The following is a 72,089-nucleotide window of genomic DNA, read 5'->3' on the forward strand; positions in this document are numbered from 1 at the left end:
CTCAAATTCAGTTCTAGCCCCAAGATTCCTATTTCCCAAAAGAGGAATATCTCAGGACATTGACAAGCTATAGCTGACACATCAAGATGAACTAGAAGCTTCAAACTAAAGTAAGGTGCCAGACCCAAATTCAGCAAATTTTATTATTATTGTTAATTCCAGTAATATTAACATAAGTGTTATATTAGTTTTAGGTGCAGAAAACAGTGAACAAATTCAGATTTTAAAGGAAATAATAACAAAACTCTTGGACCTCTCAGGTCCTCCATCCCCAAAGGGTAAGGAATAGGAGATGCCTGTTCCTTCTCCTCACTTTCATTTGGACATGCAGGGGCCTCCAAGAAGCCTACTGAGAAAGTGTACTGTCTTATCCCTGCAGTGATGAGGCTTAAGGACCAGCCTGATTCCTGTCCAGAGAAATCAAGAAGTCAAGAGATCAGCTTACCAAATGCTGTGGTGTTACAGAAGAGTTTCTATTGTTTGGAGATTGGCTTGCACTCTCAAATTTGCCCAGGTAAAGTCTACATGAAGGTTTCCCATAGCTGGAGATGGGCCATATATGAAGAAGAGCTCACCTTGGATTCTGTTCAATAGAGCTACTGAAAGGGATCAAGGGCTCCATCCACAAGGATAGGATCTAAGTGAATCCCATATGTCTAGAGGTAACAAGGGTGGAAAGATCAAGGCAGCATTCAAACACAGATTTATCTAGTAGGGATCCAGAGGTGAGAGACCCCAGTGGTGGGACTCTTTCAAGTACCCACAAAAGCATCCATGAAAGAGTTAGTCCTAAATATCTGCCAATCCCAGAAACTCAAATCTAGCCCACCAAAGTCAAGGTCAAGTAAAAATATTCTTATCATCTTTTTCTTCCTGCTTCTCATGCTCCAAATCTAGAATGGCCTGAAGCCCAGGTTAGCAAAATGGCACCTAAAATCAGCACAACCTGAAAGAAGGGGGGAAAGATGTAACTCTTAGTTAAATGCAGAATTCAGATTATTATACAAGAACCAATACTCTTAATTTAAGAACCCAGACTGTTTGGGACCTTAAAATGTTTTTTTTAAATTTAATTTTATTTATTTATTTGACAGAGAGAGATCACAAGTAGGCAGAGAGGCAGGCAGAGAGAGAGGGAAGCAGGCTCCCTGCTGAGCAGAGAGCCTGATGCGGGGCTCAATCCCAGGACCCTGGGATCATGACCTGAGCTAAAGGCAGAGGATGAACCCACCGAGCCACCAAGGTGCCCCTGGGACCTTAAAATGTTTTTCAGGTCTGGTTATTATCTAAGAGTGGATCAAAAGCCTTGGAGGGGGGAGTTGCGGTACCTGGGTGGCTCCGTTGGCTAAGCTTTCCACTCATGATCTCAGGGTTTTGATATCAAGCGCTGCATAGAGTTCCCTGCTCAGTAAGAGTCTGCTTCCCCTCTCTCTTTCCCTATTTTCCTCCCCTGGCTTGTGCACTCTCTCTCTCTCTCTAATAAATAAATCATAAAAAAAGAAGAAGGAAGGAAGAAAGAAAGAAAAGAAAAGAACAGAAGTTTGGAACTCTAATTCAACAGTGGGGGAAAACTCCCACCATTAGAAATATTTAAAGAGATAATGGGAAGCAAAAAAAAATGTGTTTTATTAGGTCTTATGCTTAGGGCTTGTTCAATGTAAAAGTAACTTTAAAAAAATCACTCACACACAAGCATTATACCAATTCCACCCTATAAGGCTCCTGAGTAAACAACTTATTCTTTACTTGCCCTAGATATAGACTCATCCTTTCCATCATTCAATTACTGCCACCTCATTTTGACTCATCAGAAACTTTCTTAGCATTCTGTTAGGTCAGGGGAACTAATGTATAATTGCCAAACTTTGTGGGTTTTTTTCCCACTTAGTTTTGTTACATACCTGCATTTGAACCTACTTTCTATTACTAATAATTATATAAAAGAATTACATAAAGTCAGAGGTTCCATATTACCTTTTGGTAGCTTCTTTTTTTTTTTTTTTTTCCTTTCCTGTTTGTTAGCTTTCGGTTTGGTCAACAAAAATGGGAGAATATCTCAAGGGGCGCCTGGGTGACTCAGTGGGTTAAAGCCTCTGCCTTCGGCTCAGGTAATGATCCCAGGGTCCTGGGATCAAGCCCCGCATTGGGCTCTCTGCTCAGTGGGGAGCCTGCTTCCTCCTCTCTCTCTGCCTGCCTCTCTGCCTACTTGTGATCTCTGTCTGTCAAATAAATAAATAAAATCTTTAAAAAAAAAATGGGAGAATATCCCATAACGGTAATTGCCTCACTAACAGACATTTCCAGAGCAAATAAAATGTGTACTGAGAAAAGGACCTAATGAGTGTAATTTTAATGAAATAGTAGTAACAGAAATAAAACTGTAGTAGGTTGAAGAGTCAAAGGGAGATAGGGAAATAGATAGCAGAAATTAATACCAAAATTTCTGGGAGCTCTACAGTAACTAAATGAGAAATTTAGTCCTGTTGAAAAAGTTAGATTGAATGAATAAATGTATTTAAAGTCCAACCAGAATTATTACAAATCCAATTTTTAAAAATTATCTCTTTGGAGTACATATGGTCCTTAGGAAGATTTTAAAAACTATATATTTTTTATGTTCTATACTCTTGAACAAAATAAGTTCTTCATAAACTTCACTTCTGTTCACACAACCATGTCCTCTAGTAAGTTATGTGTTCTTTACCTTCTCAGAGTATAATCTCTGCCATGTGTCCTCTGGAGGCTACATAATGGGTGCAATGTACACAAACACTTTTTCATGCTAAAGCTGTAGCTTACCGTGTGTGGAGTGATAGTCTAACACACATGCATAGTGTGACAGCACTCCAACCAGTCTTAAGGGTTAGCTTGCTTCAAGTTAACACACTCTTCGCCTGCTCACTTAAGGTCCTTGATCTGTAACAAAACTAATTTGCCTTCTTTGAGATTTGCAGACCACTGACCTTGGGGAATAAGGGACCAAAATTTTCCCAGGCCACAGAGGCCAGCAAGTGGGCTTGAAGATGCCTTGGGCTTTCTGATTAGCCCAGTAATCTTTTAGCAAAATGTTTTTTTCTTTTTAAGGTCACACAGATGACTTTACTGACCGCCGCACATCCATAGAGCTTACCTTCCTTTGCAGAAAGAACAGAGTACTCTTGCATAATAACCACCCCCTGGTACCAAGGACCCAGAACTTCTGATTACCAAGATAACTCTGTAGCTGGCATCATTGAGTCTGCAGGTAACCAAGAAGTGTCACAGACCACTGTACTCCTTTAACTAATTAAAACCATTTAAAAATCTCTGGGCCAGGCAGAAGCCTTGGAGTTGGCCTTTGGATAAGAATCCACCCTTTCCCCAGATAGCTGGCCTCCTGAATAAAGTTCATATTCCTTTCCAATCAAAATTCATCTCTTGAATAGTGGCCTTTCAAGCAACAGGCAGCAAAACTTGGGTTTAAGTAACAATAGGACAATGACTTACATGTTCTTACAATACCTCCTTCTAGGAGAGAATATTCTACATGATTAATTTATAATGAGGTAGTAATAAAGACTTAAAGTAATACATGAATATGTTACTATAAATATTCATTTCCTTATCTGGAATTATTATTCAAATTATCTAAGAATTCTATTTTACTGTGGGTGGAGACTGTTTTATGAAGTATCAGTAACAAGCAACAAAGAAAATGGTTTAGGTCAATGAGAATCCTGAATACATTACTAATTTCCTGCTGTATGAGCACTCTTGTTTTGGACAGGCAGGAAGCCACATTATCAAAGGTCCTTCTGATGATTCCACTGCCATTCTTATACCTGTGGATGATTACAAGAAAGCATTAAAAAGAGAGCAGTCAATGACTCATAGTTTAGTAGAAGCCCCTTAAAATACTATTGTCCCTCTAGTACAAGTAGTTGACAATGGGGGTCTTAAAAACATGATTCAACCAATTCTTGGGATTTCTATGAATATTTCTAAGAAAATAACTTTTTGATGACATTCTTCAAATTAAAAACAGGGTGCATGAAAAACAAAACAAAACCACGTTCAACAGGAATAAGTTTCTCCACTCACTATGAGTTCAGGTATCAGAAATAATAGAATTTTTTTCTTGCTTGCATTAACACAACTACTGTGCTTAGTTACTCTTGCTTAGTTATTCCAGTAGCTGTGGCAGTGTCTCAGCCCATATCTGAATATGTGGGATAAATTAGGAACTCAGTAATTGTTATATTAATGAAGGAATGAACAAACCATAAATCCCTAGGAAGAAAGGCAATAAATCTACTCTTTTTCTTCACATAGGTTTTGTTTCAGAGTAATAATTATATGGCCTGAGGCCCTCACTTTGACAATGCTACATTTTAATCTAGGGAGATGAAGTTTAGTGGGCATATGGCTCTTATTTGTTCAATCTGTTTACTTTTATTATCTAGGAGAACTTGATTTAATCACTGAGTGTAAGACCACAATTAATGATCATTTTCAGAGTAACAATATTTTTAATGGCACGAAATTGAAAGAATTTGTGTTTTGGAGATTATAAGGCTAACAAGTGAGAATAACTCTGTGCCCTACTTCAGGTGATTCGTATGTCATAGGATTTAGCAATCTAGGCACTGTCCTTCTTAAGAATAAATTAATTAACTCAGTTAATTAATTAACTCGGCTCAGGTCATGATTCAGGGAGTATATATTGAATGTTAGGCCTGAGCCAGATGGACCTGTTAGGAAATATTAAAAAGTATAAGATGTAGACGTCTAAATAGTTGGAGATGTCAATGTGGCAGCTTATCTAAAAAAAAAAAAATCATTTCAAGATCAAGGTGGCAATGAGACATAAGAATGGAATTTCCAAGAAAGCAACTTTGTAAATGTTTCCACCTGGAACATGATATGATGGCTGAGACCATAAGGGGATCTTGAATACAGTGATATGATCAAATGCATAAGTTTAAGGGAGGGGAGGGAACACCTCTGGAGATCATATGGATAAAGGGTAACAGTGAAGAAGACCTTTGGGTGACATTATTTTCATAGTATATGAAAACTAGTGAAGCCTGATAACAATGCATTACAGAATCAACAAAATAATTAAGGTTAGAATAAGCTGCCACCTTCTGTTATACTGAGGACACCAAGAAACCTTCCTCTTTCCACATGTTCCCCCAGTGGAGGATCTCCCACACTAAAGCTTAAAATTCTTTTAGTAGAAGTTAGGGCCTTTTGTTCATTTCACAGATAGAGATAAAAACTAGAAGTAAATGCCCTGAGGAATTAATGCACCAAGTTAAAATCATGTTAGGTTGTAAAATGCAGGTATCATATTCATGCCTGAGATCCGGTTTTGATGAGCACTGTGAGAGGAAAGCAGAAGGGTACTTAGTATCTATAATAAAAAGTAATTATAATGTACTGGGGGGGGCAGATGCAGAAAAGGAAGCCTAAGAACACTAAAAACAAACTATTATTTCAAAATTTTGTCATTGGGTTGGTTCTAGAAGAGGAAATGCAGAGAGAAAACATTTTATTAGTAAATACTAGTAAATCCAACCTAACAGGTTACTTCCTGCTAACGTATAATATTTATAACAAAAACTATAGATACAAAAGAAAAAAGAACTGTAGGTGCTGAAAAGTATCAGAAAGTTAATCTTATAGCAAATTTTGGGATAAACTACTTCCTGAGTAACTATATTAATAGAGAGAAATGAGATGAATAATATAAATACAAATGTTTTTTATAATATTACAGTATAATACAGCACTATACTTTCACTTATATATTATAGATGAAATTTCCTACAAATTTGAGTTTAGTTATTATCTCATAAAAAGAAACAGTCTTATTTGTTTCCAGGCTTAAACTCCTTTCCCACCTAGTTCCAAGTCCATTATGGTTTAGGCCTATGGTTGATAACACAGGAAGCATCTGCCTTAAGCAGATCTGAAAGACCTGCTCATCCACCAAAAATCCCTTCCACTGATTTGCTATGGTACCTGAAAATTCCAGTAACAGAGTTATATCTCCTTAATGAAGTAACTGGAAGCCATGTAGTAGGCAATTATTTTTACTAGAAGTAACTTTATACCAGTTCTACCTACAAACATCTTGACTCAATTAATTTGTCAGAATGGCTGGACAGTCCTTGGAAATGTCCTCAGGAAATAAGCTATAGGCTGGCTAGGTTTTGATAGGAGCAGGGGGAAAAAAAAAGGAAACTAAAGAAGCCTACTGCAGGAGAAAAGGCCACATTTGGAGTTCATTTGTGGGTCCTAGGAAATTAGTTTTTGGTGTAGAGAAGAAGGGGTGGGCATTTTAAGGAAGTTAGTGAATACCCAAGGGAGAGGTGTAAAATTGACAATTTCACATACAGGCCTTTTAACTTAGTTACCTTGATTTCTCTTGGACAGCAGAACCAAAAGCATGCAGACAAAAGGTAAGAATCTAATTAATAGGTGAGAAGACAAAAGATCAATTTAAATAATCTACAAAGCAGAGAATAATTTAGACAATTTTCATTTCAGTCTGCTGACAAAATTAAACAGTACAAAATTATAAAATGTTACATTTTTAAATTATACACTCATTTTATACTTAAAATAATAACTACACTAAAATATTTATCAGATTAAATGTAATGTGGTATCCAAAATTATATTCTGGAATAGAAAAAGGTTGTAGTTGAAAAAGTAATGAGATCAAATAAATTAAAAATAATGAGAATAAATGATCAAATAAATAAAAAGTAATGAGATCAAATAAAGTCTGTAGTGTATAGTATTGTACAAACATAAAGTCCTTAGTTTTGACAAATAGTTGTATGTTAACATTAAGGCAAGCTGAGTAAAGGGATGGGAACTCCTTGGGCTATCTTTGTAATCTCTCTGTAATTTTAAATTTATTCCAAAATAAAATGCTTATTAAAATTTTTGTATTAGAATAACTCTAGTTTATATTAAACATTTTTTTAGATCAAATTGTGAGTTATGCCAACAGCTCCTTGGGACTACCATGCCTATTACGCAAAATTTTCTAGTGCCACTGAGTTTAATGGTTTGCATATACTCTTATCTTCTGAGTAACCATGGGGAAGAGAGTGGATTTTCTAAGTGGCAGAGATAGTGACATTTTATCCAATAATGACCTATGCATCAGGTCTGGATAATACCTTGAGTCATTTCACCTCACCTTCATTTTAGCTGCACAATTTAAAGGCAAAAGTTTCCAGTTTCATGTTTCTTTTACTAACTGATAACCAGAGCTGTAATAAATATCTCAGGCTCTGACCTTGTTTTGTTTAAGGAAAATATATTTTATTCTTTGTTTATAGTGCATAATGTTCCTCTGTATTTTAGGATGTTTTAGTATCATTTTCTCATTTATTTTCATTTGCTGTTATTTGCCCATGCATTATGGGATAGAAAACAATTTTGGCTTGTGTCCATTAATAAGAAAAAAATCAGAAAATAAATAGATTGGGCTTAACACTATTCTGACAGAAGAGAAAGACCTTGTAAAGACAGTAATCTAAATGGCAGCAAATATTAACAAGATTAAACTAAGCATCTACATACTAAGCCTAACGTCCTGATTAATTGCTGACAATCACAACTTTACTGACTGGTGGGGAAGAGTGAGGCTCAGTAGCAACAAAGCAATCAAAACAGGGATATTTTTCACATTTTTTTTTCATCTCCAAATAATGACTTTTATAAAAGAGGAGTAAAAATATGAAAAAGATTCTAGAAATGAATTCTGAGTGGTTAAGAAAGATTACTGTAAGGCTTGCATTGTGGTGAGGGGCCGCCTAACTTGGCTATGGACTTTTTTTTTTTTTTTTTTTTCATGAGGCGTTGGGGGAGTGGAGGTGGGTGGGGCGGAGTTCCGGGCTACCACTTTCTCTGCTGGTCCTGCTTAGGCTGAGGAAAATAGGCTTTTTAATTCTCACAAAGCCGCGCTTTAAATGTGAGGTGAGGAAAGGCTCTTGTCTACCCACCTCCAAGAAGCTAATGTCTCACAAACTGTTTTAAGACGGATTTCCTTCCTCACTAGACACAATGAAATTGTTACAGCCCTCAGGTTCTGACATTTGCATCCCAAGTTTTAAATGCATTGGCTACGGGCACTTAACAAGAGGTTACTTAACCCGTCAATGAACAAACAGCTTTTCGCGCTCTTTTTTCGCAACTGAATTTGCGACTTTTACGCGTTTGGTTTTATGGTCTGTTTGGTGGTTCTTTTGTTTTTTCCTACTCCGCTTCCCCGAGTGAAGACTGTGGTACCCTTGGTTTCCTCAGAGTAAAAATTCGTGCAGGGCAGTTCAATGTCCAGGGCCATCCCATACTAAATGTCAATTTCCTAGGTATCCATTCTGTACCTGACTGCCCCGTGCCTGAGGACGCCTCAACATTTTCTCGGCGTTTTTCGGGGCTTTATGACTACGGAAAGGTTAGTTTTCCCCACCTACCAATAAGGGACGCCGCTCAGCGCCTGCGTCTGCGTCTGCGCCTGCGCCTGTCCGCGGGAGTTCTCCATAAGCGCACGCGCCATCCCTGCAGCCGCGTGCGTAGGCAAAATATGTTCCGCCGCCAGTGGTGACGTCAAAATTCCGCGCGTTAACTCGATGTGGACACCTGCCTCGGGAATGAGTCCTGGGACTTCGCAGTGATGGTGCACTGCAGTTGCGTGTGGTTCAGAAAGGTCCGTGTCCGGTGTTTCTCATCCTGTTGCTCAGAGCATGGTGCCTGTAGCGCCACCTGAGAACTCCGGTTCCCCTTTCCTCCTTGCTTTCCTCCCCTTTTTCTTTCTGGGGGCCTCTTTCCTGCTTGGTTCTACTATAGTTGTTTCCTCTTAGCCCTTCCAGGAGTCAGGCTTGGCCCGTGAGGGATGTGAAGAGTATATCTACCTGGCACGGTTTAGGACGTTTGTTTGGAGGGATAAGGTTTGAGGTTCTTCAGGGGAATTGTGTGTACGCGGGATGGGGAGCTGGGGAAACCTGCCTGCCTTTTAGGCATGCAATACGGTGTGTATAGTTTGTAGGGTTGACGCTTTCTTTTGGCTCAAATAGTCTATTTTTCTTCTTTTAGGTAATAATATCCATAGCCTGTTCCTATATATGTTTTTCTCTAGTGTACTCTTTTTAAGAGCTTTCTAAAAACTATTCAGCAGGAAACGAAAGTAATGTAATTGGCTTGCCTTCTTGCAAGAAATTTAGGTCAGTTTTTATGCAGTGCTCATTTTAGACAAAGTTTCTGTAAAAATTTACAGTTGCTTCAAAATTAAAGAAAAAAATCTTAAAGAGCCTCACTAGTAATGTTTTGAGACTTGCTGGCGTCATTAAAAATGACGACATTCAGATACTCATTTTAAGTTTGGTTTCTAAACCCGTGAATATGATGAATCTAGAGTAGTAAGAAATGTTTTACACATTGAATGGGACTTTAAAAACAGAAACTTTCTTTTTATTGGAGAGAGAGGCATGGTTAATAATATTCTGAATTAAATCATTCTTTCTTTTTTTTTTTTTTTTTGAGTTTGGAAGTTTTTTGTTTTTTCAGTAAGCTCTATGCCCAGTAAGTTCAGGGGCTTGAACTCAAGACCCTGAGATCAGGAGTCACCTGCTGTACTGACTGAGCCAGCCAGGCAGCCCAAATTAAATCATACTTCATCCACTCCTCTATTTTCCAGAAAATAGGTAGCCAATAGAAAAGAAACGTGGGAAAGGTAGTATTGGGGTATATGAGGTAACTAATTCTTCAACCAAAAAGAAACTGCTTCTTTGTGTGTTTGTGTGGCTCAGTTATGAAAGGCTGCTTGTGTAACCTTACTGTCCTAAACAGTCAATTCCACTAAATGTTGTTTGCAAGGGGAATCTGTTCACTTATACGTGACTCATTTCTGATCTGTTCTGGCAGAATCAAAGTATAAGTTCTTCATCTGCAAGAAAAATACTCTGGTTAGCTCTCAAGTTCATCTTTTATATATTCCTTCCACCCTGTTCCCTTAGAACATTCTATTTCATGAGTACATTTGTGTACTCAAAACCTAAACTTTATTTATTTATTTATTTATTATTATTTTTTTTTTTTAGATTTTATTTATTTATTTGACAGACAGAGATCATAAGCAGGCAGAGAGGCAGGCAGAGAGACAGGAGGAAGCAGGCTCCCTGCTGAGCAGAGAGCCCGATGCGGGACTCGATCCCAGGACTCCGAGATCATGACCTGAGCCGAAGGCAGCGGCCCAACCCACTGAGCCACCCAGGCGCCCTCAAAACCTAAACTTTAAATCTTTGTTGTGCTCCCATCCATTGCAATCTGAGAACTAGACTGCATCAGAATCACCAAGGGAGCTTTTACTAAATGTGTTAGTGAGATCTATCCTTATCCCCTCCTCCAGAATATAGTGGAATGGTCAGTGGACTATACATATTTTGGAAAAAGATGTTTTTGGTACTTAACCTATGCTAAGTGACCAAAGACTGTCAATTAAAGAAATTGCTCTGTAAGGAATTTTGATAGTTTGAGAGGTTAGGATCTTTGCCTGCAGAAGTTTAGTGAGGAAAACAAATTCTAAATGCAGTATAAGATTTCAAAAGGCATAATAATAAAGATATGGTCTAATTGCTGAGAGAGTCCAGCAAAGTCAGTGGTAAGTGTTGACTAGAGGAATAAAGAAAGACATCAGAAAATTGACATTTGGGTGGGTTTATGGTAGAAAAGAACACATGACATTGGAGGAAAAATCTGAGCAGAGTGGCATGGAAATGTGATAGTAGATTATGTAGTACAGAGCAAAGAGAGGAAGGAGAGATGGAGATTGAACAAATGAAAATGAAATTGGAAGAATAAGTTAAGAACTTTTACTACTGGGAATTTTAGACTTTATTTCGTAAACAAAAACAAACATGAATGGTTTTTGAGTAGGGAGAAATAAAATTAGAGATCAAATCCATTTTCAGAAAAATAGCTCAGGCAGCAGGACAAAGGCTGAGTTGAAGGAATGATTAGACATTGCAAGAGCATTTTAGAGCCAGTGTAACGGTCAAAATACTAAGGCAGTGGTATCAGAAAGAAGAAATAGGTAATAGAGCTTTGAGAAAAGAAGCAGGTATAGTCAGAGATTCCCCAGTATAGACTCAATGACTAGATAAATGGTGGTTCAATTATTTGAGAGAATATTGGGCGAACAGAATTTACCTGGGGAAAAATTTGGTTTTGCCATGTTGTATATCTACAGTGACTATTACCCTTTCAACTAATGTCTAAGAAAAAGTTACATATTTGAGAGGCTTCAAATATAAATTAAATGCAGATCTTGCTCTTGGTTGCTTTCAACTATTAAGCTTACCTCCTGATGGAGATAGCCAACAGACTAGATATATAGAATATCTCACCTAGGTGATAGTTTACTGGTACAGTCTGATATCACCCAGAGGAGAAAATCTAGATTGAAAAGTGGAACAGGGCTCCCACTTGGTTAAGCATCCAACTTTTAATGTCTGCTCAGCTCATGATCTCAGGGTCGTGAGATCAAGCCCTGCATCGGGCTCCCTGCTGAGCATGGAGTCTGCTTGAGATTCTCTCTCTTCCTCTTCCTCCCCCAATCCCCCCTGCTTGTACATGCATGCACTCTCTAAAATTAAGTAAGTAAATCTTTCGAAAAAAGGGGGGACAGTGTCAGAAACCTTGAGACACAAAGTGGGACAACTGACAAGTGAAAAAAAGAGATCTTAAGAGAGTTCATCAAATGGGAGAGGGAGGTCAAACCAGAGGTGAACTAAGAAAAAAGACTAGATTTGACAATCAGAAAGCCAGTATTGATTTTTTTAGGAGCTTTAGTGGTTTAAAAAAAAAAAAAAAGGATTGGGAGTTCTAAGTTGGTAAGCATGTAAGCATGTTTGGTATACAAATGATCTCTTTCTCTTTTTTTAAGTATGGAAACTTCATTGATAACCTAAGACTCTTCACCAAAGGAGGAAGTGGTGGAATGGGTTACCCTCGTTTAGGGGGAGAAGGTGGAAAAGGTGGTGACGTCTGGGTTGTAGCCCATAACAGGATGACTTTAAAACAACTTAAAGACAAATATCCTCAGAAACGATTTGTGGCTGGAGAAGGAGCAAATAGTCGGTAAGTATTTACTGAATGACTTTGATTTTAGAAAATTAATCCCAGAGGGAAAAAAGATTAGAATATCAAAATTGAATTGGTAATTTGAAGTAAGTTATATTCTATATTTGTAAATGAGCAGAAGTCTACAATAATTATCTCAATTCTAGTAAAGATAAAAAGGGTAGATACTAAGGAATGTTTCAGTTTTTAAACATTTTTATCCTTTTCTTCTCTTGGTGTCTGTTTATATTCTTTTGTACTTTGCTGTGAAAACAGAAAATGACCTCCACTATCTTCTTCTAAAATTAAATTTTTAGCAATCTTTAGGAAACCTTTTTCAAATCTCAACTGTTCTACCCACCCTGCCATCACCAATAGTTCTGCTGGGATCTTAAGATTTAGAGCCTGTTTCACTAAGTCCCTTGTCTATTTCCCTTTGGCTTGTTTTGGTCTTCTCCCTGTAACATCAAAACATTCCGTTTATTTTTTGTAAATTTTTGTTATTTTGTATGGAATATATGCTGCCCTCAAAATTTGAAAAGAACTTTTTAAAAACCGTACTCAGTTTCCTGTATTTTGGAACTGGTGCTTGAACCAAGTCTTGAGAGGGAAATAGAACTTTGCCAGACAATCAAGACAGGAACAGGTGTGTTGGTAAGTGTATAATGAAAAAGGCAGTGCATTAGGAGGGAAAAAACTGGTGAAATAATACTTATTTCTAGCATAACTGTGGTACAAATGGGGTGGTTCATTTAAAACAAAGACATTATAGCCCAGATCATGAAGAGCCTGATATGCTGTGTTACAGGGTTTGAAGATTATCTTAGAGTGATGGGGAGCCATTGAAAGATTTTAAATAGGCAAGGGACATTAATAAATTAGTGTCTTAGAAAAATCACTCTGGGGATAATTGGTTAAAGAATGAATTGGAGGTGTTGATTGAGACTCAAGATAGGAGATCAATTTGGAGAATATTGCAATATTTCAGAAATGATGAAATACACAGTGCTTGGTCTATACCCATCATTCTAGTTTCATCTCCCTCTATATTCTGTGTTTTCTGCATTTCAGCCATGTTGGCTTTCTTTTAGTATCTTATACTGGTATTTGTCCTCTATCACTGGGGCTTTGTTTGTGTTACCTTTTCTGTAATGCTTTTTCCTCCCCTTCATCCAGTTGCCTCCTATGAACCCTTTAGATTTAAGCTCACGTCTTTTTCCTGACCTCCCTGATGAAGTCAAAATTCCCATATGAAATCCCATTGTAAGTTCTAATTCATAAGACTTGTCACAGTTATAATTTTCCATTTTCTCATGTATTTGATTAGTGTCTGCTCTCTTAACCAGACTACTGCTGAGGTCCATTAGGGCAGGGAACATAACAGTTTAGATCATCATTTCTTCTCAGATATCTAGTAGAGTGACTGGTACATAGTAGATATTCAGTTAACATTAGTTGAATGATGAATTAGATTGACAGAAGTGGATGGATTAGAACTATATTAAAGAAGCAAAATAAATAAGACTTGGTGATTGATGGAGTGTTGAAAGAGAATAATAAAGCCGACTTCCATGTTTTGACTTCAGGTGTGGGTAGATGATAGTATCATTCTTTGAAAAGGATTACAGTAGAAAGTGGCAACTGAGATGTGGGAAAAGGGAGTTTGAAGGATCTTTGGAAATGTCAGCAAACACTTGAAATACACATCTGTGATTGGGGAATATGGTCAGGTCTACAGATAAATTTGTTGATCATAAGCATGGACTAGGGTGGGTGCATTACAGAAGAGAAAAGGATTGAGGATCAAATTCTGTTACTCACCAACATTTAAGGAAAAGTAACAGAAGGTGTGATCTAAAAATAGAGAGTTAGGAAAGACTTAGTGTCATGGAAGCTAAGGAAGAATTTAAAGGAGGAGGAGGTAACAGTCTTATTTATCTTGTGCAGTTCAGGTAAATTAAGTTGAATAAACTTACTGAATGCCAACATTTGAATGTATTATTTTATAATTTTATGAATTATGCCACCATATGTCTGTATTTGGGTCCTACAAGAAGCAGGTACCAAAGTAAGATGTGATGAACAAGAGATTTATTGGGAAAACACCTATAAGGACAAATTGGAGAGGGACCTGAAGGATGTTGGGAAATTGTCTGACCACTGTGCAAATCTAAGCCTTACAAAGGAGAGAGAGAAGGGCAAAATTTTAATCCACTGTGCAGTTTTAAGAAAATTTAGGCAAAGCTGATGGTGACTCCTTAAGCCAAAGCTGCCCATTAGAGGAATTCTTGTCTCCTACAAAGGGGCTGCCTTAGTTACCCTGCCGTACGTAATCATTGGTAGGAAGTAGACTGTGGGAAGCATCATCTCTTTAAGATTTCAGAGCACATCAGCTTGGGTCATGGGTCATTGATGTTCCCTGCAGTCAGGTGTAAGAGATACATTTTTGTGGTCTGCTATGGCATGCAATGTTCAATGTTATTTTTAAAATCAATTGTTCAGTGTTAGTTTTTGTCAATAATCAGAAATCTACAAGAGCTTTGCAAGTTACCTTACATGACATTTTGTTTCTGGCTGTAGAACCAAAAGGGAGACTCTTGGATTGATGAAATTGAGCTATCATTTATTTTCATTTTGCAGTGGTAACAGAGATAGTGTCTATTTTGTTTAATTCAGTGCACACTTAATGAGGATCAAGTATAAACAAGATACCAAAACGATATCTTAGATGTAGTACACTCAAAGATGAACTCATACAATGAGGTATGGTATATCATGCTGTGATTTTGAAGTATTACTTTTTAAAATTTCAGTGCACAAGCTTTGTGTAAGTTAATTAAATTCATAAATGATTGATTTGAAAATAGATTGGTATTTTAACTTCTTGAAATATGTATTTGGAGTTTAATATTTAATACAAGGGAATTTTTTTATATGCTGGTATCTACACATTGCCTCATTTTACCTCAAGAATGTGCTTTCCAATCAGTCTGTGTTCTTACCCCAAACAACCAAGCTTTGTCAATACAACCTCACCACTTGCACCTACCCCCACCTCTCCTCATTTTCTGTTTTTCAAACAAAGCTCACTTAATTCCCTATTGAGTGTAAATCTTAACTCCCTTCTCTTCTTTTCCTTGAAAGATTTGTTCATGTGCTTTAGTTTTTGGGATATGAAAAAGTTAATCATGGGGAAAAGAGCTCAACTACTAGACTTGATTTTAAGTACTCTGAACTAGTGTTTTTAGACTCTTTCAATTTTTTAATAGGAACTTTTAAACCATTTTTGTACCATCCATACTGAGAAACATTTTACGCTTTAACCAAACATGTATGTTACTCTAGTTTCTATTCTGTGGTATGTTGTACATTGTTGTTTTCCTTTATTTTGGGAGAATATGCATAATATGAAATTTACCATTTTAATGTGGATAGTCCTGTGGCATTGTACTACATTCATATTGTTGTACAGCAATCACCTATCTTGTTTTAAGTGCTGGTTTTGACTGTATTTTGAAAAACGTTGGGGTTGTAAAATCAAATTATTAGATTTCATATAAAAAGCAGAATAGGGGGGCGCCTACAAGGCTCAGTGGGCTAGGCCTCTGCCTTTGGCTCAGGTCATGATCTCAGGTCCTGGGACTGAGCCCCGCATCGGGCTCTCTGCTCGGTAGAGAGCCTGCTTCCGCCTCTCTCTCTCTGCCTGCCTCTCTGCCTACTTGTGATCTTTGCCAAATAAATAAATAAAATCTTTTAAAAAAAAAAAAAAAAGAGCAGAATAGGAAACAGCACTATCACATAGTAGGGTTTCACAAAACCTTAAAGTCATATATATATATATATGAATTTGTATGTGTATGTGTGTGTGTATGTGTGTGTGTGTGTGTGTGTGTGTGTGTATGACTGTATTGTTTCTTACTGAGTTGCAATTGAAAAACTGAAAACTATTGCTTTGAAGAAGCCATGCCTTCAGCATGTAAATCCTTTAAAGTGTTCAAGATCTGTATAAAAGTCTGTTTCTTCAGCTATAAAATAGGGATAATAATAGTACCTATTTCTCTTTGAAAAAAATTAATAAAATTGATAAAACCCTAACCAGACTTAGGAAAAAGAAGAAAGGACCTAAATAAATAAAATCACGAATGAGGGAGGAAAAATAACAGCCAATACCACAGAAATACAAATAATTCTAAGAGAATATTATGAAAAACTATATGCCAACAAATTGGACAACCTGGAAGAGATGGATTAAATTCCTAGGACATATAAACTATGAGAACTGAAACGGGAAGAAACAGAAAACTTGAACAGCTTGATAACCAGCAGAGAAATTGAATCAGTAATGAAAAAAACTCCAAACAAATGTCTTCCCAGGTAAGTTCTACCAAACATTTAAAGAAGAGTTAATACCTATTCTTCTCAAACTTTTCCCAAAAAATAGAAATGGAAAACTTTCAAATTCATTCTAGAAGGCCAGCATAATCCTAATACCAAAACAAAACACTGCACTAAAAAAGAACTATAAGCCAATATCCCTCATGAACATGGATGCAAATTCTCAATAAAATACTAGCAAATCAAATCCAACAGTACATTAAAAGAATCATTCACCATGACTAAGTAGGATTTATTCCTGGGCTACAAGGGTGACTCAGTATTCACAAATCAATCAGTGTCACATACCACATTAATAAAGGGAGGGATAAGTACCATATGATCCTTTCAAAAAATGCAGAAAAAGCAATTTGATGAAGTACAACATCCACTTATGATAAAAATCTTCAACAAAGTAGGGATAGAGGGAACATCCCTCAACATCATAAAGGCCATATACAAAAAACCCACAGCCAATACTGTCCTTAATGGGAAAAATCTGAGAACTTTTCCTCTACAGTCAGGAACAAGACAGGGATGTTCACTCTCACCACTGTTGTTAATATATAGTACTGGAAGTCCTACCCACAGCAATCAGACAACAAAAAGAAATAAAAGGCATTCAAATTGGCAAGGAAGAAGTCAAATTTACTATTTACAGATGACCTGATACTCTATGTAGAAAAACTGTAAGACTCCACCAAAAAACTGCTAGAACTGATATATGGATTCAGTAAAGTTGTAGAATACAAAATCAAGGTACAGAAATCTGTTGAATTTTTATATACCAACAGTGAAACAGCAGAAAGAGGAATCAAGGAATCAGTCCCATTTGCAATCAGTTGCACCAAAAACCATGAGATACCTATGAATAAACCTAACCAAAGAGGTAAAAGATCTGTGTTCTGAAAACTATAAAATATCGATGAGAGAAGTTGAAGATGACACAAAGAAATGGAAAAACATTCCAAACTTACGGATTGGAAGAACAAATAATGTTAAAATGTCTGTATTACCCAAAGCAGTCTATACATTTAGTGCAGTCCCTATCAACATACTGACAGTATTTTTCACAGATCTAGAATAAATAATCCTAAAATTTTTTGGAACCACAAAAGACCCAAAATAGCCAAAGTATTCTTGAAAAAAGCAAAGCTGGAGGCATCACAATTCTGGACTTCAGGTTATATTACAAAGCTGTAGTGATCAAGTGATCAGTATGGTGCTCGCCCAAAAACAGACACGTAGATCAGTAGAACAGAAGAGAAAACCCAGAAATGAACCCACAACTATAGGTCAGTTCATCTTGGAAAAAGCAGGAAAGAGTATCCAATGGAAAAAAGACAGTTTCTTCAACAAATGTTGTAAGGAAAACTGTACAGCAACATGCAAAAGAATGATACTGGACCACTTTCTTAACGCCGTACACAGCAATGAATTCAAAATGGATTAAAGATCTAAATGTGAGACAGGAAACCATTAAAATCCTAGAGAAGAATATAGGCAGTAACCTCTTTGACATTGGCCATAGTAACTTACTAGATTGTCTCTAGAGGCAAGGGAAACAAAAGCATAAGTAAATAAACTTTGGGGACTTCATAAAATAAAAGCACAGTGAAGCACACAATCTAGAAAATGAGAAGTCAACTTACGGAGTGAGGAGATACTTGCAAATGACATATCTGATAAAGAGTTAGTATCCAGAATATGTAAAGGATAATAAAACTCAACACCCAAAAAACAGTTAAAAAATGGGCAGAAGACATGTCTTTTCCAAAGAAAACATACAGATGATTAACAGACACATGAAAAGATGCTCTGTATCACTCATCATCAGGGAAATACAAATAACAACTGCAATGAGATATCACCTTACACTAGTCAGAATGGTTAAAGTTAACAACATGGTGCTGGCGAGGATTCAGAGAAAGGGGAACCCTCTTACACTGTTGGTGAGAATGCAAACTGATGCAGCCACTCTGGAAAACAATATGGAGGTTCCTCAAAAAATTAAAAATAGAAGTACCCTGTGATCCAGTGATCACACTACTGGGTATTTACCCCCAAAATACAAAATACAAAATCTAATTCAAAGGGATACCTGGACCGTAATGTTTATAGCAGCATTATCAACAATATCCAGATTAACAGGAAGATCCCAAATGTCCATTACCTGTTGAATGGATAAAGTAGATATGGTATAGATATACAATGGAATATTATTCAGTCATAAAAAAATGAGATCTTGCCATTTGCAAGATGTGGGTGGAACTAACGAGTATTATGGTAAGTGAAATAACTCAGAGACAAATACCATATGATTTTACTCATATGTGGAATTTAAGAAATAAAACAAATGAGCATAGGGGAAAAGAGAGAAAGAGGCAAACCAAGAAATAGATTTTTTTTTAAGATTTTATTTATTTGGCAGAGATCAAAAGTAGGCAGAGAGGCAAGCAGAGAGAGAGAGGAAGGGAAGCAGGCTCCCCACCGAGCAGAGAGCCCGATGCGGGGCTAGATCCCAGGACCTTGAGATCACGACCCGAGCCGAAGGCAGAGGCCTTAACCCACTGAGCCACCCAGGCACCCCCCAAGAAATAGATTCTTAACTGTAGAGAGCAACTGATGGTTTCTAGAAGGGACATGGGTTGGGAGGGATGGGTGAAATAGGTGGTAGGGATTAAGGAGTGCGTTTGTGATGAGCACTGGGCGTTGTATGTAGATGTTGAATCTGTATGTATAATTGGCTGAATAAGTGGTACATATTATGTGATAGCCTTAACGTGGTTGTTATCATTATGTAATTGTATAATGTTTTTGTTGGTGTATTTTTCTTCATTTTATCTCTACATAAACGTTATTCTAGCTCAAAAATTATCAGATAAAATTAAAATATCAGATAAAATTAAAAATATCAGATAAAATTTAAAAATCTGAGGGGCACCTGGGTGGCTCAGTGGGTTAAGCCTCTGCCTTCGGCTCAGGTCATGGTCTCAGGGTCATGGGATCGAGCCCTGCATCGAGCCCTGCGTTGGGCTGTCTGCTCAGCATAGAGCCTACTTCCCCCTCTCTCTCTGCCTGCCTCTCTGCCTACTTGTGCTCTCTCTCACTGTCAAATAAATAAATAAAATCTTTTAAAAAATTTAAAAATTTGAAAAAAAATCAATCACCTATAATTCTTCCACGCATAGATAACTACTATTAACTTTTTCTTGACTGTTTTAAGTCCTTTTTTTTTTAGGCATTTATGCAAAATGACTTGTGGCAGTTACCTTGTGATTATGTGGATGTATATAAAATTTGGGGGTACAAATATGAGAGCACAACATTTTCCAACCTTTTCTTTTCTCTTAACATTTTTTTCCATGCCAGAGAATTATTCAGAATGGCTGCATACTAATATACTATTGGAAATAACAACTTTTTTGGCATTCATTCATTTAGGTAATTATAGGTTTTTTCATTGTTAGAGTCACAATGTAAATATATCCTAGTGTATATAGTGTTTTACATGGTTATTCAGTTATTTTTTTAGGATAAATTTCCAGAAGTAGAATTGCTTGTTAAAAGTTTGTACCAGGGGCACCTGGGTGGCTCAGTGGGTTAAAGCCCCTGCCTTCGGCTCAGGTCATGATCTCAGGATCCTGAGATCAAGCCCCACATCAGGCTCTCTGTTCAGCAGGGAGCCTGCTTCCTCCTCTCTCTCTGCCTGCCTCTCTGCCTACTTGTGATCTCTGTCTATCAAATAAATAAATAAAATCTTTAAAAAAAAAAAAAAAACTTTGTACCAGTTCTATCATGAGCAGTGTGAAAGGAGCTAGATCAGTCACTCATAATTAAAGTATTCTTATTTGAGGTCCGTTTGTTAAAATGTTTGTTATTCAATGGATTTCCTATTTTTTCCCACAGTCTCTTTCGTTTATATACATGTACATAATTCTATCTTTTCTAGCTTATTTGTGTTATAGCAATGATCTCTCCGTTTTAGTCATATAATATTTTAGTTCATTATGAGCTAAAATGACTTGGTTAGCTTGGTAACTTAAATCATTACCTATTATTATTATTATTATTATTACTTGTTATCTGTTTTATTTTTATTGTTTTTATATGATAGTCTAAAATGCAAATAAATAGCAATAATTTTCTCTTCATCTGATATTTGGCCATTTAACATCTGTATCAACAAGAAAAGTTGGTTTCTAGTTTTTGTAAGCCATTATATTTGTTGAGTATAGTCCATTTAATATAGTGGGTTTTCCCTATTTTAATTTACCTTTATTTTTTTGTAGAGTTAATGCACTGAAAGGGTCCAAAGGGAAAGACTGTGAAATTCCTGTACCTGTGGGTATTTCAGTAACTGATGAAAATGGTAAAATTATAGGTAAGTATATTATAGATTCTAAGGTTGTGAAAATGTACATATTTTTTAAAGCTGTTTGGGAACTGTGGGGAATAGCTCCTCTTTAAATTTTTTAAAAAATTGGGCACCTGGATGGCTCAGTGGGTTAAGCCTCTGCCTTCAGCTTGGGTCTTGATCTCAGGGTCCTGGCATCGAGCCCCACATTGGGCTCTCTGCTCAGCGGGGAGCCTGCTTCTCCCTCCCCCACTCTCCCTGCCTCTCTGCCTGTTGTGATCTCGCTGTCTGTGTTAAATAAATAAATAAAATCTTAAAATAATTTTGTTAAAAACTACTTCAATTGCTAATTTATAAGAGATTTGAAAACTTTACATAAAAGTTGTTCAAGGGAAAAAGAGTTTCTCAGGGGGCGCCTGAGTGGCTCATTTAGTTGTAGAGTCAACTTGATTTTAGCTCAGGTCATGATCCTCGGGGTCCTGGGATCATGACCCGAGCCTGTGTCAGGCTCCTCACTCACCGGGGAGTCTACTTGAGATTCTCCCTCTCTCTCTGCCCTTCACCCTCCTGGTACACATGTGCTCACTCAGGGTCTCTCTGTCTCTCTCAAATAGTAAATAATTCTTTTTTTAAGAGTTGTTCAAAATCAACTGTTAGAGTTAAGATTATTGTAAAGATACAGCTTTTTAGATTTATAAGTTGGAAATTTTTGGCATCTGTTTCTGAATGCAAAATGTCATTAATGATTAGCTCCAAGTAGTAATCTTTATTCTAAGTATCTTTCTTTGTCTTTTTAAGGAGAGCTCAATAAAGAGAAAGACAGAATTTTGGTAGCTGAAGGAGGCCTTGGTGGTAAATTGCTCACTAATTTCTTACCACTGAAAGGCCAGAAACGAGTCATTCACCTTGATCTAAAACTTATAGCTGATGTAGGCCTAGTGGGGTAAGTATCATTTGTATTTTTATTTTCATAATTTGAGAAATAGTTCATGAGTAGGAGATAAATATGAATGGTAATTAGGGACCAGTGTTATTTATGGAATTTGTGTGTTGTTTGTATACTTTGAGGATGCTGCTAAATACAGTTACTTTAACATTGCAAACATGGAGTTTCACAATTAATATTTATTTATAAAAAGAGAGGAAGATCACAGCAATTGAGTAGGCTAGTGGGAATGGTAGAGAATGAATCAAGAAAGGAAATCAATCAAATGCAGTAGTATAGGAAGGTGAAAGATTACCAGATACTAAGGAATAAAATTAAAATTCCAGACCACATTTTATGAAGTGTATAGGAGGAAAGAAAAAGAGAAAAAAATGCTTGAGATACTCCTACAAGTTTTTATAGAGGTATTGCTCTGTTGATCAGGTGGCTGATGGCCCATACAGACAGTCTCAGCCATCAGACTTAGATATTACTGAGCACCAAGTTGGATCTCACTATGACTGTTTCCCTGTCCTTCATGCTCTACTTACGATCTGTCCATTCTCAGTACTGCAGACCCCACAATGTTGTCCTCTTTCACAGGTTTCCTTTGTTTCATCAAATAGTGCTGTTTGGCTGTATTCCCTCCCTTTATTAATGTGGTATGTGACACTGATTGATTTGTGAATACTGAGTCACCCTTGTAGCCCAGGAATAAATCCTACTTAGTCATGGTGAATGATTCTTTTAATGTACTGTTGGATTTGATTTGCTAGTATTTTATTGAGAATTTGCATCCATGTTCATGAGGGATATTGGCTTATAGTTCTTTTTTAGTGCAGTGTTTTGTTTTGGTATTAGGATTATGCTGGCCTTCTAGAATGAATTTGAAAGTTTTCCATTTCTATTTTTTGGGAAAAGTTTGAGAAGAATAGGTATTAACTCTTCTTTAAATGTTTGGTAGAACTTACCTGGGAAGACATTTGTTTGGAGTTTTTTTCATTACTGATTCAATTTCTCTGCTGGTTATCAAGCTGTTCAAGTTTTCTGTTTCTTCCCGTTTCAGTTCTCATAGTTTATATGTCCTAGGAATTTAATCCATCTCTTCCAGGTTGTCCAATTTGTTGGCATATAGTTTTTCATAATATTCTCTTAGAATTATTTGTATTTCTGTGGTATTGGCTGTTATTTTTCCTCCCTCATTCGTGATTTTATTTATTTAGGTCCTTTCTTCTTTTTCCTAAGTCTGGTTAGGGTTTTATCAATTTTATTAATTTTTTTCAAAGAGAAATAGGTACTATTATTATCCCTATTTTATAGCTGAAGAAACAGACTTTTATACAGATCTTGAACACTTTAAAGGATTTACATGCTGAAGGCATGGCTTCTTCAAAGCAATAGTTTTCAGTTTTTCAATTGCAACTCAGTAAGAAACAATACAGTCATACACACACACACACACACACACACACACACACACACACATACAGAAGTCACATGAAAAACTTAAGAAAGAGATAGCGAACACTGCCTATTGCTGGCTCTACTTCAGACTTCCAGTTCCATTCCGTGCCTTACATAGCTTCTTTTTAACTCTCTTTATCTACCACTCCAGCCATCTCACTGCTTCTTTACCAGAGTAACAAGTCTGAATCCCTCACTTCTTGCCATGCCTGTCTAGCTACTAGGTCTTAACAGCAGTGGCTTAGAATTCATGAAGGCCCCATTCTTGCTGACATTATAGCAGGGAAGGATGTGATCCTGGTGTTCAGGCTTGCCATTTGCATTTAGTCTTTTCCATAAAACATAGTTATCAGGCATAGTTTCTTTAATAACATTCATTTTTCACAATGTTGTAGGCTTAGTAAGGTTTTGTGAACAATACTGAGAATCTAGCCATTTGCAGTCTCATTCATTACAAAAATGTGTTTCAAGTTCTGCGGAGACCTCTGCAGACTAAGAGCCTCACAAGGCTAAGTGGTAAAGGTGGGGTGAGGATGGGGGACTCAGGTGAGAGACTGTTTGGTTTAGAATCTCATATCCACTGGAGATCACCTGGAAGGTCTTGGGTAAGTTTTAGAATGTCTCTAAGCTTTTGTTTTCTCTTTTTAATAGTAGCTAGATACGTTGCTAAAATGTGAATAAGATAACACATTTACAGCACAACACATCCGTTAGATTTATGAATGGGTAATGAATGATAGCTGCTAACATCATCATTATTACATTGCCAACTTATTGGAGAGTATATATAGTGAAATACTAAGCTTTTTAGAAGTGGATTTGATTCCTCAGAGCCTTCAGAAGGAATCAATCTGCCTCCATCTTTATTTCAAAGTACTATTTTCCAGAACCATGAGAGAATGAATTTCTTTGTTTTAAGCCACCCAATTTGTGGTACTTTGTTACAGCCGCCTTGAAAACTAACGTATTCCTTATTCTTCTCTCCTCTTAATATAGAACATGTAACAGAAAAAAAAAAAAAAGAAGTGGATTTGATAATACAGTCAATAATTGAAGCATCCAGTTTCTCTTTTTTTTAAAGCATCAAGTTTCTTAAGTACAATGCTTAATGTATATATTTTAATACTTTTAAATTAGCTAACTGTTCTTAAAAAGTTACTCCTGTGAGTACCAGCATAAACAGATAACCTGTTTTCTGGTTTCAGGAATGAACTGAACCTTAGAACTAAGGTGCTTATCACTAACGTATTTGTACTGCTGTTGTCAAATCTGACCTTTGCATAGGTTGGATTTCAGCCTCTAAAATTTTTATTAAGTACTTTTCAGGAAAAACTTCAATTATCATTTCTTCAACCATTAGCATCCTTTTTCTTCACATGATTTCAGTTTCCTTGGAAATAGTCACTGGCACTTTTCTGCATTTAATACTATTATGAAAATAGGATAATGGAAAGAAATAAGCAAGTCTAGTTAGGGATAATCATGAATAAAAATTACTGCAATTTGCATTTCAGAAAGTTAAAAGGCCTGGATATAATGAGGTGTAAGATAATACTGTATTTAAAAAGAAAAAAGACAATACATATTTCCATAGAAAAATGAGTCATTGGGGCGCCTGGGTTGCTCAGTGGATTAAAGCCTCTGCCTTTGGCTCAAGTCATGATCCCAGGGTCCTGGGATCGAACCCCACATCGGGCTCTCTGCTCGGCAGGGAGCCTGCTTCCTCCTCTCTCTCTGCCTGCCTCTCTGCCTACTTGTGATCTCTGTCTGTCAAATAAATAAATTTAAAAAAAAAGAAAAAAGAGTTATTAAAAAAAAATCTCACTAATTTTATTTTAAATTCATTATAAGAAGATATATTTAATGAGATATTTTAAATAGGTTTATTTTGAATGTTAAAAGAGCTCTACTAAGAGGTTATAAATTTTTATAGAATTTCAGATTAATAGTTCCAAAATATTACACCAAGTGAAAGTTTGGTGTGTTTTGTAAGAAGAGCTTTCTCCAGTTTGAATGAAAGCTGTGAAGACAGGGATCACTGAAGACAGGTCTCATTGATTGCTGTATTTCTGATGCTAGTATATTGCCTGGTTAAGTTAATGATTAACAAATATTATTTGGATAAATTTAATGAAAATATCTGAATGGAATTGAGGAAATCATCTCTTAAGTGACTCTCATTCCTTGTACTTTCATATATGATGGGCCTTTCCTAAGGCAAATTTAGCAATAAAATCACAGCCTTTAAAACAATAAAATCAAAACCTTTAAACAATATATATTTTAATTATAATTCAGTTTTTTCTCATCAAGAAATATATCTCAAGAAAGAGATTAAAGGTATATGTAAAAGTTCAAAGAAAAGGGTATGTGGGGCGGCTGGGTGGCTCAGTGGGTTAAGCCTCTGCCTTCGGCTTAGGTCATGATCTCAGGGTCCTGGGATTGAGCCCTGCATCGCATCAGGCTCTCTGCTCAGCGGGGAGCCAGCTTCCCTCTGTCTCTCTGCCTGCTTCTCCGCCTACTTGTAGTCTCTGTCTGTCAAATAAATAAATAAAATCTTTAAAAAAAAAAAAAAAAAAGGAAAAGTGCATGTGGGTGGCTCAGTCGGTTAAACCTCTGGCTTTGGCTCAGGTTACGATCTCAGGGTCCTGTCACTGAGCCCTGGATCAGGCTCCCTGCTCAATAAGGAGTTTGCTTCTCCCTCTCCCTTTGCCCCTGCCACCTTGCTTGGGCTCAGGCGCACTCTCTCTCTCTCTCTCAAGTAAAATCTTTAAAATAAAAGTTCAGGGATAATAACTGTGGTGTTTAAAGTTTTTAAAAGTTAGGCAAATAGGGGCGCCTGGGTGGCTCAGTAGATTAAGCCTCTGCCTTCAGCCCAGGTCATGATCTCTAGAGTCCTGAGATCGAGCCCCGCGTCGGGCTCTCTGCTCAGCGGGGAGCCTGCTTCCCCCTCTCTCTCTCTCTCTCTCTGCCTGCCTCTCTGCCTACTTGTGATCTCTCTCTGTCAAATAAATAAATAAAAATTAAAAAAAAAAAGTTAGACAAATAATAAATGCTAAAAGAAAATTTTCTTAAAGAAAAAGTATCTATTAATTCCACCACCTAGGAGTGACTGTTAATGTAGGTATATGTCCTTCTAGCTGCATACATTTTTTTGCAATGTTATTTTTAATAGTAAAAAATTGGAGATAACCTAAATTTCCAATAGGAAATTAAGTAAATTACAGTGTGCCCTTGAAAAGTGTTCACCTTATATTACTCAGTTTAAAAAGCAGGCCAACCAACTATGAAGTAATCTTTCAGAAAAAAAAATCAAAACTAAACCTGATCAAGGCTTTATCTCAGACTAACAATTTATAGAAAAACTGGGGCAAAGGAGCATGCTAAAGGACATCATGGGGGTGTCAGCAAAAAAAAAAAAAAAAAAAAATATCCAGACTATGGGAAAGAAATGCTATAGGACAAATGACCCAGTTTCCTTAAAAATAAAATTATAGCAGCACCTGGGTGGCTCAGTCAGTTAAGTGCCCAACTTGATTTCCACTAAGGTCATGGTGTCTGGGTCCTGGGATCAAGCCCCCTGTGGGGCTCCACACTCAGCGGGGAGTCTGCTTGAGGATTCTCTCTCTCCCCAAACCCCTCCCCTGCTTGCACTTGTAGCGCACACACCGGCTCTCTCTTTCTTCCTCAAATAAACTTTAAAAAAAATTTGAATTAAATTACAAAGAGAAAATAAAATAGGGGAGATCTTTACCAAAAGAAATTTTAAGGGATACATTAACCAGTTGTAATACACAGACCTAGGTGAGTCCCTGTACAAACCAACTTTAAAAGAAGTATTGGGAATGTGTAATTTGTTGCAGGTAGGTGATTGTTAAATGAGATTCATTACTTCTCTCTACTTTTGTATATATTTGGAAATACAGTATAAAACATATTAAAGAAAATTTATAAAGCTATATAAGCAATATTTTGTCATTGTTTGGCTAGAATTAGTGGATTGTTGGTATTTTCATTAGTTTCTTTTTGTTTTTTTATGATTTGCAGGCTTTTTTAAGATAATTGAATTATACTTCCAATACTAAAACATCTCTAGTGTCCAGCATAAATTTATCTTTATTTTTTTCATATGTATATTTCATTCAAGTTTTTCAGGATTATTATTTTTAAAAAATAATTTATTTATGTATTTGACAGGGAAAGACACAGTGAGAGAGGGAGCACAAGAGGGGGAGCAGGAGAGTGAGAAACAGGCCTCCCACCAAGCAGGGAGCCCGAAGCAGGGCTAGATCTCAGGACTCCGGGATCATGACCCAAGCCCAAGGCAGACACTTAATGACTGAGCCACCCAGGCAGTACCTTTCGGGATTATTTTTATAGTCTGTTTTTATTCCCAGAGATATTCAAGAAATGTACTTCCTGAAATGTTAGAAATTCAGAGATAATCAAGTATTGTTAACAATACTAATATTTATTTTAATTCATTACATTATTTTTTCATTTCAGATTCCCAAATGCTGGAAAATCCTCTTTGCTAAGTCAGGTTTCTCATGCAAAACCTGCAATTGCAGATTATGCTTGTAAGTATCATTTGTTGTGTATTTTAATGTGTGGAGGTAAATTTTTAAAGACTCCTCTTTCTTTGAATATGAATAAAGTGACAACTCTGAGGTAGCCTTAGTTTGAAAACTTGGCCACCAGTGTACATGTATTTCCCATTAATCCTTGAAATCTCTTTAGCCCTCCACAAAGTTCCTAGTACTTGTTAGGTACTTGCTTCTTTGCATTTATTTCTCCTTTGCATAATCACTTATTTGATTTAGTTGTGATTTTCTGAGCACCTACCCTTTATCAAGCACTGTTCTTTCTATTCATTTAGCAAGTATTTATTTCTGTGAACTCCAGTGGGTTCTGTAGAAACAAAGACGGGTAAGCAGAAACAGATACTGTTCTGACTTTTACTGAGCTTATAGACTAGTAGGGGAGGGCATATATATCATAACTGACTATAAGAGAATATATTATGTTCTGTGAAAGAGTGTAGGTAGCTGCTTTAAACTTTGGGAAGGTGTGATGCTAGGGCTGAGGTATGAAGAATACTTGCATTAATCAGTGACAGACGGTGGATGTGAAGGGTGCTTCCGTCAGAGGAAGTAGCATTGTACACAAAGGCTCTCTGGTGGCAGGGAGATCTGTGTGTCTAGAGAACATGTAATAAGGGAAAGAGGGAATTGATGAGGCAGGAGATGTAAGTAGAAACTGTATCCTATATACCAGGTAGGCTTTGCTCTTTATAGCTAAAGAGCAGCTCATAGCCTTAATCAAAGGATGAAATGATTAGATTGCTTTTCAGAAAGATCTCTCCACATGTGATGTAGAAAATGGATTGGTGTGGGACCTAAATGGGTCTGGGAAGAATAGTTAGGTTATTGCAGTAGCTAGATGAAATATAATGGATGCGTAGACCACGTAATGAATAAATGTGATAGAATCTCTGTCATCATTAAACAAAAAGATATAGAAACATCCATTCACCTGGAAAATACAATTAAGCCATTCTAAAATTAAACTCTGATGAAGTAGAGTTAATTTGGGTCTAATTGCTATAAATTATGTGACCAATATTTATTGTTAAAGTATAGGAGCTCTTGAGAAGGAAAGAGGAAGAAAAGTTCAGAGTCATAGGAAGGAGGCTAGTGCAGAATTGATAAGGCTTGAGGATAAGTGAATGAGAAAGGACTAAACAACTTTCACCCACAGACCCAGTGATAGAAACCTGAATTCTGTTCTACCCAGCAGCAACTTTATCACGCTCCTTAAATTACAGCCAGGGGTGCCTGGGTGGCTCAGTGGGTTAAGCCTCTGCCTTTGGCTCAGGTCATGATCTCAGGGTCCTGGGATCGAGCCCCACGTCAGACTCTCTGCTCAGCAGGGAGCCTGCTTCCCCCTTTCTCTCTGCCTGCCTCTCTACCTACTTGTGATCTCTCTCTCTCTCTTTCTGTCAAATAAATAAATAAAATCTTAAAAAAAAAAAAGTACAGCCAAAGAACTTTGAAGCCCACTGATTAGATTAGCTCTATGCCTATGCAGATTATAATTGTATTTTCCATTCCAACAAATGAGAATATATTCTAAATTAAATTGTTTACCAAAAAAAGTATTATTTATTTTATACATAATGGTAAGACAGTTTTGAGAGTACCAGCCTTATTCTAGCCTAGATTTATTTTTTCTTTTAGTTACAACATTAAAGCCTCAACTTGGAAAGATTATGTATGATGATTTCAAACAGGTGAGTATTTTTAAAGACATTTGGCTAGAAGTGCTTTTGATGCTTGGACTGTGTAATATTTGATTGTTTCTGTGGTGTTAGGGGGGAAAAGTAGCAGAATTTGTTTTTGGTAAATGAGACCATTATCGAATGAATTCTGAGCACGATCATAGCAGAATACTGTATGAAAATACAACTTTTTGTCCTTCCAAAGTTTAGGTCCAGTTTATTGTTACAGCATAGAATCTTCTTTATCTCTTTGATCTCTGTTCTCATTGCAAGTCTCTATTTTACTGCTATATTTGATTATGGATTTTTGTTTCCTAAAAATATTTTCTAAAGTTCATGGAATTTATTTTATTCCAACTTTCTCTTTCTAAAACAAATTTTTTTTAATTGCAAGGGATTCTGGTCTAGCTATTAAAACTTATTTTTCCTTAATAAGAAATAACTATAGATCTTTTGAATAATTAGAGTAAAAACAAACAACAAAGGAAAGTAACAAAATTTTTAAAATATATAATGTATGACAAGCATTTATGCTCCTTGGCATTTACACAAATGCAACATACACACAAAAACCTGCACGTGGATGTTTGTAACAACCTTGTTCAGAAGTGCCAAAACTTGGAAGCTACCAAGATGTCCTTCAGTAGGTGAATAGATAAATAAACTGTGGTAATAAGGGAATATGATCTAACACTAAAAAGAATTGAGCTGTGAAGGCATGAAAAGACATGGAAGAACTTAAATGCGTATTCCTAAGGGAAGAGGCCAGTCTGAAAAGGCTACATAAAGTATGGTTCTAAGTATGTCACAGTCTAGAAAAAGGCAAAACTGTGGACATGACAAAAGATTAGTGGTTTCCAAGGATTAAGGGGAAAGAAAGGATGACCAGTAGAGCACAGAGGATTTTTAGGGCAGTGAAACCTTCTGTATGATACCATAATGGTGGGTACATGATGATATACATTTGTCAAAGCCAGTAGAATGCACAACAACAAGAGTGAACCCTAATGTAAAGTATGGACTTAAGGTGATGATACATCAATGACACATAAAAGATTTATATTCAATTATTTAAGTTATTTAACAGTAAAAAATTTTTTAAAACTTCATTATATAGAATAAGTAAAATTATAAATAATTTTAATATGGAGAACAATATTTAGAGGAAAAGAGAACATTGTAAATTTTAAGGGAAACTTAATTCTCAGTTGCAAAATTCTCAGATGGAGAACCTGTAAACAAAATTTCAGGACATGAAAAAAATGTTTTCAGGACATGAAGCCTCTGTTGTATTTTGTCTATGTGACTGCTTTGTCACATAGCTACAGTTTCCTTTAAAATTGTGAAATCCAGGGCACCTGGGTGGCTCAGTGGGTTAAAGCCTCTGCCTTCGGCTCAGGTCATGGTTCCAGGGTCCTGGTATCGAGCCCCGCATCGAGCTCTCTGCTCAGCAGGGAGCCTGCTTCCTCCTCTCTCTGCCTGCCTCTCTGCCTACTTGTAACCTCTGTCTGTCAAATAAATAAATAAATCTTTTAAAAAATAAAATAAATAAAATTGTGAAATCCTATCCACAGGGGCAGTGTATGAAGAGCAGTGCTTCTCAGCCCTTACTGCACATCCAGTTAGAATTTACTGGATGGCTTCAGAACAACAATGATAAATGAAGCCTATGCGCCAGAGATTTGAAACCAAATTCCTTGGGGTAGGGCCTGGGTATCTCTACTTTATAAAAGATCCCTGGGTGTTTATAATGTGCAGTGAGGTTTGAAAACCACAAATATAGGCTAATAGTTAATCGCTTACCATTTCAAAAAGGAGTTATAAGAACCTTTTCTCCTGGGGCACCTGGGTGGCTCAGTCGGTTAAGCAGCTGCCTTCAGCTCAGGTCATGATCTCAGGGTCCTGGAATCGAGCCCCACATTGGGCTCTCCGCTGAGCACGGAGCCTGCTTCCCTCTTTCCCTCTGCCTGCCTCTCTGTCTACTTGTGATCTCTATCTCTCTGTTGAATAAATAATAAAAATCTTTAAAAATATATATATTTTAAAAAATAAAAAAAAAACCTTTTCTCCTTTACTTTTCAAAAATGGTCAGTAATCCTCCTGGTAGAACATAAACAGAAAAGGAACAGTGGTGCCACATGATCAATTACATATGGAATTTAAAACTCAAAACTACAGAGCTATAAGTCTATGTCTGCTGAATTTCTTTCCCTCTATACTTTTAAGAACTCAGAAAGTTGAAATTCTGTGACGGGTTCATGTTGAACAATATAATCGATGGAATTCTAAAGAGAACTTATGTGATTAATAAATGTTAAACTAATCCCTAGAATTCTTAGATTGCCAGATTAGTAAGTAAAAATGGGACTCTAATTTCTGATAACAAATGGTTTTGATTCTTAATATCTTGGTTTTATAAATATGCAGTGATAATCACAAATTAGTAACTGTATTTGAAATATGAAAATTTGGGGATGTAATTATTTTCTTTTTTTTATTAAACCATCTAATTTTGTATTAGATATCAGTAGCTGATCTTCCTGGTTTAATAGAAGGAGCACATGTGAACAAAGGAATGGGCCATAAATTCCTCAAGCATATAGAAAGAACCAAACAACTACTGTTTGTTGTAAGTCATATATGTACCAATGTAATGTTCAAATGAATGTGAAAATCAATGTGTTTAGTTTTCCTAGAAATTCTTTATAATAATAAGATTAAAAGATAAGGTACTATCACATGTTATTCCACTAAGTGTTTAAATGGGAGTCAAATATAGTAAGTAATCTTCATTTATAATTCAGAGTGGAGATGGCATTACTGTATCAGATGTAAGTTTGGCCATACTTATCAAGGTTTAATTCTTTAAGGTTGTCAACATACTGTTATGTTATTATATAGTATCTCTTTCCTGTTTCATTGATGGTGTTGGAGCTATATATTAGATTGTCTGTATCTCATACAAATTGTTTTATCTATACTAGTTTTTTATTTCATTAATATTATAATTTCATCAGAATAATTATGGCTGTCTTGACACTACAGCTTCTTTTACTCATTTTGAATTACTGAATTAACAATAATGTATAGATTGAGAAATTATTTTTAGCTTGAGAAAGTTAAACATTTCAAAACATAGAAATTTGTTTCTATGCTATTGTTATATCAAAAACTGTCTCTTTCTATCCTTTTTTTAGGTCGATATTTCTGGATTTCAGCTTTCTTCCCAAACTCAATACAGAACTGCCTTTGAAACCATAATACTGCTTACAAAAGTAGGTTTTCTGTTTTACCGTGTTCTGCATTTGGTCTGACATGTAGGCATATAGAACTGTATTAAATAACAGATAATTAGAATAAATACATATTCTACCTCTACTTTTTGAAGTTTTGAAGTCAAAGAATCATCTAAACTTGCTTTCTCCAGTTCTGTGTTAACCCACGCTTCAACCTATTACAACCAATGAAATCCTCCTTTATTTTAAATCCCTGTTACATACTTCTCAGACTTTATTCTTGCTTGAACTTTTATTCCTACTTTTTAGACTATTTCTCAGTCTATTTTTTTTTTAAAGATTCTTTTTATTTATTTGACAGAGAGATCACAAGTAGGCAGAGCAGCAGGCAGAGAGAGAGGGGAGGGGAAGCAAGCTCCCCGCTGAGCAGGGAATCTGATGGGGGGCTCGATCCCAGGACCCTGAGATCATTACCTGAGTCAAAGGCAGAGGTTTAACCCACTGAGCCACCCAGGCGCCCCTTGGTCTATTTTTTTTTTTTTTTTTTAAGAAGATTTTATTTATTTGAGAGAGAGTACGAGTGGGGTCAGAGGCAGAGGGAGAAGCAGGCTCTCCAATGAGTAAGGAGCCTAATGTGGGCTTGATCCTGGGACTCTAGGATCATGACCTGAGCCCAAGGCAGATGTTTAACCAACTGAGCCACCCAGGTGCCCCTCAGTCTTTTTTTTTGTTTTTTTTTTTTTTGTTCATTCCTTAGGTAGCATTCAGTTACAGTTAATACACTGATGACTGCCAGATCTTTCTGATACCTGTGTCTTCTGGTCTTGCTTTAGACCAGCTAACTAATGGATATCTTTCACTGGCTGTCCCATTACGTTCTCAAACTTTAATATGCATACAACTGAACTTCAGTGGTTTTGTAAACCAGAATCCTAGGTGTTAGTCTCGCTTCTTTCTTTCTCACCACCTGCATTAAGCCCTTTCAGTTCCATATCCTAAACCTCTGAAATTCATCTCTGTGTCTTCATCCACACTGTTATAATCATCAGCCCTCCTCACTAGAATGTTTTAAGTATTCCTATGTCATCACATTGCTTCCAGTCTTACTTCTCTCAAGTCCATTTTTTTAAATTGAAATGTAGTTGACATACAAAATTATAGTATTTTCAGGTGTGTACAACATAGTGATTCAGTAACTCTATATACCTCATGCTATGTTCACCGCAAGTGTACCTACTATCTGTCACCACACAGTGCTATTATAATACCATTCTCTAGGGGCACCTGGGTGGCTCAGTGGGTTAAAGCCTCTGTCTTCGGCTCAGGTCGTGGTCCCAGGGTCCTGGGATCGAGCCCCGCGTCTGGCTCTCTGCTCAGCGGGGAGCCTGCTTCCCCGTCTATCTCTCTCTGCCTTCCTCTCTGCCTACTTGTGATCTCTGTCTGTCAAATAAATAAATAAAATCTTAAAAAAGAAATACCATTCTCTAGTTCATTTTTTTTATATGGCAGCTAGAGTGATATTTGTGAAAGAACCAAGATAATGCTTGTTCTTTGCTTAAAATACTTCAGTGGGGGTGCTTGGGTGGCTCAGTCAGTTAAGCCTCTGCCTTAGGCTCAGGTCATGATCTCGGAGTACTGGGATCAAGCCCCACATCAGGCTCTCTGCTCACTGGGGAGCCGGTTTCTCCCTCTCCCTCTGCCTGCCAATCTGTCTAATTATACACTCTCTTTCCCTCACTCAAATAAATAAATAAAATATTTAAAAAAAATAAAACACTTCAGTGATTCCCCCCCTGTTGTTAGGTTGAAGTCTTACCCTGAATATGGTTTTTGAATCTGGCAAGGGTTGGCTTCTACCTAGCAGTTCATCTCTGCCCTTCCTGCCTCACTTTTTATTCTTAGCCACATGATTTCTCTCTAACACAGCATGATGTTGCTTACCTCCAGGACTTTTTATATCTTATATCCTTGTCACTTTTTTCCTGTGAGCATTTGAATATGGGTTTTTATATGGACATGTTTTCATTTCCCTTGGGCATATATACCTAGGAGTAGAATTGCTAGATAATATGGTCAGTCAATGTTTAACACTTTGAGGACCTGCCAGAATTTTAGAGTGGCTGCACCATTCTACTACTTTATAATCGCACTAGCAAGGTATGTGAGGGTTCTAGTTTTTCTACAAGAATGCCAAAACTTGTTCCTTTGTCTGTGTTTTTTATTTTTAGTTATCCTATCAAGTGAGGTGGTATTTCATTATGGTTTTGACCTGCATTTCTCTAGTGACTGAAGATGTTGAGCATCCTTTCATGTGTTTATCAGCCATTTTTATGTCTTTTGAAGAAATGTCTGTTCACATTCTTGGTGCATTTTTTAAGTTGGGTTACTTATCTTTTTGTTGTTGTTGTTGAGTTGTAAGAGTTCTGTATATTTTGGATAAAAGTCCCTTATCAGGTACATGTCTTGTAAATATTTCTCCCATTTCTTTTGTCTTCACTTTTGTTGTTTGTTTGTTTTTAAGATTTTATTTATTTATTTCAGAGAGAGTAAGTGCATGAGCAGGGGAAGGGGCAAAGGGAGAGGGAGAAACAGACTCCCCGCTGAGCAGGGAGGCTGACAGGAGCTCCATCCCAGGAACCTGAGATAATGACCTTAGCCAGAAGTAGATGCTTACCCACTGAGCCATGCAGGTGCCCTTATCTTCATTTTCTTTATATTTGAAGCACAAAGGTTTATATTTTAATGAAGTTCTTTTTGTCTATTTTTGTCTTTTGCTTGTGCATTGGTGTCACAGCTAAGAAACCATTGCCTAATCTATGGTCATGAGAATTTACTCCTAAGCACACTTACTTTTTCTAAGAATAATATAAATATAGCATTAGATTGTTACTATTTACTTCTGAATTTTATCAGTGTGCTTAATAGAAGTCTAGATATCTGTATTTGGTCCTATGTACAAATCACTATGTCTCTAAGATGTCATTTGAATTAAAATATATTAACATGTGACTAACCAGTGAGCATTTTATGAATTTTCTTTGTCATTTAATTTTGTGGTTGTTGAGGTTTATTGAATTTCAGAAATGTCAGTGGGCTCTAGATTACCCAGGCCTACAAAGTAAAGAAAGATACTACCAAATAGGTAATCTATATATTTATTTTAATAAAATTACTTGGTTTTTCTTTTTCTTTTTTTTTTTTTTTTGGAAGGAATTGGAGTTGTACAAAGAGGAACTTCAGACAAAACCTGCACTTCTGGCAGTTAATAAAATGGACTTGCCAGGTGCTCAGGATAAATACCATGTACTGATGAATCAACTCCAGAATCCTAAAGGTAAACCCATTTGTTCATTTAATGCCAATTTAATGATTACCTATTGCGTGCAGAAAGTGCTAAGTGGTGTAATCAATGCAAAAGAAAACTGACAATTGCTACTCTTAAAAAAATTATGTTTGAAGAAAGAACACATTAATATGAAACTTTAAATAACATTGTAACATAATACTTATCAAGTTTCAGAACTGTGATATGGACAGTAAGTTAGCAGAGACAAAAGGAAAAGTCGGGCTTCGTGAAGAAGTAAAATTTAAACTAGGTCCTTAAAGAGTTAATGGGAGTTGGATCAGAAGAGAAGAAAGTCAGCATCTACCTGTAAATTCTTTTACTTTAACATACTTCACAAGTTCTAGACCTTCATTCCCCTAATACACTATAAATTTAAAACCAGAGCAAATAGTTCTAAAGAGGTATGTATCTTTGCAATGCCAGCAAAGTACCCTGAAGAGTCCTAATCTTCTAAAAAGAACTTAAGTACCTACATATGTGTGACATAGAATAATAATGCTGTTGTTGCAAAAGGATTTATTTGTTTGAAATTTGTTCCTAAATGGACCACTTCGTGTAAAGGAACTTAAAGGGACTCTCCATAGTTTTGAATATTGACCTTTGCAGAACACTTCCTATCCTACAGTAATGATGCTTTCATTTTTCTGAATCTAGTAGAGGAGAAAAAGTCAGGTGGATAGAGGGTGGCTAATATGTTTTTAAATGGTACTAATTCCCTGTTTTTATCCTTCTATAGAAATGGGGAAAATGTTACAGTATACTGGGGCTATCACACAGCACCACAAGATCCTTTCTCCCTTACAGAAATCTTTCCCCTGCATAATTTACATATTGGAGCTGTCCTTGAGTTAATAAATTACTTTCAAGATAAAAATATTCCTGGAACTACTGAGTACTCCTTATTCTGTAATGTCACTTGCTTTATGAGGTCATTAAATCTATTTGCTAGTTGGTCTTACAGAAAAGGGAATTTACAGAGGAGGTGTCAAAAGGGAGAGTAACTCAAGAGTTTGTGCTATTTTGGTCTGTCGTAAAACAAAATACAGTGCCCTCAGTGATAATTCCTGAGTTAGCATCTTTGGACTTCTTTGAGGATGTTCGAATCTCACAAATGAAGTTCCGTGTTTACTTGTCCAGTCTCTTTCAGTCCAGCCTTTCCAGTGCATATCCATTTTAACACATCCCATCAATGTGCCATCTCCCTTCCCATTGCCTTGAAGGCAGGGAAGAGGAAAAAGTAATATAATAGCTGTCAGCCCCTGTGGGGTGATAGATTGAACTCATCTGAAATGATTTCCCATTAAAATGTCCCCACACCCCTTTCAATTTTAGTACAGCTCCTAACGCCAGAGATAATAAGCCTGTAGTTTAGGGCAGCTAAAGGCCACCTGTGTATTGAGGCAAGTTACAAAATCCCAATCATGAATGATGTTATTTTTATACATACATCTTTTAGAAAATCTGTGTTGCCTGACTTCATTGAGCTCCTCCAGAAAAAGCAAATTTTTTGCTTCTGTAAATAAAGCATGTGTGATTTATCTTTTATTTTTACTTAATTTGGTTTAAAATATATTCATCCAAAAAATATTTGCTAAGCACCTATCATGTGCTTAGAATCTTGCCATTGTCATTTGTAAAAACAAAAGCTTCTGAGAGGTTATTAATGAGGGAATGAAAAAAAGAATAATACTAGCTTTTAGTACCTTGATTCATAAACCTCTAATCTAGTTTTAATTTACTTTCAAAGACAATGAAAATCAGCTTAGTTTTGTGCTCCTTGTTTCAGATTTTCTGCATCTATTTGAAAAGAACATGATTCCAGAGAGGACCATGGAGTTCCAACATATCATCCCCATCTCTGCAATTACAGGAGAAGGAATTGACGAATTAAAGAACTATATAAGAAAATCTCTAGATGAACATGCCAATCAGGAAGATGATGCATATCATAAGAAACAGTTGCTTAACTTACAGATTTCCAGTACAATATCTTATAGTGAGCCACCACCAAAAAATTGTTATTAGCCCCAGATAGATGTAATTTAAATCTATTAAAAATGATACTGAGGGGCACCCGGGTGGCTCGGTGGGTTAAACCTCTGCCTTCGGCTCAGGTCATGATCCCAGGGGCCTGGGATCGAGCCCTGTGTCAGGCTCTCTGCTCTGCGGGGACCCTGCTTCCCCCTCTCTCTCTGCCTGCCTCTCTGCCTACTTGTGATCTCTCTCTCTGTCAAATAAAGAAATAAAATATTTTTTAAAATTAAAAAAAATTTTTTTAATGATACTGAAATTATATTCATTTGAAAGTTTTTCTACAGACATGTATTCTTTAGAAGGTTAGTTATTATTAACCTTCTGCTATAAATGCCATCATTCAAGAACCATACCTTCTTGTTATGTAGTTAAGTGTATAGATAATAAAAAACTAAGACCTAGAAATGACAACTTATATTTTATGGCCAATCCACCCATAATAAAATCCTCTGATATTCCTGTAGTTATGACATCTCTAGTGAGATCATTTATATATATATAAACAGAAGAGCATTCTCTAGAATATTATTCAAATGAGCAACCAAGTTTTGTTTGTTTGTTTTTGAGTCTGTCGTATACCTGGTTCTACTAATTATATAATAGTTACCTTTTTTGGAAAACTTCAAAACCCTAAATTTTAACATATTTTCAGTAATAATAAAGATCACTGATAATATTTAACAGAAACCAGCAGGTAGATGATTATAGTTTCACCTTTTGGAAAATTTTCTTTCTTAATTATAAATCTTTTTTCCTGCTTTGGAGCAGTCTGGTATATGTCTCATTTTCTTGCACTCAAATCTATCTTGTTTTCATATGTTGGTAAAGAGAAGTAATAGGAAGTGCAGATTTGAAACAATATTATCAATCATCAGTATATGGATACTAAAATTTCTAAATTTCTGTGTTTCAGAAATACAAATTGGACATTTTCTCTTCATTAGTTTTATTATAAAATACATATGTTCATTGTAAGAAATAAAACATAAACCACCCAAAAGCATATAAAGGAAAACAACTTCCCATCTTCCTGCATTGGGCCCTCTTATCCTTCCCAGAGAAAACCACTGTTAATAATTTTTTATTTCCAGCAGAATTTTTTAATTCATTTATCTTTTTACTCAAATGAGTTCATTATATAAACCTTTTCTGAGTTGGGTTTTTTGTTGTTGTTGTTTAAATAGTAGCAAGTTAATGAGCTTTTAAAATTAATTCTTCAAAGCTGCTTTTAAGTTATTAGAAATTTTTTTGGAATTTAAGCCTCAGTAAAGCCTTTACATATGGTTATAAGTATTACATAAAAATCATGTCAGTATTGTTCTCCTTAAATTTCTTCTGATGTGACAATGTGAATGAGTGTTTACAAGTATTATTTCACTTTTATTTGTTCTGTTTTCTGTTCTCCACTCCCACCTCCCATTCAGGGCCCCAGATCAATGGCTTTTTTGTATTTCTTTTTCCTTCATTGCACAGGTATTTATTGAGTGTCTCCCATCTGTCAGGCACTGTGCAAGGCACAGGATGTACAGTGTTGAAGACAGGACCTGCTGCCCTTATGGACCTCACATTCAATAGCAGAAACTGCAGGGGATTAGAATAGTCTGGTCCTGCTTTACAGCAAAGAAGTAAGAGTGAGGAGAGCATTCGGAATTTGAACATCTGTACTGATCATTCTGATCATGTTTCATTTTGGGTATGTTTTACGTTTATAACTTTAGTATCGTTTTTCTCTTAACTTATATTATTTCCTAAATATATAGAAGTAGCAATGTGAGGACAATTTCATCAGGTGAATTTCTGAAGTTCTGACACCATACTCTTATTTTCTGCTGTGGCAAAGGATAGTAGATATGTGCTGAGAATTAAGAGGAATTACATCTTATTTGTTAGTAATGGCCAGGTCACTACTCTACAACTAAATAAAGCATTGTGTTATGTAACTCACTAAATGTTTCATGGTTTATATTTTCTAGTTAATGAAAGTTGATAGTTGATTTTTATTCTAAACAAGGAGAAGATCTGGATCCCTTTTTATTTTACAAAAAGTACATTTTAAGAACTTAATTTATTTTGAAATATATTAACATCTCAGATGCCATTTATTTTGTCCTTAAGCAAGATTTTTTTTCATTTTTTCCTTTCAAAATATATATACTTTTTGAAAGACTTAATTTTTATATTACTGAATAGCCAAGGTATCAGTATGCTGCGTATACTAAATTTTTACCAAGTCCCAGTAGTTCTTGAAGAGCTTGTGTCAGATTGATTTACCATCATGAATTACAAGCCAGATACTGTCAAGTATTTTTTTTTTAAAGATTTTATTTATTTATTTGACAGACAGAGATCACAAGTAGGCAGAGAAGCAGACAGATAGAGAGAGAGGTGGAAGCAGGCTCCCCGCAGAGCACAGAGCCCGATGCGGGGCTCGATCCCAGGACACTAGGACCACGACCTGAGCCGAAGGCAGAGGCTTTAACCCATTGAGCCACCCAGGTGCCCCCAGATACTGTCAAGTATTAAGTGTATTATACTGTGAAGCTGGATTCGTGCTTTGAAGATTTCACCTATGAATAAAAATGTTCCCAAAATATATTGTTATTTTTGCAATATATATCCATATTATTCATATCATTGCAAAATGAACTTTATAGAAAATTAATGTTTTTGTTTAGATTTTATTTATTTATTTTAGAGAGTGCGAGTGAGCATGGGTGGGGAGAGGGGTAGAAGGAGCAGGAGAAAGAAGGATAAGCAGACTCTGCACTGAGGGCAAAGCCCTGTGTGGGGCTCTGTCTCACAACCCTGAGATCATGGCTTGATCCAGAATCAAGAGTCAGCAGCTTAACCCTACTGAGCCACTCCGGAGCCCCTAATGTTTTCTTTTAAGTGGTAAACATGTATTATCTAATTGCGGGGAATCTTCATAATGGGAAAAATCAGGTCAAGGGTATTTATTTCAGGTTTTATCTAGTTAGTTTTCTTGTAAAGTTGTATGTCTTAGTTCATTGTTTGCTTTGGGAGGATGGAGTACAGATATTCTTTTGAGAAAGTTAATGAAAGCTAAAGATTTCTTGCCAACATGTACATAAACACATGGAGTATTTTCTAAGTAGTTTCATAGGGTTTGCAGAGTTCAGATAAAAAAAAAAAAATAGTTAACAAAGGTAAGCTCCCTCTAGAAATTTGTAATATCGTTAAGTTACATTAAAAATAATGTTTCTGGTGCCTGACTGGCTCAGTCAGTAGAACATGTGACTCTTGATCTAAACGTCGTGAGTCAAAGCCCCACATTAGATACAGAGCTTACTTTAAATAAATAAATAGATAAGTAATAAGTGACAGCTATTTTTTAAATGCATATGTAATAAATTTTTTTAAATGTTTCAAAGCAGCAGCATAAGTTAGCTTACAAACTATAGCTAAAAAATGAAATGATAATTAGCAGTGGTTTAAATTGTAAACCTTACACAGAAGACATCTTATTTCAAAAACATGGAAACATTTTGTTTGAAGATCAAGTTGTGAGTTGAATTTGAAGTATATTTTTAGACCTTTGAGTATCTCAAATTTAATTTAAATCTGTCTCTCCTTATGGATAGACAAGTGAAACAAATTGAGAAATTGAGTACGTGGTCTGTGCTAGTAATCGTAATATCTAACAGTAATGTTTCCATATGCTGGGCAATGTACTGGGTTGTTCACAAATATTATCTCTTTTCAACACACACTATATTGTGCTCGCTTCAGCAGCACATATACGAAAATTGGAATGACAGAGAAGATTAGCATGGCCCCTGCACAAGGATGACATGCAAATTCGTGAAGCATTCCATATTTTTGGTGCTGTGAACAGTGTTAAGACTGATAAATCACAGACCTGTACCCCTGAAACAAGTAATACTTATGTGTTAATAAAAAATAAATAAATAAAAAAGAATTGAGCAAAAATGAAAAAAAAAACTACAAACTATATTGCCTTGTGATCATTTGCTATTAGGTGAATGGATGTTTTGGGTTTTCTGTTTTTTTTTACTTGAGAGAACAAGAAGGAGTGGAGAGGAGAGGGGCAGAGGGAGATGGAGAAGCTGGCTCCCAACTGAGCAGGGCACCCAATGCAATGCTAGATCCAAGGACCCCGGGATAATGACCTGATTCAAGGGCAGACTCAATTGACTGAGCCACCCAGGTGCCCCTGTTTTGAGTGTTTTTAACTTTTTGGGGACTGTACTATATTTTATAATTTAAAAAATGTCTTTGCCTTACAAGAGTTTATTCCTTGGGAATTAAGCCATTTAGATAAACTTAGTTAACAAATGTTGGCAGACAACATGCTGTAATATTTCCTGCAGAGTTAAATAATAACGAAAAATTTATTTCTTTTCTTAAACAGCTATGTCAGAGAAGCATTTTGTTTGGGGTTTTTTGTTTTTGGTTTTGGTTTTTGGTTTTTTGTGACTAGAGTTTGGCAGGGAGAAGGAAAGTATCAGAGAAGTCTCTTAGCTTTAAGTGGGTGTCACAAGCCAGTTGAAGGAAAAGCAAAATCAAGTAGGTTATAGGAATGAGAAAAGGAAAGAGAAAAGAAAGAAAAGCATGTATGTTGGAGAGTTGTAGTATTTCTCTGTGGATAATTCAGGAGTGATGTGGGTTATTGCCTCAGCTGGCTGTCGGAAGTGTGAAGAAGCCAAGTGCAGTTTCAGCTACCATTTCTGACCATAACCAATCATTAATTTTAGGTAATTCTAATTTTTGTACTTTTACTGTTTCTTATTTTATGACTGTTGCTTAATTAATAGTTGTTGGGTACTTGGAAGACTTCAGGGGAAGCAGTCAGTTACCTTTGTGTATATTATTAATGTCTTTATAATAGAAATTAAATTTCATTGGGTTGCCCCAGATACTAAGCTATGCGAAGCATAGCTAATATTTGAATCCTGTCCTCTGAAATACTTAGAATTTGAATTGTACTTAAAAATACTTAATTGAATTATACTTAAAAATACTTTAAAAATACTTAGAATTTGAAGAACAGCAAATGTAGTAGTTTATATTATAAGTTATTTTGGAGCAATATATGCCAAAGTTGGAGCTTTTTTTATTTGTTTTTTAAACTTTAAGTGATTGAAGTTGAAAGCAAAGGACAAAGCTTCCTTTGTTCATGGCACTTTTTAAAAAAAATTTTTTTTTTAATTTATTTATTTGAGAGGGAGAGACAAGCAGGGGTAGTTTGAGAGGGAGAAACAGGCTTTCTGCCGAGCAGAGAGCCCAATGCGGGGCTCGATCCCGGGACCCTGGGATCATGACCTGAGCCAAAGGCAGATTCTTAATGACTGAGTCACCCAGGCACCCCAGTGGCACATATTTTAACATATTTTTCTGAAGTTGCCAATATCTTCTGACCAGTGCCTTCATTTTCTTATTTGTTATCAAACATCATTACTGGTATTATTCCAGTATGAGAGGCTCTAAGAAGACCATGGGGTAATTTTCTTAAGAAAAAGGATATGAATTTCTTTTATTTTTTTATTTATTTTTCAGAGAGAGACCACAAGCAGGGGGAGCGGCAGGCAGAGGGAGAAACAGGCTCCTTGCTGAGCAAGGAGTCTGATTCGGGGCTTGATCCCAGGACTCTGGGATCGTGATCTGAACCAAAGGCAGTCGCCCAACCAACTGAGCCACCCAGGCGCTCCAAGAAAAAGGATATGATAATAAATCTAAAATATTTATTCCGTTTTATTTGTATATGGTTTGCTGCAAATTGAGGGAGATTGGAAAACTTTAAATCAAGAGCAGGCATTGAGTAGAAGCTTCTGGCTTTCAGTGGATTTGCCACGTGATTGACAGTAAGTAAAAGCCTCTGGTCAACAAAATCCTAAGGGGGAGAAATAAGAGTACTATAAAATACTCGAGGCTCAGTTTCAAAAACAAATCTTAACATGAACTGGTGCTACCTTGAGGTCAAGAGAAGTTATAAGAACAATATAATGTGCACACATGGCCTTTCTTATAAAAATAGAAATCAGAAAAACTCACCTGCTTTAAAGAATCACTAATGTCGTAATTCCAAATTTGTAACACACTCATCAAAAGTTTAACATACAGGTTTATCTATAAAAACTAGGTTAAAAATAGTGGTGGTCGAAGTAGAGGGTAATAGGCATGGTACATGACAAAGATTTACAACACCTGAATGCAATTATAGGCAAAAGCCTCAGTTATCCTGCTTTAAGCCAATTCTTTTGTACACTTTCCTTCCCTCCTTCACCTTATTCACCAGTCACTTTATTAAAGAATATTGGAAACGTGTGGTCACCCTTCCTCTTACATAGTAGACAACAAAGTCCCAACCATTTTTAAAGTGACAGCTCACTACTTGATTATCCAGAACCTTCTTCCCTTATTTCCTGTATTAGTTTGCTAAGGTACTTTAAAAAAGTACCACAAACTGGGGCACCTGGGTGGCTCAGTGGGTTAAAGCCTCTGCCTTCGGCTCAGGTCATGATCCCAGAGTCCTGGGATCGAGCCCCGCATCGGGCTGTCTGCTCAGTGGGAAGCCTGCTTCCCTCTCTCTCTGCCTGCCTCTCTGCCTGTCTCTGTCTGTGAAATAAATAAATAAAATCTTTAAAAAAAAAAAAAAGTACCACAAACTGAACAGAAATATATTGTGTCACAATTCTGGAAACTAGAAGTAGGAGATGAAGAGATGAAGATGCTGACAGAGGTGGTCCTTTCTGAGGACTGTTGAGAGAGATTCTCTTCCGTGTCACCTGCCTAGCTTCTAGTGGTTTGCAGTGTTCCTTGGCTTGTAGAAGCAGCACCCCAGTTTCTGCCTTCTTCTTCACATGGTATTCTGTGTGTGTGTGTATGTGTGTGTGTGTGGTTGTCTCCAAGTTTTTCCTGTTCATAAGGAAATGTCATGTTGGATTAAGTCTCGCTAATGACCTCTTTTTAACTTGATTAGCTTTATAAAAACCCTGTCTCCAAATAAGGTTACATCCTGAGGTATATTGAAAGAGTTAGGATTCCAGCATTGGAATTTTTGAGGAACACATTCTTCCTGTAACATTTACTTATTTTTCTCTCTATACTTCCCAATTAATAGATAGTTAATATTCTTTATTTGGCATTTTCCTCCAAAAAATAGTAAATGGGGAGGGTTTTTTTTTTTTAAGATGTATTTATTTATTTCAGAAAGAGAGTGCACATGGGGGGTGGTCAGAGGGCGAGGGAGAGAGAGAATCCCAAGCAGACTCCCTGCTGTGCATGGAGCCTGATTTAGGGCTCGATCTCAAGACCCCGAGATCATGACCTGAGCCAACATCTAAGAATTGGACACTCAACTGACTGAGCCACCCAGGCACCCCCAGAGTTTGTTTTTTTTTTTCTTTTAAGATCTTTTTTTATTTATTTGACAGAGGGAGAGAGAGATCACAAGCAGGCAGAGCAGCAGGCAGAGAGCGGGGCGGGGGGGTGGGGAGCAGGCTCCCTGCTAAGCAGAGAGCCTGATACGGGGCTTGATCCCAGGACCCTGAGATCATGACCCGAGCCGAAGGCAGAGGTTTAACCCACTGAGCCACCCAGATGCCCCACCCCCAGAGGTTTTTAAATTAATCTGTATCTGTTAAATACTGTGGTGAGATATGACTAACAGAAAAAAAGGGAATATTATGTGCCAGTTAGTTTCCATTTGGAGTTGATGTGTATAATTTACAGAAGATAAAATTATTCAGACAAGGGGAAAGGTAGGTAGGATTTGGGCAGAAAGGGTAGTAGGAAGACATTCCAACTTCAGGAATAGCTTCAATAAGCGTTTAGAGTAAGTTTTAGCTGCAGAAATCCAAAGTAAGGAGACTGCCCTGAATCTGGAGAGTTCTGAATGGTGACAGCAACCTTTTGGGAATATCCTTCACTTACTACTTCTTGATTTCAAGCACCTTATTTAATCTCTCTGTGTCTCAATTTCTTTGTCATTAATATGGATTTATTGTGGTTAAATTAGATATTTCACAGGAAACATCCTTGGAATGTAATAAATATTGAGTGTTCTCTATTATTTTTACATTGACATTAATATATATGTAAGGAAATAGTTGTACATATCTTAATGTAAAGAGTTGAGGGCTTCATTTTTTTTTTAATTTTATTTGAGAGAGCATGAGCGTGCGTGTGAGTGGTGGGGGTGGGTAGAGGGAGGGAGAGGAAAAGGGAAAGAATCTCAAGCAGACTGCACGCTGAGGCTCCATGTGGGGCTGGATCCTATGACCTTGAGATCATGACCTGAGCCAAAACCAAGAGTCCAACAATTAACTGACTGAGCCACCCATTCGCCCCAAGGTGAGGGCTTTAAATAGGATTGTGACTACTCTTTGTAGTGAATAAGAGGCAAATGGATATTTCAAAGAAAGAATCAGTGTGTGGTTCCTAATTTGAGTAAAAGGTATAAAGAAGAAACCAAAAAAAGATAAGAGGGGAAACCACTGACAAAATAAGGAATGATGGAAGACATAAGCAGTACAACTATTTTGTATTTGGAGAATGTTAGAGTAATAATAGTTAATCACATGGGGTAATTAGAAATCGTACTGAAATTTTGGAAAGTCTTAGCCAGATGTGGATTTGGGGAGATAAAAAAAACAGGTTGCCCTCTAAGAAGTTTTCATTGATAGGGTCAGGACAGAGCCTTTTGATAACTGAGGAGTAAGGATGAGAAAAGGAAAGCAACAGGCAGACAGGGAACAAATCAGATAAACTAGAAGAGAAGTAGAAATGTTGGTGTTTCCAAAAATGAGAAAGCAGAGTTTAGGAAAAAAAGAGGCAATCAGAATTGTGCAATGTGGACCTGGAGGAAGTGGAAGAGAATGAAGACCAAAAAGAGACCCTTAGATTCAAATAGAAAGAAGTGATTAGTGACTGTGGGCAAGTAGAATAATGGTCCCATAAAGATGTCCTAAACCTCATGTCGAGACTCTGTAAATACATTCTGTTACATGGTAAGGGAGTATTACAGCTGCTCATCAGATGACCATAAAACAGAGAAATTATCTGGGGTGGTCTGAGTGGGTCTGATGTTATCACAAGTGCTCTCGAAAGAGAGATGCAGAAGAATATTAGAGTGATGTGATTTAGATGTTGAAAGATTGGAGCAGCTATTGCTGAGTTTGGGAATGGAAGGAGGCCATAAACCAAGGAATGCAGGTGTCTGCAGTTGAAGCTGGAGAAGACAAGGAAACAGTCTGCCCCGAAGCCCGCAGAAAAAAATACAGCCCTATCAGCACCTTTAGTTAAGCCCAGTAAGATCTGTGTCAGGTTTCTGGCCACCAGAACTGTAAAATAAATAATAAATTTGTGGGTTTTTTTAAGCCACTGAACTTTGTGATAATTTGGCACAGCAGCAATAGGAAACTAATATAGTAAATAAATATTTGTAGAATTTTGGTGGTGGTGTAAGGCAGTGAATTTGTTTTAAGATTTGATTTACTCTCTAATGAGTTTTCTCTGTTGAGAAAAAATGGAAAGCCAGGATTGTTAATTGCCGATCTAAAGTCTTACCTAAAGTACTTCTGAGAATGATATTCCAAAAATCTAGTCCCACTATGGTACATAAGTATTTTGTTCTATCTTTGCTATACCAAAGGCCAGGCTAACCATAGATGTGAACTTATGAGTAAGTTTAGAAATAGCCCATCCCTTCCTTTTGGTGCTGTTATTTTTTTTTTAAATCCTTATAATCAACTACATATACATCCCAGCCAAAGTCTGCTAACCAGGTTAATTCATTGTGATTGGGAACCAAATTATAAAATGATTTTGTACACAGTTACTGGATTCAATTCAGTTTTATAGATGAAAGAATTGAAATTCAGAGCAAAGAAGTGAGATGTGCTGTGTCATATTGCCATCATCCATCTGGCTGGCCTGAGCTCAGAGATCCTTTTACCCCCAATCTTTCTTTCTCATAATTACATTTCTAGGTCTAGCTTTGGGATTGGATTGCTTCAGGACTTAGATAACTCTATCCATCTTCTGAAGCAGTATGGAAGATGAGAAGGTGTTTTCCATCACTAATAAAAAGTTCCTCGAGCAACACAAAAAGAAAAATGGTAAAAACAACGTCAGACACTGTTGTAAACTTCTCTATAGTAGTAACTCACTTAATCCTTACCTTTTTTTTTTTTTACTACAGGTAAGACCCTGAGGCAGAAAAAGGCTACTTAACTTGCCCAAGTTAAGTACAGGGGCAGAGTGGGATAAGGATGGATGTAACCCTTTACTTTTGTTTAAAATGTGATGCTTTTTATCAAACTTTTATCTTGAAAATTTTTAAAGATACAGAGAGTTGGAACAGTAAATGAACACCCATACACTTCCTCTCTCTAGATTCAAGAATTATCAACATTTGCCACATTTACTTTATCTCTGTGTGTGGCCATTTGAAATTAGTATGCATCGTGACACTTCCACATCCTTTATATATGTAAAATGCATCAGTCCTATTCAAGACTTCTGAAATCTTTATTTTAATTCCAATATTCACTAATAAAGTACTTCATATTTAGGAGAAGCCACAAAGAAAGGGACAGGATAGTTGAAATTGTGCGGAAGAGTAAAGTTATTTTAGATATCTAATAGCTAGTTATGTGCTCAGCGCTTTGCCTGTATATAGTTCCTTAATTTTCAAGACAATTCTATGATGGAGATAATCTTATTATCCTCATTACAGATAACCTCAGAGAGGTAACTTGCCCAAGGCCACCCAACTAATATGTAGCAAAACCTCATATTAAAGTAGGCAGTTAAATATGTTCTTAAATATTTAAAATTAAGGATGCTGAAGTGTCATGATGCCTATCACCTTAGTCATCACAACGTAAGTGGAGATAAGATAAATGTGGATAATTGTTGAATCCAGAAAGTGAGCATATGGGTGTTCATTGTACTATTCAAGTTCTCTGTACCTTTGAACATTTTCAAAATCAATTCTAGAGTTTGAGCTTTTCTACTTTGCGCTTTGTTAAATGCTTTGTGGAAAAAAGTATTTAAGCACTTTTGTTAACAAACCTTACGGGGAGATCACATTTAGTAGGAAATATTTACTTGGGTACCCAACTCCAAACCATTTTTAGTTTTATTTCGTTTAACTTTTTTTTTTTTTTTTAAAAACACCTGTAACCCAAATCTGGACGGAGCTAACGGCGCAACCAGAGTAAGGAGGCGGGAGGTGGGGGAGAAAGGCTGGAGGAGATCGCAGGATGTTGCCTGCAGCCGCGGCCCAGTGGATTCTGGGAATTGTAGTCTCCCAGTTATTCAGGGCATTCCTGAGTAGAGCCTCGGGAAAACCCGACTACGCTCCCAGAAGCCTCCGGGGCCGCTCGCTAGGAACGCACTTCCGGGGAAGCTGAGAGGGAGACGCTCTAAGAAGCTTCTCAGTGTGGGAGAGTGAAATGAAATGTCTTGGATGTGAGGTACAGGTAGGTGTGGTCAAGAATCTGATTTGGGGGTCTTTTGCACAAGTCGTTGAGGATTTTGTGTAAGATAGCTAAATCGAAGGAGTCAGCGACACTGAAAACTGTTGACCACGTCAGTGGACGTGAAAATTGAATGAGGAGATATTTGATAAGGCTTTAAAAAATTGTGTACACAGGAGTATGGAAATGTCGAGATGTCTTGCAGGGGCAGCCGAGGGCTTGGGCTTGGCCGGCGGAGTGTGCGGTGTGGAGCTGCAGGTTGCTATTTTTGAATCACCAGCTGGTTGTGTAATGATGACCTGCTCGCGGTTCAAACCCACTCAGTGTTGCAGGGGTGGGCTTATTCCGAGAGCCGTAACAGTCACTGTTGCGGTCTCTTTCTATTGGCTCTGACCAGGAGAGCTCCCCCCGCTGTTTCCCCCTTTCTTTCTACTAGCTCTGGTGCTCCTAAGGACGGGGCTCTAAGGGAAGGAAAGGAGAGGAAGGGGAGTGCGGGTTGCGCTGGAAGCTTGGTTTGCTTTATTCTGAAGCCCAAGCTGTGTGTAATCGGCCTTGAAAGGCGCCGGTTACCACGTTAGAGGAAGGCCAGACTTGGTAACCCCACTTAGAATGAAAGCTCAGGGATCCTAGTGTGAGTTTTTAATTGTAAAACAATTTTCCCTTAATTGGGAGTGACCAGTTATGCATGATACCAACTTAAGAAACATACATTTAGAAAAGAAAAAAAAATCATAATTTGAAATCTCTTCTGGGGAGACTGTTAAGGACGACATTCTGCATAATAATGGGGCCAGTGATAAATGCTTTAATCCAGGAAGTTCTCTGGCGTTTATAAGTTTGCATCCTCATCCTACCTATTGTGATAAATAGTACTTGAAAAGGAAGTTGTTGATGGTTAAAATAGATCTATGGAAACATATTTAAATGATACGTTGAGCCATTGGTGGAACTGTAAACTCAAAAAGGCATTCTAGTTGCAAATTTTAGGACGCACAGTGCAGATCAACTTAACCTAGTTTTGTTATCCGGATCCTTCTAAAAAGTACAAAAGAAACAATGAATTTGTCTTACTTCCAAGACAACTAACTGCACAGTGTTTCCTTGGGCCTCCTTATTCATCCTGGATAGAATATAAAAAACCCATTATGTGTGTGTGTGTGTGTGTGTTTATATGTGTGTGTATACACAAACATGTATAATTTAAAGAAGTACTGTATTTATTTAGGACATTTTTCCTGTTTCTTTAGGCCCAATCATCTCTTCTGTCTGTTCAGATGTGCATATATTTCTTCTAAGTTGATTAAAGTTGATTTAGACCTGTCAAGTACCTCAAAGAGTAAGTACATCCTTTGATTTTACTCCTTTTCCTTTTTCCACTGTATATCAGATGTCATGTTTTTCTCTTGTTCAAGAAAATGAAGTTTTATGATAGACCTCCTTTGTGAGAGCAGTAATTGATAACCTGTAGTTTTTAAGAAAACTCAATTACAGGTAAAAGGGACTGCTCATCTTACCATCAAGAAGTAATGTAGTTGCTGTTACACATGTCTTCTCATATAACTATTCCGGATTATCCCTGAAAAAATTACATAGTGGTGGGTCTGTGAATTCCTAAAGCTGTTAGGTATTATTTCTGCCTCAGACTTCTTTGAATGCACAGGACAGGTATCTTTTTGCAAACCTTTTTATTTGAAAATGACATATTTGATAACCTTTAACTGTGTACCAAATTTTATCCATCTATTTCTAAAAATCACCATGAAATAGATAGATGACAAATGTGAAGTGCTTGTTTTGAAACAGAGTGCTTATTTGATTTGGTCAGTAACTACTCCATAGAGAATGCTCTGTTATTATTGTTACATGGCTGTAATCATCTGTGATTGACTGCTGAGATCCAGAAGAAAAGCACGTTCCTAGCTAAAGAAAATAAATAAGCCTACTAATAATCATTATAAACTTAAATTTCTGACCATATTCTGTTTTACAAAGGGCTTTACTATGCATGATCTTACACATACCTTGGGGAACATTTTACAGATGAGATATTTGAGGTTCAGAGGACATAGATGCCTTGCCCAGTGTGTAAATGGTAGGTTGTGACTGGCATTTGGGTCTTTGATTGCCTGGGCTATAATATCAAGTTGCCACTCAAAACAAGCCCAGATATCTGTATATCTGACCCAGCTTAAGGCTCTTGCCTAGTTTGTGTTCAAGAGTCCTACTTAGATTTGTTAGTGTGTTCTTAACCTGGCACATTTTCTACAGTTCCAAAAAGAGATTTTCATATGGCAAAAAGATGTTTATCTTTTTTCTCCATTGCTATATTAAAAAGAAAATACAAATACAAATATAATAAATTGTTTTGCTCTAAAAATAGTATTGCTTGGATAAACAGAAATTAATTTGATATATTAACCTGTTAATAAAAAGGGGGGGTATATCCAGTAGTAACAAACCTATTGAGTTGAAAACATGAGAATCAGCACAGGTATAATTGATTGACTCCTTGCCACTGTGAAAGTTAACTAGTGTTGCCAAACTTAGTTGTGTATTTTTGGAATAGTCTTTATGTAAATACTTGGGAATGGTCTCATTTTTAGGGGCCTGTTTTAGGGGAAGAAAATGAACTTTGTTTTAAAAAATAGGAGAGACTGGCTAATGAATGGAAAGTGGAGGGCATGGTCTAGAAGCAACTTGGAGACTGTCAAACACACAGGATATGAATGAATGAATGAATGAATGAGAAAGCAGGAAAGAAAGAAAAGAAAGAAACTGATAACAGAGCAGATTTGTAACTTTCTCTCTAGATCCTGACCATACCCATATGGACCTTACATTTGTTTGTTTGTTTGTTTGTTCAGATATTTAACAAATCAAGTTCCTTCTGTGTATCAGTGTGGGACACAGTGAATAAAAGAGAAGGCTCTCTGTCATCCTGGAATTCAGTCTAGTGAGAAAGATAAATACTAAACAAGGAATTATAGGCATAATCACTGCTCCCAAAGAGAAGGTAAAACGGTGAATTCAGAGTGTATAACCAGGGCTGGTGGAAGGTTAAGAAGAAGGGAGGAGAGAACAGGTTTAGGGCCAGCCTCCCTGAAAATTAGAAAAATGAATACCTTTTAGGAAGCAAAGAGGAGAATGGAATTAAAGTTCTAGAAGGAAAAATAGCATGAAGTAAAGCCCTTAGCCAAATATAAAACTACAAAATTTGAAGAGTTAGAAGAAAAGCAATATGGCTACTTAGTCTGTAACATGTTAGATGCGAGAGTGACACATAAGGAGATTGAGAATTTGAATTTGATAGGAACTGATGGTGGGATTTGAATCTTTGGGAACCATGGAAAAATTTTGAAATTTAGAAACTGTATTCTGAGGGAAATAGGAAGGCACTGAAAGTAAGAGATGTAGTGAGGGGCACCTGGCTGGCTCAGCTGGTGAAGTATGCAACTCTTGATCTCCAGATTATGGGCTTGAGCCCCACAATGGCTATAGAAATTACTTAAAAAGAAAATCTTAAAAAGAAAGAAAGAAAGAAAGAAATATAGTGAAATGATCAGATTTGCATCTGAAACAATTATTTTGGGTTAAAAATTAATTGGTGTGGGACAAGAGTAGAGATCTTTCACCCTCTTAATATGAACAAATCCTAATCTGAGAATCAGCATTATTTTCAATTTTAAATCACTAACTATATTCCATCTCCCTATGAAATGATTCCTCATCCCTCTAGTGAAATAAATGACTTATCAGATCATGCAGATGTGGAGTTAAGACCAGGTCATAAGGAAAGTAGCCAGAGAAGTTTATAAAGAACAAGGACATTAATTCCAGCACTGAGATTGAAATTAGCTAAAGAATTGAGGTTAATAGTATTTCCCTTCTGAAGAAATGTCATGGTATCCTTGGTGGCTGTGTACATTAGAGCTTTCAGTCAGTCTCTGGGATCTGAGCTAATGATGCTTCAGTAAAAGCAAGTTCAGGCACCTGATACAACATTTGTGTTGATTTGATGCAGGTTAAATTTGAATACACTTAATTCTGAAGTGAATATTGACCCACCTCTGCTCATTAGTGTCATTTGATAGTCTATAATCTAAGAATTACAGAAATTTGTTTATAATAACAAAGTCATTCATTCTGATCTTATTTCTCATCCCCTTTGCATTGTAGGAATTAGTGGTACAAGGCAGCTTGATTGGAGAAATCTCAATTTTACTGATACTCCCAAGTTTTTTACCTCTATCTCTGAAAGCAAGAGGGAATTTATGATTGGGTTAGAACTGTGAGTACATTGTCTAAAGGAGTTCTGAAGCTTTGAGAGAAAGAGAGGGAACCTTTTTCTTATGTCTTCACAGCTTTAATCAAATCATCATTCTCTTTCATTGCTTAGTCTTTCTCTAACCCTGGATGATACATTTTTTATAAACAGGTACCTTACTGGTTCACTCTGCTTGATATTTAACAATTACCCTTTAACATGTAGTAATCATACAGTTGATTCACTCTCAGCATAATTGACTCCTCATGGAACAGCATATTCTTTCCCTCACTTGGATTGTTAACATATTGGAGCAGGTTCCAGATCTTAGTATCTTCAGTTGTTCCAGGGCCTAACAGTATTTTGCATGTGCAGGATACTCAGTAAGTACCTGAGTTGAATGAATTGATTCATTGAATGAATTACTACTTGGTAATAGCTACTTCTTTGTCCAGTTCTGCATTATCAGTAGCCTAACTTTGTGAATAAATACATTGTGAATAAATATTCATTTATTCAAATATTCCTAGAATGACTTACATGCTGGGCACTGTACAAGTTGCTAACAGCATATGGGGGAGACAGGTAAATGAGCAAAAACTAGTAAGAAGCTACATTTTGGAGGTTGACATCATTAGTAGCCTTTTCCAGCATAAACATCCTCAAACCTGAACCACAGTATCCATTACTGAAACAAGGTGGTTGGTTGCTAAAATTAAGCAAGATAGTTTTTCTCCCCCTTTTGTATGAAAAATATAAATTACGACTACAATTCCTTTGATTTGTTTTCATCTGTAAACGATATATTTGTAAGTAATTGCTACTCCTGGTAATATTGACAGAAGACAACATTATAAACAAGTAGCAAATTAATATTAATGGAAAAACCTAAAACTATGCCTAAATTGAGGACTTTGAAATATGGTTCACTTGTACTTAAACTGATTTTATATTGTACAGTGTATAGGTATGTATATACCTATATATTTTCTGCTAGTAAAATTATTCCTAGTTTACATGACCAGATTAAATATGCAAATATGTTGTTTTCTAAAGAAAAAAAATGTGTCTTCCCATTCAGACACATTTGATCAAGTCCTAACCCAGTTTAGCATTTTGATTTTCTTTCTGGCCCCTGAACTCCTGGAAATGCTATTCCACCATCACAGCAAATAATATTTGACTTTGCAGAGGGTCATAGGTACTCTGAACACATACTGTATTCCGAAACAATAATATTCTCAACCTTTTCCTTCATCATCTGACTAAAAAAAGTAAATGTGCTACTTTATTGGTCTGTTGGGTTGCCTCATTGGGGGTGTGATAGAAGGCAGAGAAAATACACTTGAGTGGTGTTTGGAGAGTGCATTTCCAACTCTTGAATTAAAGCTGAACTAGATAGTGGTCTTTATACTTTGTCACATGCAGAAAAAGAACACAGCCTTTTAATTTGGAATGAAAGAAAGGCCTGGCTACTTTTTTCTTTTTCTTACAATAGCGTTAATAGAGACAGGTTGTCATTACTTCAGGAATTTGTGCTTTCATCTTATATGAGCAGTAATGGTATAATAACCAATAACCACAAGTGTAATAACTTGAAAAGCATGGAAGTCATCTTGAATCAGCCAGGAAGTAGTTGAACAGAATCATTTCAGGTATCTTTGTTCTCTTCTTTTCATTTGACTAACTCACTGGAGAGTTCATTTACATTTTGTAATTATCCAGTATGCTAGTATATACGAACGAGATGTTGGTTTTTCTTACTTAACATTTATTCAGCAATGTTCTTTAAACCGCTCCAGTGTGTCAGGCACCGAGCTGGTCACTGAGTGCTAAGAAGTAGTTAACATTTGAATTGCTCTTACAGCATGCCAAACATGTTTTAAGCAGTGAACAGTATATTAACTCACTGAATACTTAACTCTTGTGAGTCAGGTACTGTTATTTTTCTCATTTTACAGATGAGGAAAAGGAATCACAGAGTTCTATAGCTGACCCAAGGTCACTTCTCTAGTAAGTGAGGAAGTGGGGATTGGAACCCAGTCAGGGTCCTCCCTCAGCCAGTCTGCTGTCCTGTGATTCTTCTTTTCTTACATATTTGTCTTTTATGAGCCACCTTCACCTCAGCTTCATGCTCATTTCATTTTACATTCACATGAGCATTGGAGGCTGAATTTGTGGTGTTTGTTGTTGATGGTTGATGAGTGCTCTGACTCTATATATTTGAGTGGCTGACACAGGAAAGTATTTGGTAGATGTGTGTTGAATGAGTGATTATTGACAATTGAGAGACTCATACGTAATGTTAAGAGGATTTGAAAGTATTTTGATTGTTCCTCTGATTTGCTGGGAAATAAAATACTCATGTACAATGACATCAGATCTTTGGTCGTTCCCTGATGCAGCCACTGTTCACCAATAGGTGAGTGCTCCTGTGCTCTGCTGTCACATGCACATGTGTTTATATACCTTCATATTGTACACAGGAAACAGGGACAGACTTTCCCTCTTTGCATTGACGTCATTAGTTGTGCTGCCAATCAGCACCACCCTTCCTGCTATGCTCTCCTATTATCCCCTCATGATGTGTCCTCTTGTGTGTCACCCCCCAGTCTGACTGACAGTACTGCACAAGCCTGCCTGCCATGGGCTGTCGGGATGTCCATGCAGCCACAGTCCTCTCCTTCCTGTGTGGAATCGCCTCGGTAGCAGGCCTCTTTGCGGGGACTCTGCTTCCCAACTGGAGGAAATTACGACTGATCACATTCAACAGAAACGAGAAGAATCTGACTGTGTACACTGGCCTGTGGGTGAAGTGTGCCCGATATGATGGGAGCAGTGACTGCCTGATGTATGATACTACTTGGTACTCATCAGTTGACCAGCTGGACTTGCGGGTCCTCCAGTTTGCCCTGCCTCTCAGCATCCTGATTGCGATGGGTGCCCTGCTGCTCTGCCTGATTGGAATGTGCAACACGGCCTTCAGGTCCTCAGTGCCCAACATCAAACTGGCCAAGTGCCTGGTCAATAGTGCAGGCTGCCACCTGGTGGCCGGGCTGCTGTTTTTCCTGGCAGGTACTGTGAGCCTCTCCCCTTCCATCTGGGTCATCTTTTATAACATTCATCTGAATAAGAAGTTTGAGCCAGTCTTTACGTTTGACTACGCAGTGTATGTCACTATGGCTAGTGCTGGGGGCCTGTATATGACTTCCCTTCTACTGTTTATTTGGTACTGTGCATGCAAATCTTTGCCTTCTCCGTTCTGGCAGCCACTGTACTCCCATCCTCCCAGTATGCATACCTACTCGCAGCCCTATTCAGCACGCTCCCGCCTCTCTGCCATCGAAATTGACATTCCAGTAGTTTCACACACCACCTAATGTGGAAATAGTTAGTTCTCAGAGAAGACTTGTAGCCTCACATTTCCCTTGTACAAGTACCCACATACATTTTCCTTTGTTTCTGACCAGTCAATGAAGCCAAATTTGTATATCCTGGTAGAATGAAGTGCTGCTAGTTTTATGAAAAGTACATTATTTTAAAATGTGAATCATTTTATCTTGCTTCTTATGCTAGAAAGATTTTTAACCTCTATATTGATATCTAATCAGTTATTCAAGTGGAAAGGACCTGTGTCTCAGTTGAGGTAATTTAGAGCAACATGGTAAAGTAAAATACGAAGACTAAGAGAGGCTATTGTACGTGATCTTTATGAGTATTTTAGAAAGTGTATTGTCCTTTTTATATAATACCTTAAACTGGGAAAAAAGGGCAATTTCAAATATAAGAAATTTCTTTCAGGTAAGCGTAATATTTTACAGTAGTCAGTCTGCCAGCTTAAGGCTGTAACTTTTCTTACTTCTCTCTCGGGGCTAATTATATAACACAGAGTTTCATATTTTGAAGATACTTTCTTTTGTGCATTCCTTATCTTCTACCTCATGGCAGTGTTTTAAAAAATGCATTTTAAGTGATGTCAGAGAGAATAAGCATAATATTTTAAATATCTACTAATATGGATAACATTTAACATAATTTCAAGAGTTAATGATTCTATAAATTGTATTATTAGAGTTAAAATGGGCCATGTGATGAATCGGTGCTTCCCCTCTGTGGCAGAAAAGCCTTTTTTTTTTTCCAGATAGCATCCACCAAGTAGTACTCATGGCCTTGTATAATCTCTTAGTGACAAAGAAAGAGGCCCAAGTGGTTTGTTCTCTTTTAGACAGTGGTAGGGGACAAGCATCTGTTCTTCACTGAAAACATCAGAGATTCATTCTGGTGGACTGCCTTTTGAATGATGAGTGAAGTAAGTTATGGCTTCACCTTGACCACATTCACTCTTGATTCAGTTCCTGCCTTTGTCACTGATTATTTCCTTGAGCATATATCTTTGCTCCACACTTTAGTGGGTGCTATAGAGGATACATGAAAAGTATGAAATCCGGTCCCATCCACTAAGAAATTTTAATATAACAAAGAAGATCAAACTGTTATCTAACAGTGAGGAAACAGTCTCACTCTATTGGCAGCTGGTCTTAATTTCTCAGTCATTGATCAAGGAATATATTTCAACTAGAGACATGACTTTTTGACAGGCTTATTGTACAATATCAACAATATTCTGGAGCTTAGAAATTCAGTTCATTGGATCCTTTAGAGCACCTACATTAGCCTAGACACTATAATAACACCATATCAGATTCATGGGAATGGGCAAAAGTGGTAAAGAAATTAAATTGTTCCCTTTTCACCTCTGAAAGTATGATGATGTATTGAAGAGGAAGGAGTATTTAAAATCTCTTCTAATGGGGTAACATTTAGATGTACCTGTGTTAACACTGAAATGAATTCTTAGAAATTCAGGGATATTGGGTCTTTACCCTTATGAAAATTTGAGCTGCTGACTTAATTGGTATACTTTGCTACACATTAGCATTATGTTCATAAAGATTTTTTTATATTAACCATTAAAAATTCCACAAACCACTAGTTGCATGGTTAACAGATTATTATGCCTCTTTGCAAATCTGGATATGATTCTGGTACTTCTGTGGATATAAGTGCTACTTTTCTTTTTTTCCTAATTACAACACTAGTTTATGTATATAGCAAATAATTCCGTTGTATAATTTTTAAATGCCATTAGTATAAAGCATGCAAAACTATGGTTTTTTTAGTTATAGCTTCTGATTACCTTCAGTTCCATTCCTTTTTACTCTACTCAGACATAGCTGAATCTTGATCACTCCAAGACAATGGCAGGTTTAATTTTAAGATTAATATTAGTTTCCTCCTTTGCTATTTAATATCAGCCCTCTCTCTCACTAAATTGGTCCAGAAGTGTCAAGAATTCTACCATCTTCCTGTTCTTAGTATCAACAATGTTAAAGAAAAGTAGACTCAGCCATTAATACACTAGACAGGTTTTAGTCCATGGGATCATAAATATAAATGTGAAGCTTTTTCTATAAGCATCTTTTGCAGTCTTTCATAATCTGTAGTCTAAATTACTATTTACTATGGATACACTAGGCAAAAGAAACAGATGTTTCCCTTATTGTCTTTAATATTTCAGATTTGCTCTCAGTAGCTATTCTTCAAAGCCATCAAAGGAAAGCAAGTATTTACAGTCCTTTTTAGTAATTTTTGAGCACTCATCAGGCTATCATTGTGATGGGGGATATGTTTTTTGTTGTAGTTGCTGCAAGCTATTAATGTTAAGGGCCTTTTATGGAAGCCAGCTTGAAACAAACCTTAAATGTGGTATCATGCACCAGATTTGGTTTATCCAGCCATGGGAGAAAAAAAACAAAAAAAAACCAAAAAAAAAAACCTCTGAGTTTCCTTTACTTGTAATTATACACTATAATAGATAATGTTTGTTGTAAACTGCAATGTAAAACCTCAGTGAAACTGCACTGTATTTCTTGGTGTTTATTAAAAGATGTATTTTTACAAGTTTTTGTTTCTATCCTTTTCCTCAATGCTTTAAGGTAAAATATTTTGAGGGGCATCTGGGAGACTTAGTTGGTTCAGTGACTTTAGATTTTGGCTCAGGTCATGATTTCAGGGTCACGAGATTGAGCCCTGCACTGAGCATGGAGCCTACTTAAGATTCTCTCCCCTTCCCCCACCCCCGCTCACACGTGCACTCTCTCAAATTAAATAAATCAATAAATAAACAAACTATTTTGAGAAATGTTTCTCAAATGTATGTACATTGAAAAAGATATAGCCCCATTTAAAGCCTTACAGAATAGAATTGGAAAGGAATTAGAAAACATGGATCTATTATTCCAGAAGCATCAAGACCCTTCATCCATTTCTAAGAGTAGTCCCCAGGAATTCACTGGACTGTTTCAACATTCCACCAAAAAAAAACACTGAGTGAGGTTAGTGTGCCAGATTTGCCTCTTGCCTCATCAGTGGAATTTTCTAATGGTCTGTGTTCTTGAAAATTGAGAGTTCTCAAATGGTTAGGTAGGAGGACCTTTCCTTACTCTTCAGAACTTGAGGTTTCCAGGAGAAGTGGTCCTGATAGGTAAGTCACCTTAAAATTTTTGAAGCTTGGAATGAGCTTTTAGTTTTTTGGATTGCAGCCTTCTGGGCTAGTTCTCGTGTGTACTCCTCACTGAGCCAGGCTCTATGGTAGCACCTTAGATGGAAGAACCATTCACTGCACTAGAAATCTGAAGCTGCTTCAGGTTGAACAAACCCAGCTGAATACGTGAACACCACCATTCTGAGTCTGCTTCTCAGTTGGACTGGTTCATTGAGGGTGACTATGTGCTAGAGAATCCTTTCATGCTAATCAAATTCACCAGAAACGAATTTACCAATCAGAAATGATAAATACAGATTACTTACAACCACTATCCAAGACCTGCTTTTAAAAATAGATAGCAGGGCGCCTGGGTGGCTCAGTGGGTTAAGCCGCTGCCTTCGGCTCAGGTCATGATCTCAGGGTCCTGGGATCGAGTCCTACATCGGGCTCTCTGCTCAGCAGGGAGCCTGCTTCCCTCTCTCTCTCTGCCTGCCTCTCTGTCTACTTGTGATCTCTGTCTGTCAAATAAATAAATAAAATCTTTAAAAAAAAAATAGCATAAAACATCTCCTTCAAGAAAAACTGATTCCAGTCCTGGGATAGGGAAAGTACAAGACAAACCCAGCATATCTTGTTCTTCTGGAAAGCAAGGAAACATTCAAAGAATGATGGGGAGTTACCAAATTACATAGGAGCCAGCTTGAGGTTCCCACTGTCCAAATCTGACAATCTGAGCATCAAAAGAAACAGTAATGGGTTATAAGCTATTGAATAAAGCAAAACTCTGTGTGTCTATACTGATAGAAATGGAAAGAAAGAAAATCTGTTTGTTACAGTAAAATAACAAGAAATAAATATAGGAAAAAAATGGAGTTAGGAAAACATCAATAGAACTAAAGGTGGTTGGTGAAAGTTTGATGAAAAATGGGATAAATATCCTGTAAATACTTAGTCTCAAAATTCTGCTCCACAAATGACTTGTTAATTTCAAAGGGAAGAATAGTAACTTTATAGTGGGTAAACTTGCCAGACACAGCCTTAACCAACTGATCAAATTTAATCACCAGTAATAAGACCAACACCACGCATCTCCTGATAGGATGCAGTAAGGCCGCACCATTGCTTTTGTGGTGTTTCCGTTAAAAAATACATGGTTTGAGGGGCGCCTGGCTGACTGAGTCCATTAAGCATCTGACATTGGCTCAGGTCATGAGCTTAGGGTCCTGGGATCTAGCTCCAGGTCAGGCTCCCTGCTCAGCAGAGAATCTGTCCCTCTTCTTACACCTCTGTCCTTCCCCCTGTGTGGGCATGCACTCTCTCTCTCCCAAATAAGTAAAATCTTTAAAGAAAAAAAAAAAAAAGCTTTAGATTAATCTTGAGGAAAGATGTGCAGCTTGTCAGTTCCATTTTTGCTTTTTGCTTCCTTCTCTTGCTCTCACTCTTCAGTTTTATAAAAAACATAGAAACTTACAGTCTTAAGTTGTCTCCAAAATATTGTATACAGTAACTCTTTCAGGAGGGATTTTGAAGAGCTTGTGTTAGGTCTTCTGAAAAACTAAAAAGGGAAGATTCTTTGCAGAAGACATGTAAATCAAAGTCACAGCACCACAGAACTCAGGTCTTAATTAACCGTCCGATTTCCATCGATTAGGAAAATATCTTCAGTCCTAAAACATGCTGACCTGTTAGCTTACGGGCTCTCTCCTCTTACTCTCCCACCCCCACATTGGAGGAATCTTTCTAGGAGAAGGTCATTCCCCCTGTCCGTGCCGGATGTCTCCCCACCCTCTAGTTCAGGAAGGTTCTAAATCTGAAGGGCTATGGAATTTGGGTAGAAAAAGCACAACTGTAGCCTGCCTAGTGTTCATACACAAATCTGCTGTTCACGGGGAATTTGGGTTGGTTTGTTATATTTTGTTTGGAAATGTGACAAGTTTCAGACTGTTCTATAAAACAAATTCTTAAGCAAATACTGAGGAAGAACATGAGATGGTGAATGTAAAAAAGAGAAAAATTTCCTTTGAAAAACCCAACGTGACTGGGTACTGTTAGCAGGAATCTGGTAATTGGAATTTTGAGTGGTCCTTGTTCATTAAAATCCTCTTTAGAAAGAATATATATTCATGTCTCCAGAGTTTTACTTTATGGAAAAAGGTAACAGCTGCTGCTCATTAGAGAAAAGGCATTATTGATACTTCGTGTTATACCATAGTGGCCTCCCTCCAAGATTCACTCTCAACAGTTTGAAAGGCTACTTACAGTGAATAAATCAAATAATTCACTTAAATTTAAAAATAATTTTTGCCTCTACCACCATGTTCCTTTTCTTGCCTTCACTCTCAGAGCTTAATCCTATGATCTGGAAGGCCCAGGGGGGAATTTTAGCAACAGAAGGCTGCTGCAGGTAGTGGGAACCCCCAGCAGCCCCCTCTAGGGTAAGCAGGTGCCTAGGAAGCCTGCCTTCCCCACTGTTGGCCATGTGGACAAGGGCTTTGGCTTAACTGGTCCCTCATTTCTAGAGCTGCTAACCTGCTCCTGACTACTGTTTTAAGAAAATGGTCCCAGTGGATGCTGGAGCCAGGTCGTACTGGCCAGTTATGCACATCTCTTCCCAGCTCTCTGTCCCATGACAGCATGTTGGTGGCTTGACATTGGCCATGTTGGTATGTATGTATGTATGTATGTATGTATGTATGTATGTATGCCACAGAAATTAGCAAATGCTACAGATTAGGGCTTTTCTTTTTTTCCTTTCTTTCAATTCATTGAATTTCAGTCTAGTTGATGAAGAACTTTGTAATGACAGTGAGGGCTGAGAGCTGTAAAACTTCACCTGTGATTAAAGGACTCTCTGAAAGAGACTCTTAACAGGTCTGTCTCCAGTATTGCTCTGTCTTCCTTTGCACCACCAATCCATTCTGTACACAGGTAACAATGAACCTAATAACATGCAAATATGATCTAGCCTTTCCCCTACTTAAAATAATTCAGCAGCCACCCTTAAGAACAGATTCTAAGCTCTTGCCTTAAGTCTGAATGCAAGGTCTCATACAGTAATATAGGGTACACCAAAGACTATAGAGCCAACCCAAGTGAACTCCCTGGCATAACACAATAACACAAGAGTCATCTAGAAGGGGATTTTATCCCCACGCCCATAGCTGAACAGACTTTTAGTGATTATTGACAGTAACAACATCTCCTAAGTCTAATGTGTAACAAAGAATACAAATTCAATAATAAATAATGGGAAATGTCCCTTTTCAGTGACTAGATTGGTCACATGCTTTATTCAAGGAACTTATTATTTTGTATGTGATAGAAAGAGTAGCATGATGATAGCTAGCCTTTAAGATGGACCCTAATGATCCTTATTTCCCAGTATTCATACCTTTTTGTGGTCCCATGCCACTGAGCAGGACTAATTAGAAATTAAATATTTCTAATAATATTTTGCAGAAACGATAGTGTGTGATTTCTGGGGTTAAAGTCATAAAAGATATTGTAGCTTCTGGCTGTCCCCCTTGAATTACTTTCTCTAGGGAAAGACAGATGCCATGTTAGGAAGATGTGGACAACCTTATGTTTCGTATAGGAGGATACCAATAGCCAGTACCAACTTGACAGCCACATAAGAGAGCTGTGTTGAAAGCAGATTGCCTTAACCCCAGCCAAGCCTTCAGATGACTGCATTCCTGGCTAACATCTTGATTGCAACCTGATTGAGGGACCCCAAGCCAGAATCACCCAGCTAAGCTGCCCCCAACCTCCTGACCCACACAAACTGAAATAATACTTATTGTTGTTTTAAGATATTAAGTTTTGGGGGGCGCCTGGGTGGCTCAGTGGGTTAAAGCCTCTGCCTTCGGCTCAGGTCATGATCTCAGGTCCTGGGATCGAGCCCCGCATCGGGCTCTCTGCTCAGCAGGGAGCCTGCTTCCTCCTTTCTCTCTGCCTGCCTCTCTGCCTACTTGTGATCTCTCTCTGTCAAAAAAAATAAATAAAAAATCTTTAAAAAAAAAAGATATTAAGTTTTGGGTCTGTTATATAGCGATAGATGACTATTAAAAAAAGCATAGAGCAAATACAGAGGACTAGTTTTTGAGAGTATTTGTTTTTATGCTATGAAAGACATCGTGAACTTTCCTTGCTCCATATTAGAAAAAAATCTCTGTCATGACCCCAGATTCCCTTGAAAAGTGCTGAATATTGCCCAAGTGTGGTGAAACAGTCTAATCTGAAGTGTGTATACTGGGAGTGGGAGGTGAGAAAGATCTGAGCTTAGACTGGGAGCAGAGTTCCTTCTAATTTTGGTTAGGTTGGGAGTGGCTACATTTGTTACCATAGAAATAAACTGCAGAATAAACAAAATAGAGTTTGGGATAGAAGTTAAATACATTTACAGTCAAATTAATCTGATGCATGTAGTGGTTATGTTGTTTTATGATTACCAGGAATAAATAAGCCATACTTATGAAAAATACGTAACTTGTTTTTATCTAACCATCCAATTACATCCAGCCCTACAGGAAGAAAATAAAAGGGATAGTTACCCATGTAGAAGAGGAAATAGCTGATTCTAAAACTCATCAGGCAGTTGAGTTGACAAGTAATACCTCCATCTAGTAAAAACAAATAGCAAGACAAAAAGCCTGTGGCAGAAGTCCTGCAAGAAGGGTTGGGAGAGGGAAACTGAATTGTAATGACATTTCATTACAGTGAATTTAATCTGATTGCTCTCTTAACACTTGCCCTGAAAAGGGCAATCAGCCTAAGGACACTGAGCTCCTTGGTTGGGGAGTTAAAGAGAATCAGAGGAGTAAATGTGACCTGAGTGGACCCATGGCTCAGCAATGCAAAAGCATCAAAAGCTAACTTTCCTACCCTTTTTAGGTTGCTTCTCTCCCCACCGAGCTTGTCAGGCAGAAAAATCATAAATGCTAAAGTGGATTGGGGGAAACTGGTAAACTTTCCCCCAATAGAACCATAATGCCTGTGGACTTCAGAGAGTTGACAGAGAACACAGCAGGAATTAAGGGTGTTGCAACTCCCTTATCTGTCGTTCAGCTCAAGTCAAATTTCTGTGTCCTTAGAAATGATACTGCAAGAGAATGATGAACAAAAATTTGGTTTGTTCAGAAAACAAAAGTATATGAGTGTTAAGGAAGTAAAGGAATCAGACTTTTAAGATTCTCCAAAAGAGAATAATGGCAAATAAAAAGAAAATCATCTTACTCTTATGTTTTACTTAAAAAACCCAGCTATTGTCAGTCGCATATCAAGCAACCAGCAGCCTGTCTTTCTGTATTTATGTATTTGCTTTTGTTTCTACAGATGCCTCTGAATTTTTTGTTAGAAGCGAAGTCACTAAGGCAGCCAAGAGAAATTAGCAATGCTTCCATGGTGGCATAGACATGAATCATACCAACAAAGAAAAATAAGAATACCTCTTTCCCCAATTCCCACTAGATCTGTGCTTTTGGAAGGCATCATGACATAAGGGCAGGACAGGCTCATGGGCATGAGACCTGTGCAACACATAAGACCCTTTGCTTAGAAGGGCTCTGTCCCTGGTTTAATAGTCCATAGTTTTCCATAATTTTTGAACAAGGGGCACTGCGTTTTTACTTTGTGTTGGGTCCCAAAAATTATCTAGCTAGTCCTCCATGAGGTCACTGTGAGAAAGGCAATACACCAGTTTGAAGTCACACAGCTTTGGGATTCTCTCCGAACTGACTTGTACTTGCTATGCAGTGGGAAAATTACTTATCCTCTAAACCTCTGATTTCCATCTGCAACAAAGACAATGCTCCCCAGGGTTATTACTATGAGGATTAGACATCATTGTGAAAGAATGCAGATCAAGCACCTAGCACCTAGCACACAGTATGTCTGGCTTTACCATGAGTATTATTCATGGAAACCAAGTCTAGATATCAGATCTTAATTGATGTTTGTGCTGACCACAAAAACAGAATTGTCTTTTTGCTTTACATTTTATAGGTGGTTATGGATTTACATTGCCACTGCTGCCACTTTTGCTAGGATCCTCATGTCTTCTTATTACATTACTTGGATTCTTCAGTAGAGACTAAGAAAAAATAATTTTCTTTTTTTTTTAAAGATTTTATTTATTTATTTGACAGACAGAGATCACAAGTAGGCAGAGAGGCAGGCAGAGAGAGACAGAGAAGCAGGCTCCCTGCTGAGCAGAGAGCCCGATGCAGGACTCGATCCCAGGACCCTGGGATCATGACCTGAGCCGAAGGCAGAGGCTTTAACCCACTGAGCCACCCAGGTGCCCGAAAAAAATAATTTTCTTAAGCATTAACTACTTCCTGTAGGGTAGTTATGTTTTTCATGATTCCACTGAGAAACCAGAAATTCAGTGATTCCCTATTCTCTAGGAAACCATGAAGGTGACTGTATATACCGTACTATTATGGTGTCTGTCCTTTCTGTCTGGGACAAAGGATTTTTCTACTCTCTCCACTATCAAAGGAGCAGGCCACTCTCTAGTTGAAGGGAATAAAAATTTGAAAACATATAAAGTGATCAAACAAATTGCTCATCTTTTAAGCCAGCCCCCAAATTACTTCAATCAGGGAAACATACTTAATTTAAGTTGTCCTTACTGTGAGGAGAGGACAGGGAGCCAGGATAGGTCCTGACATTACACAGGACTGAGATAATGTACTTCAAACCAACACATATGAGATTGTGTCTAAATACAGTAAACTCTCATTATTCATGGTAGTTATAGTCTTATCAGATCACTGTGAACCCTGAATTAGTACTGAACCATTGTTCCTGGGAGAAATACAGACTTAGGTTCCTGGAAACTTCTGGTCATAACATTTTCATCAGTCGATGACTACATAACCTTGTTCTATGTTTATGTCTGTTTAAAAACATCTTATTTAATATATATTGTTGATTCATTAACATTGAACTCAAGGACAATAACACTTACTCATGCCTGAGCAAAGGTTATCTAACACATGTGTTTTCACCATAAAGCAAGCTCAGCTTTCTTGCACTTTGAAATACTAGCCAGCACTTTAACACAATGTTTGAGGGCACTTTTAAGCAGTAAAATCACCAATAAAATTAAAAAAAAAAAAGTGAAAAACGTGGCACAAAATAGATTGCTTTTTGAGAGTTAGGAACATGCAAGATGGGCCGTTTGAATTTTTTGCTGCTCTACGTGGGTCCAGGAATGACCATGGAAGCTTATGAGTATTGATTTGGGGGTTACAAACAAATTTTAGTAAGTAGGCAAATTTACAAATATGGAATCCATGGGTATATGGCAACTGAGAGGGAGTGATCTTACTACCTTAGTGGACTTGAAGATAAAAAAATCCAGTAGGTTGGTTAAGAGATGCATACGGACAGAAGATCCAGCCATCTCTCTTATCTCCTTTTCCAGTAAGATGCAGCAGAGAGCATCCTGGACATGGTGTCAGGAGAACTGAGATCTCTATAATTCTGCATCTTTGTCTTACCAGCTGGGCAGCCTTGGGTAGGATTCTGAAACTCCATGTTATTATTTTTCAGTTTCCACATCTGTATGTTGAGACCAATAACATCTGTCTTCCTTCAAATGGTGGTTGAGAGGGTCCAGTGGATTTTTCTCTAAGTTCTGGCTTACTATTACCATAAATCATAAGGTTTCATATTATGCATCAGAATCTTCCTTTGTAGATGGTTTATCTTCCCAGAAAAAACAAGAGCCAAATCTATGCTAATGTTTGAATTTGTATAAGTGTGTTTCCATTCAAAATGAATTATGAATCCAAGGGGACACAATCTAACTATAAATATATAAACTGGCCTTTCTAAGTAAGATAAAGTAATTGATCCAATAGTTTTAAGACCTGTCCTTCCCTCTAGGATTTTAGGGGCAAATATGGGAATGAGAATACTTGTGATGTAACAGTGTGATGTGGGCAGTGAAAAATTGACTCTGCTCTGATGTGCAGGAGTTGGGTTGGTTGTAGGCGACACTACAAAGGACTGAACCCTTGATGATAGTTGCACAACATTAAGAATATATTCAGTACCACCAAACCACTTAAAAATGGCTGAAGTGGTAAACTTTATAGTATGTGTACTTCACTATAATGAAAAAATTAGAAAGAATAAAAAGTGAAGAACCAGTGGTGGGCTGGACTTGGCTGGGCTGGAATTTGCCAGCCCCTGCCTAGTAGTTCATCATGGGTACATTCCACTTAGCAGACTCCTGGTCTGTAAGAGAGAAGGGTTTGTATTTGCACAGTTCTCCAATAAGGTGATGTAGAAGAAAATTTTTAAAAAAGAAAAGGACCCAGCCCAGAGCTACTGCACTGTTCTTCCATCACATTAGGAAAAAGATGCAGCCCTAACCCTTGAATTCTAGGGCAGGACATATGGAACATGCCATGGTCCATGAAAAGTCATTCCTATTTCATCAGCTGTAATCTCTGTCTATCCACAGGAGATGCGTGCCAGAGCTGTGAGTGGGTTCCACTCTGAGTCCAGGGGAAGGGGAACAGGGGACTGGGCACCGATGTCATTTCTACCTTTTACAGCTTATCCACAAACTTAATAGATAGATTTATTTTTTTCTTTTGAAGTGCCTAAGGTTAAAGATATTTAATTTAGTTGAACTTAGAGATAGGCTAGAGAAAGTTGATAATAAGCTGTTAATTTTTTTTTATATGAATGCCAAAAAAAGTAATTCTTCAGGAGAAAATCAAATAAGGCATGTAAACCTGCTTTGAAAATTGTAGAATGTACCATGACCAGAAAGCATTAGGAATTGACTGGTATCTATAGCTGAATATGCTTACAAATATCACTTTACTAACGTAATTCCTTTCAAATGAAAGATGTTTAAAAAGTAGTTGCATCTTCAGGTTTGGTATGCCTAGCAATGCCAAACACATTATACTTTGCCAAAATGAGATTGTCTCAGCCCTTTTCATTATTATGATTTTATTTTATACTTGATATAAACCTAAATAAATGAACAGCTATTTCTGAAAGTAATCACCTAATACTGTTGATTCACTTTCCTGTCCAGTTTGCATCTCCTGCTTCTTTCTTTGATGAAGAAATTCTCAGACATTTATGTAGCCCTGTGTCTACATGAAATTTTTATATTTGGAGCTCCTTAATCAGAAACTAAATATGGATTTGGTTTCAATATTTGCCTTTGTAATTAGTTTATGAGAACATAAATAAGTAAGTGACATCTATTGCCTAATATATTTGTGCTTATTTATTTTAGATAATATAAAATATGCAACTTGATAGAAGAACATTAGGAAATACTTGTGGCAACATGGAATTCGATAAGCTGAATATTGTCTAAGATCTTAGGTTTCCCTGTGTATTCATACTTCTCAGTAGTAAGAGTGCACTGAATTGTGTGGTCATTGGCTTGAAGGACAATACAGGGGACACACAAAGCCCAGATGAAGAGGCACCTTCTCCTGTGTGCTGTCATCCCACCCATCTCCTTCTAGGCAAACCCAATGAAGGGTCACTCCATCTAGAGATATTTTTTACAGTTAATATTCTACTCCTAAAGATTGGAAATTAAAAAAAAACATTTTATTTACTTTTTTGACAGAGAGAGAACACAGGCAGGGAGAGTGGGAGAGGGAGAAGTAGGCTCCCTGCTAAGCGGGGAGCCCGATGCGGGGCTCTATCCTAGGGCCCTGGGATCAGGCCCTGAGCCAGAGGCAGAGGTTTAACTGACTGAGCCACCCAGGCACCCCAAGATTGAAAACTCTTAAGTTCTTCAAAATTAATCTGCAACAGTGGAATTTTGGGTATTATTCATGTTAGAAGTAATATTCTTTGAAGTCTGAGTTTCTCCTGGAAATTTGCAAATCAGACCATGTGAACCTACTCAATTTTAGTGCATTTTAGGCTAAAGCCTAGTCAAAACATATGAAAATTTGTTGAGACTTCTTTATGGAAAAGTATGTTTTAAAAAAGAATTTGAAGATCACTTTATGAAATGCTCTATTTTGCAAAGTACTTTGTGATATACAAAATGTTTCTTATTTTAGAGTTGCACTGGGAAGCATGTATAAATACCAATTATTTTAAAGTGAAATGCTATATATAGAAAATTTTTTCCAACCTTCAAATTCTCTTGATCTACCTGGCTATAGTTTAATTTTTGTGCAACAATTCTGACATCTAGTGGTTAAACTAAGTAATTCCACCAAATGGTTTCACATGCTGTTTTCCTTCAACTCATTTAATATGGGATCTTGCCATTCATACAATTGTACCAATATCTTTGCATATTAATCATAAGGGACAAAGACCAAGTAGTGGAATTCCTGAGTGAAAGGAAGTATATATTTAGAATGTTAATATTGTTAATTCACCATTCAAGGAAGTTTGCCCCAATTTACACTTCCACTATGACTAAGAATAGTTCTTCACATCATCCCAACCATGTATATTACCGAATATGTTCATTTTTTTTAAACTTATATATAAGTGGGACAGTTCATCCTCTTATGGCTTTTTTTTTTTCTTTTTCTTTCTTCTGTTTTTTTTTTTATCTTGTTTGGCCACTTGCATTTCTTTATCAGTGAGGTGCCAACCCACATCTTTATCCCATTTTTAGAAATGTTCTGGTTCTTTTTGTGTGTGCATGTAAAAGCTTTTGCCTGTGGAGGAAGTTAGTCCTTTATCTGTCATTTGCATTGAAAACGTTTTTCCATTTTGTCATTTATTGTTTATACTTTGTGATTTTTTTCTACTTTGCGGCAGTAAAATTTCGTGTAGTCAGATATAATAATTTTTCCTTTTATAATTTTAATTTTATATCATATTTAAATGGGATATAGGCAAGATAAGCAGAATTTTGCTTTTATCTCTATACAATTCTATACTACTTGAACATATTACTATGATTGTGAATTATGTTATAAAAATTATTTTAAGGAACTATTTAATACCATGGGAAAATAATTAGGATCTATAGGTAGCTGAAAAAACAAATTGTAAAATAATAAGTAAATATAGTCCCACTTTAGAAAATAAAAGAATATCTGTGCAAACAAAAAAGACTGGATGGAAATGCATCTAAATGTTAATGACCTCAGAGTTGAGGACTTGGTTAGATTTTATTGTTTTCTTTTGTATTAATTTCTACTTTTTAATCACTCTACAATGCACATATATTACTTTATGATTACAAAAAGTAAAAAAAAAAATCAGAATTAATTCATGTGTATAGATCTCTGTACAGTACTTTAATATGATTTCATATAGCTTATGTTTTATTCACCCAAAGGCCTAGCACTGCCCTTCGCTCTATTCCCCACTCCCCCGACCTATTTCATTCTTTTTTTCCCCCGACCTATTTCATTCTTAAAAAGTTTGATTCACCAGACATTTCTTGTAAAATAAGATGATATACTCCATTAATACCTTTAAAAGGAGAAATTTCTGGTTCATGGAGCCAGAAGATAATTGGATACAAAAGTATCTGACAAGAAGGTTATTTCTTCCACCAAATTTCAGTCATGCAAGACCCTTAATCCTTGGATTTCTCCTCCATACTTGACTGATTTCATCTATATCTTATGTGGTTGATAAGTAGCAAACACTTCTGTTTTCTTTGCATTACTTAGAAGTTATTTATGTGAGTATAGTCACCCTG

At 37.0% G+C, this 72,089-nt stretch overlaps 2 protein-coding genes across 2 annotated transcripts; both read left to right on the plus strand.

Moving 5' to 3' along the window:
* Window positions 1-8,561: 8,561 nt before the first annotated feature.
* Window positions 8,562-38,187, plus strand: LOC111147300 (GTP binding protein 10). Its single transcript, XM_022503269.1, has 10 exons — window positions 8,562-8,710; window positions 11,945-12,138; window positions 20,787-20,878; window positions 21,650-21,794; window positions 27,747-27,820; window positions 29,480-29,532; window positions 32,042-32,149; window positions 32,718-32,795; window positions 35,967-36,090; window positions 37,889-38,187. Exons 1-10 carry the CDS (start codon window positions 8,678-8,680, stop codon window positions 38,125-38,127), a joined length of 1,140 nt encoding a protein of 379 aa, XP_022358977.1. The 5' UTR covers window positions 8,562-8,677; the 3' UTR covers window positions 38,128-38,187.
* Window positions 38,188-49,503: 11,316 nt separating this feature from the next.
* Window positions 49,504-59,712, plus strand: LOC111147329 (claudin 12). Its single transcript, XM_022503320.1, has 3 exons — window positions 49,504-49,604; window positions 50,849-50,937; window positions 56,478-59,712. Exon 3 carries the CDS (start codon window positions 56,511-56,513, stop codon window positions 57,243-57,245), a length of 735 nt encoding a protein of 244 aa, XP_022359028.1. The 5' UTR covers window positions 49,504-49,604; window positions 50,849-50,937; window positions 56,478-56,510; the 3' UTR covers window positions 57,246-59,712.
* The last annotated feature ends 12,377 nt before the right edge of the window (window positions 59,713-72,089 follow it).

Source organism: Enhydra lutris, unplaced genomic scaffold, assembly GCF_002288905.1.
Source record: "Enhydra lutris kenyoni isolate GAN:26980312 unplaced genomic scaffold, ASM228890v2 scaffoldscaffold16, whole genome shotgun sequence".
Classification (NCBI taxonomy): domain Eukaryota; kingdom Metazoa; phylum Chordata; class Mammalia; order Carnivora; family Mustelidae; genus Enhydra; species Enhydra lutris.

Coding starts and splice junctions, on each gene's coding strand:
- LOC111147300 (XM_022503269.1), top strand. CDS start 8,678: ATGGTGCACTGCAGTTGCGTGTGGTTCAGAAAG. Junction 27,821..29,479: donor TGCAATTGCAGATTATGCTT/GTAAGTATCATT, acceptor TTTTTCTTTTAG/TTACAACATTAAAGCCTCAA. Junction 32,796..35,966: donor CCATAATACTGCTTACAAAA/GTAGGTTTTCTG, acceptor TTTTTTTGGAAG/GAATTGGAGTTGTACAAAGA.
- LOC111147329 (XM_022503320.1), top strand. CDS start 56,511: ATGGGCTGTCGGGATGTCCATGCAGCCACAGTCCTCTCCTTCCTGTGT.